The following is a 72,089-nucleotide window of genomic DNA, read 5'->3' on the forward strand; positions in this document are numbered from 1 at the left end:
CATGTGAGGGTGGGGGAGATGGTTTTACCAGGGCGCATGGTAGCAGCCAAACTAGTGAGGAAGGTGCAGGAGCCCAGGAAGAAGTGGAGGACGAACTGATGGAAGACTCATCAGATGAGGGAGACCTTGATCACATTTCTGTTGTGCGAGGTTGGGGGGAGAGGACAGAGGAAGGAAGCATGATTGTTACCTCGCCACCAACACAACAGGGACTTGGTGCTCCTGGATGCGCAACACACATGAGTGCCTTCTTGCTGCACTACCTGCAACATGACCCTCGAATTGTGAGAATTAGAAATAATCCTGACTACTGGGTTGCCACACTGTTAGATCCCCGGTACAAAAGTAAATTTGCAGAAATTATTCCTGCCATAGAAAGGGATGCATGCATGCAGGAGTATCAGCAGAGACTGTTGCAGAATCTTACATGTGCTTTTCCACAAAATACCAGTGGTGCACGTAGTGAATCTCACAGTTCCAACTTGCCAACCGTGGGACCGTCAAGTGTTCAGCACTCAAACCGTAACAGAACCACAGTATCTGCTGGTAACATCAATTTTGCGGAATCATTTCACCACTTTTTTAGCCCATCCTTTGCAAGGCCACAGGAGACAAAAAGTCTGACACATAGTCAACGCCTAGAGACGATGGTACAGGAGTATCTCCAAGTAAACATTGAAGCCACGACTGTGTCACTGGACCCTTGCTCTTTTTGGGCTTCCAATCTGGATAAATGGCCGGAGCTAGCCACTTTCGCCTTGGAGATCTTGTCATGCCCCGCAGCCAGCGTTCTGTCTGAACGCACGCGGCTCTGAGCGCACGCGGCTCTCCACTGATAATGTAGACAGACTCACGTTCATAAAGATGAACAAATCATGGATCCGAAACGACTTTTCTACCCCTGTGTCATCCTGGGGAGAGTAAAAGCTTGATGATTGGTTAAAATCACCCTACCAACCGTTTTAAGCTTTCAAATTACTAATCATGTTTATCTGTATCTTGGCTGGAAAATAATTTGGGCTTTGTAGCAGTGTGCAGCACTGATTCTATTAGGCCATCTATAATAAGCTCCACCAGATTTAAAATTACTAATCATGTTTATCTGTATATTGACTGGAAAATAATTTGGGCTTTGTAGCAGTGTGCAGCGCTGATCCTATTAGGCCATCTATACTAAAGCTTCACCAGATTTAAAATTAATAATAATTTTTAGCTGCATCTAGCCCGGAAAATACTTTTGGGGCTCCGAGATGCGCAAGACACATAAGTGCCTTCTTGCTGCACTACCTGCAGCATGACCCTCATATTGTCAGAATTCGAAGTAATCATGACTACTGGGTTGCCACACTCTTAGATCCCCCAAACTTTTCGATCAACCTTTTCATTTTAATAAAGACCAAAAAAATGGTCATTTTTGAAATTATAAGCATTAGCAGGTTGTTAGAAACTGAAATCAAACAGTTTTCAACTCAAAACTTTATTCTAGGTGATGTTACATTTTCACATAGGACCCCTTGTTCGAAAGGAGCTTCTGAACTCTCTCGTCCATTGAATTTGTCAGGTTTTGGATGGTTTCTGCTTCAATTGTTTTGCATGAGGACAGAATACCCTCCCAGAGCTGTTGCTTAGATGTGAACTGCCTCCCGCCATCATAGACACTCCTTTTAATGATGCTCCAAAGGTTCTGAATGGGGTAGAGGTCAGGGGAGCATGGGGGTCACACCATAAGTTTGTCCCCTTTTATGCCCATATCAGCCAGAGATGCAGATGTTTTATGTGCAGCATGAGATGGTGCATTATCATGCAGAAAAATGATCTTGCTGTGAAATACACGGTTCTTCTTCTTGAACCATGGCAGGAAGTGCTGTTTGAGAAAATCCACATACATTATGGAGTTCATCTTTAGCGCCTTCAGGGATCCTAAAGGGGCCGACAATCTCTCTCCCCATGATTCCAGCCCAAAACATTACTCCACCTCCTCCTTGTTGGCGCTGTAGCCGTGTTTGCGTGGGGTGTCCATCAACCAGCCATCCTCCACTCCATCCATCTGGACCATCGAGCGCTGCACGGCACTCATCCGTGAACAAAACAGTTTTGAAATCAGTCTTCATGTAATGTTTGGCCCACTGGAGCCGTTTCTGCTTGTGTGAAGTGGATAGAGGAGGTCGACAGGATGGCGTATGCACAGCTGCAAACCTCTGAAGGACCCTGCATCTTGTTGTTCGGGGGACGTTGGAGGCACAAGCAGCTTCAAAAACTTGTCTGCTGCTATGACAAGGCTTTTTTGCCGCTGCTCTTTCAACCTGACGTAATTGCCTGTAGGAAAGAGTCCTCAATTTGCCCTTATCAGCACGCACACGTGTGTACTGTGAATCAGCTACATACTTCTTGATTGCCAAGACACTTCATCCTGATCATCGCGCAATGTTGATTGTAGTCATGCCTTGACCTAAACACTCCACAATTTGTTGCTTCTCAGCAGCCGACACATCCTTTTTCTTTCCCATTTTGGCAGAAAATGTAGGCTGCTTAATAATGTGAGAGAGCCTTCTTAAGTAGTCTTGCCTTTCATTGGACACACCTGCCAAACTAATTAGCACAGGTGTCTGCAATTGCTTACAGTGATATAAAGAGCCCTGACACACATCACCATCAATGAGTTTAACTAATAAACAAACAAATTCTTCCCTTATCACTCCTAAACACTTTTTGCATAATAATTTGGAACACAGTGTACATGTGCTTTTCCACAAAACACCAGTGGTTCACGTAGTGAATCTTACAGTTCTAACTTGCCAACCGTGGTCTGTATGGAGTTGTTCAATAAAGGGCCCAAAATTAAGTTAACATAGATGGGAGAGGTCTCTATGAATAGGAATTCCTAAGTATTTGATACCCTGTGAGGGCCAGGCAAAGGGAAAGTTGGACTGGATGGAATCCTATATGGATTTGGGGAGGGAGACATCGAGGGCCTCAGACTTCGCTGCATTGATTTTAAAATTTGACCATGTAACAAAGAGATCTATTTCAGCCATAACAGCATGGGTGGATATATGTGATTGAGTGATATATACTAGGACATCATCAGCAAATAGAGAGCACTTGTACTCGGTGCCTCCCACCTCAATCCACCTAATATTGGGGTTATGGCGAATTGATGAGAGCAGGTACTCCGTCACTAGGATGTATAAGAGAGGGGACAGAGGACATCCCTGCCTTGTCCCATTGGTGATTGTGAAAGGTGATGAAAATGTTCTGATGCACCCCCTGGGCCTTGGGACACCCGGAGCCGGACCCTTTTTGGTGGATGCTGGTGGTTGTAGTCTTCGTGGCGGCGACCCGGTTCCGTGGCTCAGGGTGGTCAAACCAGTGGCGGAACTATTTATGTGGTTTTGATGTTTAAATGTCCGACTACGCCACCCGTGGATTGCGGTCAGAGTGAACCGCCGCTACAGGGCAGACCGCTGAGGCTGGTGTTGTGGGTGCAGCAGAGCGTAGCATAACTCCCCACGGGAGGAGTATAGCCTCAGGGCAGTGTATGCGGAGGATGGGGGTGATGGTGCAGGGCAGCAGCAGTAACGACACGGAGTCAGTGATGCAGTTCAGGGCCTTTACTCACAGTTCTTATTATCCAGACCACGTCTGCAGGTAACGGCTGCCAACTTCGTACTGTGCTCACCAGGTGAGGGGCTCAGACAACTCCCAGATAACTTTGGAGCGCTTCACAGGACCCCCTTTGTGTGTCCTTTGTCTGGCCTTTCTTACCAACACTTCTGTCCGGCTGCCTCGGGCCTCCTCTTGGTAAACTTGGCGCCAGTTTCCCTGACCCTATGTGGTGCCTTCCTAGCGGGTGTAGCGAGGGGCTGCGCCACATAAAATGTCAGAGCCTCCGGTTTCTAGCTGAGGGTCGTTTCCTGCCTCCACTAGTTCGGGGACCGGTCTCCCCCTTTGGCCTGACCCCTCCACGCAGGTGGATTCGGGCGTGCGGTGGCGACTCGCCCGTCCGCACCCCTGGGATCCCTTCATTCCTCGTTCCTGGAGCCTTCTCCGCTCCTCTTCCTTCCTTCTCCCTCTTCCAGGCCTGGGCCTCTGTTACTAGGCCCGCCACCGGAGCACAGCTCATGCAGAGCCCCTGCTCCCTGCCACTTCTGCTCAGACTTCTCTGCACTGAACTAAGATGGTGCCCACCTTTTATACTCCCTTCTCAATGCACCCAGGAACTGCTTCCTCCCTGCTCCTGCACTACAGGGTTCCCCTTCCTCAGTGTTCCCTCCCCCCACTCCAGCCAGGGACAGGGACTGTCGTGCCCATCTCAGGGGCATATTGGTCGCCCTGCCCCATGGCAATGTGGTGTAATGCATGCAGGTGTCGGGTCCTGATCCACACTCCATCCTTACCTGAGAGTGAGATATCACACCTCTGGGTGAGGTGCAATACCTCTGTAGCAACCGAGCCCTCAGGGTGCTACAGTTCCATTTATCTTCAGCCTAGGTGACGTATTGTGATACAGGGCCGTGATTTTGGCTATAAAAGGGTCCCCTAGACCCCTACACCAAGTTTTTTAAGAGAATCATATATGGCGTGCCAGGAGACTCTATGGAATGCTTTCTCAGCATCCAACGAGAGTATCTAATTACAAATTTTTAACTGCATCTAGCCCAGGAAATACTTTGTGCCTAGTAGCAGTGTCTGCTAGTCAGCGGATTATCCCGGCTGTTAAGCAAGCTACACCACCTGTAGTTTGGACACTTAATTTTTTCAAAGGAAATGCTTCGGGACCACGGGATACTCAGTGAAGAGCATCAGGAGGCACCCCAAGGCATAGGGGCTGGGACTGGCAGTAGGATGCCTTGCGGTGGACAGCCGAGCTCGATCCTTATAAATGCTTTTTAACTGCAGTAGCTTTAGTGGACGCTACTGGAGCTGGAATTACGTGGCTGCTGGCATGAGACTTGCCCTCCAATAGATCCTTGTAAATGGATTTAAAGTGTATTTATTCAAATTAGAGAGACAATTTAAATTATAAAGCTTAGAGCTGCCTCCACCACAGGGGGGCCTCGCTCGACCCACCAGCGGACAGGCACCAGTATTGGGAGAGGGGGGCTGGCCATCAGGGTTCACCGCGGCTCTGGCACAAACCCGGCGACACGGAGGTGGCACGGGCAGGAGCGGACTGGCCGTGTCGGCTTCTCACTTTTTGGATTTTAGAAGGGCATGACATGCCTATATCTGTGTCTCCCCCTCCTTTTACTCCTCCACCTCTTTTATTTTCGCATGACTCTATGTACTTGTCACTTTTCCATGTGTTAGTTATGTCTTCTGAGCAGTTTGTCAGCTTTTGGACACCTTTGAAGGTGTTTTCTATGTGTTTCTATGTGTTTTTGTTTGCCTGCCATTGGTTTTAACGGTGTTCGAAGGTGTTCGACGAACAGTTCGGCGAACACACGGGTGTTCGACGAACCGAACCGAACTCGAACACTACGGGGGTGGCTCAACACTACTGAGTATGAGGTAGAACAGATGGTTGAGTCTGCAGAGCTGTTTACTCATACTATAGCCTGGGAATCAGAGGTCGGCTCCAGCGCTTCTGTGAATCCAGACGAGGAAATGATCTGCACTGATGCCCAGAATCTTTATGAGTCGGATCCAGGACCAGACGCAGAAGGTTCTGACCATAATGTAGACCCTCATTCCCAAACTGTAACTCCTGTTGGTGGAGACAATGAGGAAGACGATGATGAGACTCAAATACCTGATTGGAGCGACAACTTTAATTTTTTGTCAGGGCAGGAACAGGTTGGCTCTGAGGACGACGGGTGTGATAACACACAGGGTGATGATGATGAGGTTGGAGATCCCACTTACTGTCAACCCACAGTCAGCCAAGAGATGAGGTCAGCAGAGGAGGTGGAGGAGGATGCTAGTGACGACAAGGTCAGGTTGCGCTTTCCTGGACAGAGACGTAGTACTGGAAGCACGTCAACAACTGCATCCTCAAACACAACTCTGCCTCTGACCACAAGTCTTGTTGGCTCTTCAGGTCGCATGGGTGCTAAGCCTTGCATAGCCTGGGCATTTTTCAGATCGATAAAGATGACCCAACTCGTGTTATCTGTAACATTTGTCAACAAAAGCTAAGTAGAGGCCAAAAAATACATAGTTTGAGTACTTCATGCATGAACCGGCACATGGACATGAAGCATAAGTTGCAGTGAGAAGCTCACTGTGCTACAATGCGGCCTAGCCGGCCGAGCCAACCACCGTCTGCCCCATCTTGTGCATATGCGGCCTCTTCATCCTCTGTGACTGAGGGGACAGCAGTCACACCTCTTTTGGGACGCAGACCTGCCACCTCTTTACCCGCAACAGCCAGCGTGATTGGCAGGTCATCATTTTCTTTGGAGGTGGTAACACCAGCTGGTGTTGAGCGCTGTCCGACATCGATAGCACCACCTTTGGATCAAGGCAACCTAACATGTCTGCCTGTATCTTCCTCACAGACCGGCAGTTTGCCGGGGACACCCTTATCAACCCTGTCTAAGCACAACAGCCAGCCCTCAGTCCCTCAGATGTGGACAAGTAAAAGACCATTTCCTCCTAGCCATGAGAAAGCTAAGAGGTTGAATTTCACCATCTGCAAGCTCTTCGCTACAGAAATGCTGCCTTTCCGCCTGGTGGACACAGAGGATTTTCGAGACCTTATGTCCATCGCAGTGCCCCAGTACCAGATGCCCAGTCGGCACTACTTCTCAAAGAAAGGTGTGCCTGCGCTCCACCAGCATGTCGCACACAACATCACCGCTTCTTTGAGAAACTCTGTGTGTGACAGGGTGCATTTCACCACAGACACTTGGATGAGTAGGCATGGACAGGGGCGTTACATGTCGCTGACTGGGTACTGGGTAACTATGGTGACAGCAGGACAAGGGGCTGCTGTCCAAGTCTTGCCGTCCCCACGAGTTGTGCGTCAGTCCTCTTAATGTCAAAGTTCCTCCACTGCTTCTGCCTCCTCAACCTCCTCTCGGTCCTCCACCTGCACCCAAAGCATGCCTGGTCATGCCACAAGCTTCCTAACTGCGCAGAAGGGATCCTGCACACCTCCTTACTATGCTGGCAGTAGGGCTCAACGTCATCAGGCGGTTTTTACTTTGAAATGTCTGGGAAATGTGAGTCACACAGCTGAGGAGTTGTGGTCAGCTCTGGAGAACCAATTTCATGAATGGTTGTCTCCACTGGACCTGAAACCAGGGAATGCTGCAAACCTGGGTGCGGCCCTTCGCCGGGGCAATGTCACACACGTGCCTTGTATGGCTCACGTGTTGAACCTGGTTGTCCAGCAATTTTTAGCCCACTATCCCGGACTAGATGGCCTTCTGCAGAGGGCACGGTCGAGGTGTGCTCACTTCCGCCGTTCGCATCCCGCAGCTCAGCGACTTACATCTCTACAGAAGTCGTTTGGCCTGCCACTTCACCGGCTAAAATGCGATGTGCCTACCCGGTGGAATTCAACTCTGCACATGTTGCAGCGACTGTGGCAGCACCGACAAGCCCTGGTGTAAGACGTTCTGATGTATAGCCTGGGCCAATGGGATCCAGAGGTGGGGCAAATCACGCTGGAGGAGTGGTCTCAGATCAGGGACCTATGCACCCTTCTGCACAGTTTTGAAATGGCGACGAAGATGTTTAATGCTGACGATGCCATTATCAGCATGACTATTCCGGTGATTTACATGCTGGAGCACATATTAAACAGAATTTGTAGTCAGGTGGTGGCACAAGAGGAGGTGGAGGAAGTAGAGGAGGAGGAGTTGTATGCGGAAGGGCTAACATCTGCAAGGTCCAAACGGTCAGCAGCATCAAGGCGGCAGGCATGTGAGGGTGGGGGAGATGGTTTTACCAGGGTGCATGGTAGCAGACAAACTAGTGAGGAAGGTGCAGGAGCCCAGGAAGAAGTGGAGGACGAACTGATGGAAGACTCATCAGATGAGGGAGACCTTGATCACATTTCTGTTGTGCGAGGTTGGGCGGAGAGGACAGAGGAAGGAAGCATGATTGTTACCTCACCACTAACACAACAGGGACTTGGTGCTCCTGGATGTGCAAGACACATGAGTGCCTTCTTGCTGCACTACCTGCAACATGACCCTCGAATTGGGAGAATTAGAAATAATCCTGACTACTGGGTTGCCACACTGTTAGATCCCCGGTACAAAAGTAAATTTGCAGAAATAATTCCTGCCATAGAAAGGGATGCACGCATGCAGGAGTATCAGCAGAGACTGTTGCAGAATCTTACGTGTGCTTTTCCACAAAACACCAGTGGTGCACGTAGTGAATCTCACAGTTCCAACTTGCCAACCGTGGGACCGTCGAGTGTTCAGCACTCAAACCGTAACAGAAACACAGTATCTGCTGGTAACATCAATTTTGCGGAACCATTTCACCACTTTTTTAGTTCATCCTTTGCAAGGCCACAGGAGACAAGAAGTCTGACACATAGTCAACGCCTAGAGACGATGGTACAGGAGTATCTCCAAGTAAACATTGAAGCCATGACTGTGTCACTGGACCCTTGCTCTTTTTGGGCTTCCAATCTGGATAAATGGCTGGAGCTCGCCACTTACGCCTTGGAGATCTTGTCATGCCCCGCAGCCAGCGTTCTGTCTGAACGTGTGTTCAGCGCTGCTGGTGGTGTGCTGACAGATAAGCGCACGCGGCTCTCCACTGATAATGTAGACAGACTCACGTTCATAAAGATGAACAAATCATGGATCCAAAACGACTTTTCTACCCCTGTGTCATCCTGGGGAGAGTAAAAGCTTGATGATTGGTTAAAATCACCTCACCAACCGTTTTAAGCTTTCAAGTTACTAATCATGTTTATCTGTATCTTGGCTGGAAAATAATTTGGGCTTTGTAGCAGTGTGTAGTACTGATTCTATTAGGCCATCTATACTAAGATCCACCAGATTTAAAATTACTAATCATGTTTATCTGTATCTTGGCTGGAAAATAATTTGGGCTTTGTAGCAGTGTGCAGTACTGATTCTATTAGGCCATCTATACTAAGCCAGATTTAAAATTAATAATAATTTTTAGCTGCATCTAGCCCGGAAAATAATTTTGGGGATCCGAGATGCGCAAGACACATAAGTGCCTTCTTGCTGCACTACCTGCATCATGACCCTCAGATTGTCAGAATTCGAAGTAATCCTGACTACTGGGTTGCCACACTCTTAGATCCCCCACACTCTTCGATCAACCTTTTCATTTTAATAAAGACCAAAAAAATGGTCATTTTTGAAATTATAAGCATTAGCAGGTTATTATAAACTGAAATCAAACAGTTTTCAACTCAAAACGTTATTCTAGGTGATATTACATTTGCACATAGGACCCCTTGTTCGAAAGGAGCTTCTGAACTCTCTCGTCCATTGAATTTGTCAGGTTTTGGATGGTTTCTGCATCAATTGTTGGCATGAGGACAGAATACCCTCCCAGACCTGTTGCTTAGATGTGAACTGCCTCCCGCCATCATAGACACTCCTTTTGATGATGCTCCAGAGGTTCTGAATGGGGTAGAGGTCAGGGGAGCATGGGGGTCACACCATAAGTTTGTCCCCTTTTATGCCCATATCAGCCAGAGATGCAGATGTGTTATGTGCAGCATGAGACGGTGCATTATCATGCATGAAAATGATCTTGCTGTGGAATAAACGGTTCTTCTTCTTGAACCATGGCAGGAAGTGCTGTTTGAGAAACTCCACATACATTATGGAGTTCATCTTTTCCCCTTCAGGGATCCTGAAGGGGCTGACAATCTCTCTCCTCATGATTCCAGCCCAAAATATTACTCCACCTCCTCGTTGGCGCTGTAGCCGTGTTTGCGTGGGGTGTCCATCAACCAACCATCCTCCACTCCATCCATCTGGACCATTGAGCATTGCACGGCACTCATCCGTGAACAAAACAGTTTTGAAATCAGTCTTCATGTAATGTTTGGCCCACTGGAGCCGTTTCTGCTTATGTGCAGTGGATAGAGGAGGTTGACAGGATGGCGTACGCACAGCTGCAAACCTCTGAAGGACCCTGCATCTTGTTGTTCGGGGGACGTTGGAGGCACCAGCAGCTTCAAAAACTTGTCTGCTGCTATGACAAGGCTTTTTTGCCGCTGCTCTTTTAACCTGACGTAATTGCCTGTAGGAAAGAGTCCTCAATTTGCCCTTATCAGCACGCACACGTGTGTACTGTGAATCAGCTACATACTTCTTGATTGCCAAGACACTTCATCCTGATCATCGCACAATGTTGATTGTAGTCATGCCTTGACCTAAACACTCCACAATTTGTTGCTTCTCAGCAGCCGACACATCCTTTTTCTTTCCCATTTTGGCAGAAAATGTAGGCTGCTTAATAATGTGGGACAGCCTTCTTAAGTAGTCTTGCCGTTCATTGGACACACCTGCCAAACTAATTAGCACAGGTGTCTGCAATTGCTTACAGTGATATAAAGAGCCCTGACACACATCACCATCAATGAGTTTAACTGACAAACAAATTCTTCCCTTATCACTCCTAAACACTTTTTGCATAATAATTTGGAACACAGTGTACATGTGCTTTTCCACAAAACACCAGTGGTTCACGTAGTGAATCTTGCAGTTCTAATTTGCCAACCGTGGTCTGTATGGAGTTGTTCAATAAAGGGCCCAAAATTAAGATAACATAGATGGGAGAGGTCTCTATGAATAGGAATTCCTTAGAATTTGATACCCTGTGAGGGCCAGGCAAAGGGAAAGTTGGACTGGATGGAATCCTGTATGGATTTGGGGAGGGAGACATCGAGGGCCTCAGACTTCGCTGTATTGATTTTAAAATTTGACCATGTAACAAAGTGATCTATTTCAGCCATAACAGCCTGCTGATGGATATATGTGATTGACATCATCAGCAAATGCAGAGCACTTGTACTCGGTGCCTCCCACCTCAATCCGCCTAATATTGGGGTTATGGCGAATTGATGAGAGCAGGTGCTCCGTCACTAGGATGTATAAGAGAGGGGGCAGAGGACATCCCTGCCTTGTCCCATTGGTGATTATGAAAGGTGATGAAAATGTTCTGACGCGCTCCCTGGGCCTTGGGACATCCGGAGCCGGACCCTTTTTGGTGGATGCTGGTGGTTGTAGTCTCCGTGGCGGAGGACCCGGTTCCGTGGCTCAAGGCGGTCAAACCAGTGGCGGAACTATTTATGTGGTTTTGATGTTTAAATGTCCGACTACGCCACCCGTGGATTGCGGTCAGAGTGAACCGCCGCTGCAGGGCAGACCGCTGAGGCTGGTGTTGTGGGTGCAGCAGAGCGTAGCATAACTCCCCACGGGAGGAGTATAGCCTCAGGGCAGTGTATGCAGAGGTTGGGGGTGATGGTGCAGGGCAGCAGCAGTAACGACACGGAGTCAGTGATGCAGTCCAGGGCCTTTACTCACAGTTCTTATTATCCAGACCACTTCTGCAGGTAACGGCTGCCCACGTCGTACTCTGCTCACCAGGTGAGGGTCTCAGACAACTCCCAGATAACTTTGGAGCGCTTCACAGGACCCCCTTTGTGTGTCCTTTGTCTGGCCTTTCTTACCAACCCTTCTGTTCGGCTGCCTCGGGCCTCCTCTTGGTAAACTTGGCGCCAGTTTCCCTGACCCTATGTGCTGCTCTCCTAGCGGGTGTAGCGAGGGGCTGCGCCACATAAAATGTCACAGCCTCCGGTTTCTAGCTGAGGGTCGTTTCCCACCTCCACTAGTTTCGGGGACCGGTCTCCCCCTTTGGCCTGACCCCTCCATGCAGGTGGATTCGGGCATGCGGTGGCGACTCGCCCGTCCACACCCCTGGGATCCCTTCGTTCCTCTTTCCTGAAGCCTTCTCCGCTCCTCTTCCTTCCTTCTCCCTCTTCCAGGCCTGGGCCTCTGTTACTATGCCCGCCTCTGGAGCAGAGCTCATGCAGAGCCCCTGCTCCCTGTCACTTCTGCTCAGACTTCTCTGCACTGAACTAAGATGGTGCCCACCTTTTATACTCCCTTCTCAATGCACCCAGGAACTGCTTCCTTCCTGCTCCAGCACTGCAGGGTGCCCCTTCCTCAGTGTTCCCTCCCCCCACTCCAGCCAGGGACAAGGACTGTCGTGCCCATCTCAGGGGCATATTGGTCGCCCTGCCCCATGGCAATGTGGTGTAATGCATGCAGGTGTCGGGGTCCTGATCCACACTCCATCCTTACCTGAGAGTGAGATATCACACCTCTGGGTGATGTGCAATACCTCTGCAGCAACCGAGCCCTCGGGGTGCTACAGTTCCATTTATCTTCAGCCTAGGTGACGCATTGCGATACAGGGCCGTGATTTTGGCTGTAAAAGGGTCCCCTAGACCCCTACCCCAAGCTTTTTAAGAGAATAATATATGGCGTGCCAGGAGACTCTATGGAATGCTTTCTCAGCATCCAACGAGAGTATCTAATTACAAATTTTTAACTGCATCTAGCCTAGGAAATACTTTGTGCCTAGTAGCAGTGTCTGCTAGTCAGCGGATTATCCCGGCTGTTAAGCAAGCTACACCACCTGTAGTTTGGACACTTAATTTTTTCAAAGGAAATGCTTCGGGACCACGGGATACTCAGTGAAGAGCATCAGGAGGCACCCCAAGACATAGGGGCTGGCACTGGCGGTAGGACGCCTTGTGGTGGACAGCCGAGCTCGATCCTTATAAAAGCTTTTTAACTGCAGCAGCTTTAGTGGACGCTACTGGAGCTGGAATTACGCGGCTGCTGGCATGAGACTTGCCCTTCAATAGATCCTTGTAAAAGGTTTTAAAGTGTATTCATTCAAATTAGAGAGGCAATTTAAATTAAAAAGCTTAGAGCTGCCTCCACCACAGGTGGGCTCGCTCGATCCACCAGCGGACAGGCACCAGTATTGGGAGAGGGGGGCTGGCCGTCAGGGTCCACCACGGCTCTGGCACAAACGGAGGTGGCACGGGCAGGAACGGACTGGCCGTGTCATCTTCTCACTTTTTGGACTTTAGAAGGGCATGACATGCCTATATCTGTGTCTCCCCCTCCTTTTACTCCTCCACCTCTTTTCTTTTCGCATGACTATATGTACTTGTCACTTTTCCATGTGTTAGTTATGTCTTCTGAGCAGTTTGTCAGCTTTTGGACACCTTTGAAGGTGTTTTCTATGTGTTTCTGTAACGGGTCCGGGAGGCGGAACCTCTGAGCTACTATACAAGGGGGCGGCCCTTGTAAGGGAGCGGGTGGCAGTCTCTGGGTGAACGGACAGGGAGTTACGGCAAGTGATCAGGGCAGTCTCTGGGTAAGGGGTAGGTACGACCTGTGATGGCAGAGCCTCCGGGTAGGCTAGCAGGCAGGGGTGGTAGATGTGTGCTCCCAGGTGAGCAAGCGAGAGTCTCTGGAATAGCAGGTGGTCACGGCACGTGACGGCGGAACCTCCGGGCTGGCAGGCAGGTAGGTAACGGAGAAGCGCTCCCAGGTGAGCGGGCAAGAGTCTCTGGAATAGCTGATGGTCACCGCACGTGACAACGGGACCTCCGGGCTGGCAAGCAGGCAGGTAACGGAGATGCGCTCCCAGGTGAGCGGGCAAGAGTCTCTGAGATAGCTGGTGGTCACAGCACGTGACAACGGAGCCTCCGGGCTGGCAAGCAGGCAGATAACGGAGAAGCGCTCCCAGGTGAGCGGGCAAGCTGGTCCATAGACAGACTGACCGGAGTAGTAAGGCAGACCGTCGGACCTCAGGCAAGCAGACAGGTAACAAGTATTCAGGCAGGAATCAGGCAGGTAACTAGCAGGAAACTGGCAGGAAACTGGCAGGTAACTGGCAGGTAACTGGCAACGGGACCTGAGGGCTGAAGCACAGGTGAGACACAGGTGCAAACAACATTGCTCGGGCACCTCCATTTTTGAGGAGGTGCCTTATATATGATGAAGTCCTCCGGCCATTGGCCGGGGACTCTTTAGGGCGGCGCGCGCGGCCCCTTTAAGAGGAGGGGAGCGCGCGCGCGCGCGCCCTAAGCACAGGGGCCGGGAAGGAGCGCGCGCTGAGAGCAGAGCAGGAGGAGGACGCCGGGACGGAGCGCGCGCTGACAGCAGAGCAGGAGGAGGACGCCGGGACGGAGCGCGCGCTGACAGCAGAGCGGGGAGAGGACGCCGGGACGGAGCGCGCGCTGACAGCAGAGCGGTGAGGGGAGCAGCGTCCCTGCCTAGCAGAGGGCAGGGACGCCAGCGCTACAGTACCCCCCCCTTTAGGCCCCCCCTTTTTTAGGCCAGACAGAAATTTAGCTAGGATGAGAGGGGCATGGATATTCTCCCGGGGCTCCCACGTTCTCTCCTCAGGACCAAACCCCCTCCAATCTACCAAGAAAAAGGTCTTTCCTCTTACCCTTTTGGTGGCAAGAATGTTCTCTACCTCAAACTCGTCCTCAGCAGAAACCGGAGCAAGAGGCGTACCTGTAGACTTAGAAAAAGAGTTAAGTACCACAGGTTTGAGGAGAGATACATGGAAGGAGTTAGGGATCCGTAAGTTGGCCGGGAGTTTCAATTTATAGGCCACCGGGTTGATCTGACTGATAACCTCCAGTGGGCCGATGAACCGAGGCCCCAACTTATAGGAAGGGATCTTGAGCCGGACATATTTGGACGAGAGCCAGACTTTATCCCCAGGACGGAATTGAGGAGGATCCAGACGTCCTTTGTCAGCGTGCCTTTTCATACGCTCGGATGACAGAAGGAGTGCGGACCGGGTACTCTCCCATATGGAGAAAGACTCGCTCTCGTGATTGTTGTACGAGAATTCGGCCCATGGCAGGAGATCCACCCAGTCAGAATGGTGAGCATTAACGAAGTGCCGGAGGTAACTGGTCAGGTTCTGATTGATCCGCTCCACTTGACCATTAGACTGTGGGTGGTAAGCGGAGGAGAAGTCCAGAGTGACGTCTAGCAATTTACAAGTGGCTCTCCAGAAACGAGAAGTGAACTGTACTCCTCGATCCGACACGATGTGACGGGGCAGGCCATGAAGACGGAAGATGTGGCGGATAAAGACTCTAGCCAGCTCGGGTGCAGACGGAAGACCTGGCAGGGGAATGAAGTGAGCCATCTTGGAAAAGCGGTCAGCGACCACCCAAATGACCGTACAACCGGCAGAGACGGGCAGATCAGTTACGAAGTCCATCGCTATATGCTGCCAGGGGGCAGCAGGTGCTGGCAGAGGAAGAAGGCGGCCGGCCGACAGGTGTCTCGGAACCTTGTTGCGGGCGCAGGACACACAGGCAGAAACAAAGTCCATAACATCCTTGTGCAGGTTAGGCCACCAGTAGTGCCGGGTAATAAGCTGGAGGGTCTTTTTCTGACCGGCGTGGCCAGCTAGTTTAGACGAATGACCCCAGTGTAGGATCCTCTCCCGATCAGGTACCGATACGAACGTCTTACCAGGAGGGAGACAATTTAGACTCACGGGAGCCACCTGCATTACTCTGGCGGGATCGATGGGGCAGTCACATGGTCTATGAGGTGGTAATGTCTCTGCCTCCTCCATATCAAAGACATCAGCACAAGACCAATAAGGAATCGGAAGTCCAGGTAGATTAGCTGGGATAGGAGAGGGACGGACGGAATGGACGGGAACCAGACAGGTTTTATGACAGTCTTGTCCCCAGCGAAGGACTTCTCCGGTTTGCCAGTCAAGCACGGGTGCATGTCTCTGGAGCCAAGGCAGACCTAGCAAGAGGGCGTGAGAGAGTCCAGGCAGAACGTGAAGGGAGATACTCTCTGAATGCAGCATACCCACTTGCAGAGTAATGGATTCGGTGATGAATTGGATGGGGCGAGATAAGAGGCCCCCATCCACGGCAACAACAGACAAGGGTACAGCCAGAGGTTTGGTGGGGATGCGGTATTTCTCCACCAGGGACAGTGAAATAAGATTTCCGGCTGCTCCAGAGTCAAGTTGGGCTAGTTCGGAATAACGATTCTCCCCGCAGATGATTGAGACAGACAGCAGCAGGGATGGAGAGGATTTATTTTTGTCTAGATCAAGTCCTCTGAGCGAACCTAGACACAGGCGTTCTCCCGACCTCTCCGGGCAGGCACGGATCCGATGCTCCTTACTGCCACAGTAGAAGCAGCTCCCCTCGGCACGGCGAAAGTCCTGACGGGATTTGACCATCTTGGTCTGGTCGACCTGCATAGGCTCAGGAGAGTGTACCTGGGGAGAAACGGAAGGAGTGACGGGTTTCAGAAAAGTAGGAACCAGACGTGGAAGCCCCTTTTCACGGGTGACCTCTTTGGCACGTTCCTGGAACCGTAGGTCAATCCGGGTGGCAAGAGTTATTAGGTCATCGAGAGTGGTAGGAATGTCCCGACCAGCAAGTTCATCTTTAATACAGCCGGACAGACCCTCCCAGAAGACGGATACCAGAGCTTCGTTATCCCAGGCCAGCTCCGAGGCAAGGGTACGGAACCGTATGGCATATTGACCCACGGTGAGGCTTCCCTGACGGAGGCGTAGCAGAGATGATGCGGATGAGGTCCTCCGTCCGGGTTCGTCGAAGGCTTTCCGGAAAGCCGTGAGAAAGGCAGGCAAGTCGGACACCAGGGGGTCTCCTCTCTCCCATAGAGGATTTAGCCAGGCCAGAGCCTCCCCGGTGAGATGGGACATGATGAATGCAATTTTGGCTCGGTCGGAGTTAAACTGGTGGGACAATAGTTCAAAATGCAGGGTGCACTGATTTATGAAGCCCCGAGCCAGGACGGAGTCGCCTCCGAAGCGAGGAGGTGCAGAGAGCCGGGGTCCGGAAAAGGATACCATGGTACTGGCCGTAGTTGCAGGTGGTGTTGTCAGAGTATCCAGGCGAGTATTGACATTCCGCAGGTGACCCAGGATGGACTCCTGTTGGGACCTTTGACGGGACAGTTCATGACACAGGTCCGTGAGCGAGGGAGCTTGGGTGCCACCGGGTTCCATGGCCCGAGCAAACTGTAACGGGTCCGGGAGGCGGAACCTCTGAGCTACTATACAAGGGGGCGGCCCTTGTAAGGGAGCGGGTGGCAGTCTCTGGGTGAACGGACAGGGAGTTACGGCAAGTGATCAGGGCAGTCTCTGGGTAAGGGGTAGGTACGACCTGTGATGGCAGAGCCTCCGGGTAGGCTAGCAGGCAGGGGTGGTAGATGTGTGCTCCCAGGTGAGCAAGCGAGAGTCTCTGGAATAGCAGGTGGTCACGGCACGTGACGGCGGAACCTCCGGGCTGGCAGGCAGGTAGGTAACGGAGAAGCGCTCCCAGGTGAGCGGGCAAGAGTCTCTGGAATAGCTGATGGTCACCGCACGTGACAACGGGACCTCTGGGCTGGCAAGCAGGCAGGTAACGGAGATGCGCTCCCAGGTGAGCGGGCAAGAGTCTCTGAGATAGCTGGTGGTCACAGCACGTGACAACGGAGCCTCCGGGCTGGCAAGCAGGCAGATAACGGAGAAGCGCTCCCAGGTGAGCGGGCAAGCTGGTCCATAGACAGACTGACCGGAGTAGTAAGGCAGACCGTCGGACCTCAGGCAAGCAGACAGGTAACAAGTATTCAGGCAGGAATCAGGCAGGTAACTAGCAGGAAACTGGCAGGAAACTGGCAGGTAACTGGCAGGTAACTGGCAACGGGACCTGAGGGCTGAAGCACAGGTGAGACACAGGTGCAAACAACATTGCTCGGGCACCTCCATTTTGGAGGAGGTGCCTTATATATGATGAAGTCCTCCGGCCATTGGCCGGGGACTCTTTAGGGCGGCGCGCGCGGCCCCTTTAAGAGGAGGGGAGCGCGCGCGCGCGCGCCCTAAGCACAGGGGCCGGGAAGGAGCACGCGCTGAGAGCAGAGCAGGAGGAGGACGCCGGGACGGAGCGCGCGCTGACAGCAGAGCAGGAGGAGGACGCCGGGACGGAGCGCGCGCTGACAGCAGAGCGGGGAGAGGACGCCGGGACGGAGCGCGCGCTGACAGCAGAGCGGTGAGGGGAGCAGCGTCCCTGCCTAGCAGAGGGCAGGGACGCCAGCGCTACAGTTTCTATGTGTTTTTGTTTGCCTGCCATTGGTTTTAACGGTGTTCGAAGGTGTTCGAGGAACAGTTCGACAAACAGTTCGGCGAACACAAGGGTGTTCGACGAACTGAACCGAACTCGAACACTTCGGGGGTGGCTCAACACTAGTAGACAGCACTGGAAAACTAGCTGGCAACGGGACCTGAGGGTTGAAGCAGAGTTGAAAGGCTTTGCAACAACATTGCTCCGGCACCTCCATTTTGGAGGAGGTGCCTTATATATGGTGAGATCCTCCGGCCATTGGCCGGGGACTCCTTAGGACGGCGCGCGCGGCCCCTTTAAGAGAGAGGGAGCGCGCGGGCATGCCCTAAGCACAGTGGCCGGGAAGCAGCGCGCGCTGCCTGCAGAGCGGGAGGAGGATGCCGGGCACGGAGCGGAGAGGTGAGGTGAACGGCGTCCCTGCCTAGCAGGAGGCAGGGACGCTGACGCTACACTAACTGTATAAACCGACACCGGGTCCGCGTCTACAGGGACCCTTTATACCCAGTAGGGACCACCAGAACCCCTGGAGGACTACAGGTCCCAGGTTTACCAAACTCTGACTACAGTACCAGGGCTAGGAGTCATGAAGGCCCCAGCGTCAAGGGAGAGTGATCTCCAAGAGGAGTCCCTACCACCAGGTCAGCAGGTGCAAGGAGAGAGAGACAGTAACCAAGCTAGGCCTAGTTCCAGGCAGGCCAGAAGCTTAGCGAGTAAAGTCACGGATCAGGAGGCCCTATACCCGCTCACTGGGGAGAGTCCAAAAGTGCGCCCTTCGTCTGGAGTACCCTGGACCGTGACTGCATCACCACCAGTAAAGGTACTGAAGCTTACCCCCATGTGAGTGTCCGTCTTTCCTCCGGGACCGTCCTGCCGTCTCTCCCCAGCATCCACCATCTACCCCTATACTGCCTTGGAGCTAGCTCTACCTGTGGAGATCCACACTATCCCTGCTGCCGCAACACCAGCTCCAGAGGACTGCTCCGCAGTGGCGGCTCCCTCTAGCCGCATTCCACATGTGGCGTCACGAACTTTACGAATCCCCTATAAATACCCCATTTTTACTGACCGCCCTAGGTCACGGACCGGGCCAGCCACCGTGATATCCCCCACCGGCATCCACCGAGGCCCGGCTGCTGAGTACCCCACGGCCCAGGGGGCGCGTCAAATGGACTGGCATAGTGGGAAACCATATCTACCCTGCATGTCATTTCTCCCAGGAAGTCCTCTAAAGCTGCTTGCACTTGAAATGTGGCCTGAACATTACTGCTGGTGCTTTTCTGTGGGAATTATCTTGCCTACTACCAGCCTGAAATATTTAGAGCAAACTATGGTACGACGTCATGGTATTAGCACTACCCCTAGTACCAATAGCGAAGCCATCCCCAATTTCCTACTCAGGAATTTTATTTGGTAGACTGAGTGGCTGCCTAAATACATTTTCTCACAAAGGAGCTGAAGATAGAGTGGCAGTAGGTGCAAGTTTCTCCAGCCTGTTAGATATTAGAGGGTGGACGGCAGCACATTGGATCAGTGGTTAGCACTGAAGCGCTGGGATCCTGGGTTCAAATCCCAGCAAGGACAACATCTGCAAGGACTTTGTATGTTCTCCCCGTGTTTGCGTGTGTTTCCTCCTCAGAAAAAAAGCAGCCATAGAGTGTCCGGGAACCTTCCCACACACTTTTCTTAGCCAGGACTGCTTCTCGGCAATGTTGGACGGTCCCACCAGAAAATCCTCTGGAGTGCCTTGGCTTCTACCTCAGGAGAAATCATGATAGCGCTAACTTTGCAGCTGCTATGGGGCTCTTGAGCGGGGGAGAAAGGTTAGCCCTCAGAAACAAATCCTTTGGTGGGCACAATGTTTTTCAATCTGAAACAGCTTCTCAGTGGGAGTTGTATTTCACCACAGCTATATTCTTTAGCTCGGTGAAAGGACTGGCATAGAGGGAAACCGTATCTACCCGAGCTGTCATTTCTCCGTCACCAGATTCCGCCCATTGTCACACACGACCATGCCTGGCTGTAGGGTCAGTGGTGAGAGCCACATATCAGGCTGCTGTGTTACACCTTTCAACAACTCTGCAGCACTGGGCGGGTTGTCAATTAAGCATTAAGCATGTTATCTTCAGCACAGCCTTTTGCCGCTTGGCCAAGGCAGTGCTGCAGTGCTTCCAGATTGTGAGTGATGTGGTCATTTCGGAGATGGAGGCTGAAGAGGAGGAGGAGGCTGAGGAGGATGAGGTGCAGGAGCAGTAGACCGTGGGGGCAACCCTGAGTTACCTAGGGCCCGCAATCCTTGGCGTCGGGAGGACGTGTTCCGTCCCAGGGTCCGACTGGGTCCCGGCTTCAACTATGTTAACCTAGTGTGCCGTCTTCAGACATATCCTTTTTGGTTTATGATGGAGGTACTCTGAAAGTCATAAAGCCTATTTTTACAGGGACATCAGACGGCCCTTACTATTCTTAAAAGGCCAGTAGTCGGCCCAAGCTATTGTTAGAGAGCCATCAGCCGGCTATGCTTTGTTGTTCCCATTATTAACAAGTGGGTCTCCTATACTGTTATTGCGTATCCAGTGACTGCAAGGGCTGCCAAAAATTTGGATGCAACCCAATACCCCTTTGAGGAGGGTCTCAGTAAAAAAAATGTTCGCATTATAAAGGAGCAGGTCTCCTATAGTGGTAATGCCCATGCTGTGACTGCAAGGGCTGCCAAAATTTGGGAAAAAAACCCCACTAAGAATTTAAAGACACATAGAGCAGGGCCACAATAACGACAAATTCCCATTAGAAAGGAGAGAGTCTCCCATAGTGTTGGCCTATGCAGTGAATGCAAGGGCTGGCAAAAATTTGGAAGCACTTCAATGCCCCTTGGAAGAGACGTGGAGGAGGGCCTCATAAAAAAATTTTCACATTAGAAAGGAACGCGCCTCCTATACTTGTAATGCCCATGCACTAAGTGTATGGGCTGACAAACATTTACCCCTGGGGGGTATACATGAACATACTGCATAAAATTTTTTTTTACTGGCATCATAAGCACCCTTTAAAAAAATTATGTGGGTGTTGCATCATGGACCACTTTCACCCATCGTGGTGGAGGATGAGGAGAAGGAGGAGGACAAGAGCAAGTAGACAAAATCAGGAAGCGTATATGTTACGGATCCGGGTGGTTGAACCTCTGTGCTGCAGTGCAAGTAGGGACCCAGAGGGGCGTAACTAATCATCAACTCGGACCGACCTAGGTTGTACGGCGGCTAACGACTCCGTGACCAGGGAGGGACCGAGCAGAGGGATCAGGTGCTTCTCTGTGGACGACCTTGTAAGAGAGCAGGTGACTCCCACTGGTCATATGGCTGAGACTGACCGATACTGCAGATGGGCACAGCAGGCAGGCTGACGAGAGATCCGGGCAGATGAACTGGCAGAGACAGCAGGCGACAGGCGGGAGCCTCTAGGTAGGCTGTCAGGTGGTCACGGCAAGTGACGGGAAGGAGCCTCCAGGCAGGCTGACAGGTGGTCACGGCAAGTGACAGGCAGGAGCCTCCAGGTAGGCTGCCAGGTGGTCACGGCAAGTGACAGGCAGGAGCCTCTAGGTAGGCTGTCAGGTGGTCATGGCAAGTGACGGGCAGGAGCCTCTAGGTAGGCTGACAGGTGGTCACAGCAAGTGACAGGCAGGTGCTTCCAGGTAAGCAGGCGGGCAAAGCCCATAGACAGACTGCCGGACTGAACGGAAGACAGACTGTCGGGCTGGAGAGTAGTCAGGCTGGTGGACTGGACTGATAGTCAGGCTGGTTGCAGGACTAGTAGTCGGGCTAGCAGAGGGACCTGAGGGCTGAAGCAGAGGTAAGTACACTGTGAATCAACAATTGCTCGGTCACCTCCATATTGGAGGAGGTGTTTTATATATGGGAGGACCTTCAGCAATTGGCTGGGGACTCCTTAGGTCGGCCCCTTTAAGAGGGAGGGAGCGCGTGCGCCCTAAGCACAGTGCCTGGGAAGCTGCGCACGCCGGCAGAAGCAGGAAGAGGAGAGCTGGAGGACGCCGGGCGGGGAGCGTGGCGGTGAGAGGGACGGCGTCTCAGCCTGACAGGGGGCAGAGACACCGATGCTACAGTATACCCATGTGTGGGTGTGAAAAGGTGCATGGGAATAAACCTCCCAAGAAAAGACACTGGATTTGAGTTTATGTTACGCTGCTATCTTTCGGTGGTGTTGAGAAGTCTGGCCCAATCCAGCCCTTGTTCATTTTTATAAGAGTCAGCCTGCCAGCATTTTCAGTTGACAGGCGGATGCGCTTATCAGTTATAATTCCACCAGAGCCACTAAAAACCCGCTCTGAAAAAACGCTGGCGGCAGGGCAGGCCAGGACCTCCAAGGCATAGAGAGCCAGTTCATTCCACATATGCAACTTGGATACCCAATAATTATAAGGCACAGAGGAATCACGGAGGACGTTGGTACGCTCGGCAAGATACTCCCTCAGCATCTTCCCAAACTTTGCACTCCCTGTGAGAGTACCCCGCGCCTCAGGACCTGTCCGATGGGCGGGTCTGAGAAAACTCTCCCAGAACTTTGACAGTGTTCCCCTGCCTCTGCTGGATTGAAGTTGTGTCTCTCTCGCCTGTACTCCTTGGTTGTCCAACGAAATGTGCCCTCTGCCGCCAGAGTTTTCAGATGGGAATTTTATTAATAGTTCCGCAACAAGGGCCTTCTGCCACTGCCCCATTTTTGTAGACCTGTCCGCCTCAGGAATAAGAGATATAAAGTTCTCCTTGTAGCGTGGGTCTAGAAGTGTCACCAACCAGTAATGACTGTCACCCAAAATTTTGAGAACGCGAGGGTCATGGGAAAGGCAGTGTAACATAAACTCCGGCATGCATGCCAGACTACTAACAGGCAAGACTTCCGTGTCCTCACCAAGAGGATGACTGACCATGCTCTCCTCCTCCTCCTCTCTGTCCTCTGGCCATCCACACTGAACAGACGGTATGACAGCTGTGCAGGTAGTACCATCTATAGTGCTTGAAACTAGCTCCTGTCCTTCCTCCTCCTTCTCCTCTTCCTCATTGTCACCCAATCCACATTGGTTTGAGATGAGGCTTGGCTGTGTGTAATCACCCTGTATGGTTCCTTTCTCCATCTCATCATGCTCCGCCTGCAATGCATCCTCTTTGATTGTGAGCAGAGAGTGTTTCAGAAGATAGAGAAGTGGGATTATGGCGTCATTGCCGCTCACCATCTTGGTGGAGTCCTCAAAGTTTTGGAGGATGGTACATATGTCTGTCGTCCAGGTGCACTCCTGAGGTCTTATGTGTGGAGTCTGAACTGAATACCGACAGCCTTGTTGATGCTGGTACTCAACAGCTGCCCTCTTCTGCTCACAAATCCTTCCCAACATCTGCAGTGTAGAGTTCCAACACATGGGGACATCACACACATGTCTGTGAGCCGGAAGCTGCAAACGCTGCTGAATAACTGCATGGGCGGCAGATGCTGTAGCTGACTTTCTAAAATGGGCACACAGGCGGCGTTCTTTAACAAGCAGATCCGCCAGCTCCAGGTAGGATTTGAGAAACCGCTGAACCACAAGGTTAAACACATCGGCCAGGCATGGTACGTGTGTGAGCTCGCCTCGCCTCAGAGCCGCAACCAGGTTCCGGCCATTGTCACAAACGACCATGCCTGGCTGTAGGTTCAGCGGTGTGAGCCACAGATCTGTCTGCTCTTTCAGAGCTGTCCAAAACTCTTCAGCATTGTGTGGTTTTTCACTTAAGCATATTAGCTTCAGCACAGCCTGTTGCTGCTTGGCCGAGGCAGTGCTGCAGTGCTTCCAGCTTGTGACTGATGTGGTCATTTCGGAGATGGAGGCTGAAGAGGAGGAGGAGGCTGAGGAGGAGGAGGTGCAGGAGCTGTAGACCATGGGGGCAAACCTGATTGACCTAGGGCCCACAATCCTTGGCGTCAGGAGGATGTGTTCCGTCCCAAGGTCTGACTGGGTCCCGGCTTCCACTATGTTAACCTAGTGTGCCGTCAGCAAGATGTACCGTCCCTGCCCACAAGCACTTGTGCATGTGTCCGTGGTTAGGTGGACTTTCCCGGTAACTGCGTTGTTGAGATCACGGCTAATGTTTTGGCACACATGCTTGTGTAATGCGGGGACGGCACACCAGGAGAAATAGTGGCGACTGGGGACCGAGTACCGAGGGATGGCCGCCGCCATCAGGTTGCGGAATGCTTCCGTCTCCACAAGCCTAAAAGGCAACATTTCGAGCGCAAGCATTTGTGAAATGTGAGAATGTAGTAGTTTGGCCTGTGGGCCGTTGGCTGCATATTTGCGCTTGCATTCCAAGGACTGGGGTATGGACAACTGAACGCTGCGCTGGTACAAGAATATGGACGTGCTTCCTTATGTTGCTACTTGATAGTCTGCAACGACAGGTGCAAGGCAGGAGGCATCTTCGCATGCACCATAGACAGGGGATTGGCTTGCATGCACCAGAACGGTAGAAGCAATGGTGCCACCCGCAGACACTGTTCCTGGACCCTGGGGTTTGGCCCACAAAGTCGGGTGCTTTGCTGCCATGTGCCTGATCATGCTGGTGGTGGTCAGGCTGGTCGTTTTTCCACCCCTTCTGATGCTGGCCTGGCAGGTGTTGCAAATGGCCTTTTTTTGGTGCAAATGGCCTTATCGGCAGAGTCTTTAAAAAATAACCAAACTCGGGAAGACCTTACAGTTGTACTGGCAACTTCCTTCGTGTTGGTGTTACGGGGAGCAATTGCCTGCCTTCTGTCTGCGGCCACCACACTGCTTCTTCCGGCCTGTTGGGGTGCTCTGCCTCCCTCCCCCTGTGTGCTTCTCTCCTCGCTCTGCATGTCCTCCTGCCAGGTTGGGTCAGTTTCTATATCATCCATCACCTCATCTTCCACTTCCGCACCCTGGTCCTCCTGAGTTTCTGGCAATTGTGTCTCATCATCGTCCACTTCTTGTGACACTTTCCCACCGTTGCCTTCGTGTGACCGTGGCTGCTCAAATATTTGGGCATCACTACACGCGATCTCCTCTTGACCCGCTTCAAGTGGACCAGGCAAAAGGCCCAAATCTATAAATGGAAAAGTGAACAGCTCTTCAAAGTTTCCAAGTGTGGGATCAGTTGTCTCTGGGTACTCGGCATGGTGGGAGGAAGGAGGATCAGGGTGAGGAAAATGCGGTCCAGACTCACGGCTACTGAAACTTGACCGCGTGGAAGACAGGGTGGTGGTGGTGGTGGCTAAGTGACTGGAAGCTATCCAACCAACAACCTTTTGACACTGCTCTGGGTTTAATAGTGGTGTGCTGCGGTCCCCTAGAAGTTGGGACAGGAAGGTCAGGCGAGAAGATGTGGGTGTTTGTTGTGGCACAATTTCGGCTTTCCCACGGCCTTGTCCTCGGCCTCTGCATGCACCATTACCATCACGTCCCTTGCCACGTGCCTTGCCCATTTTAAATGGAGGACAGTATTTTCCTCGCTCACTACAAATGACTGAGTTTGGAGCGAATTTATATGTGACCCATGTGACAGAGAAAACAGAGTTTTAAATACCTGGCCTGTAGGCAAGTAGTTTGACCAGCAAACTGCTGTGAATTGCTTCACTGACAGACTGAAAGAAATTTTTAATGGAGGCCAGAAATGGCAGTATTTTCTCAAAACGTATATGTAATCTGTGTGACGGAGAAAACACAGTTTTAAATACCTGGCCTGTAGGTAACTGTTTTGAACAGCAAACCAGTGTCAAAAACTTTGCTGACACACTGAAGAAATTTTTTAATGGAGGCCAGAAATGGCAGTATTTTCTGAAAACGTATATGTGATCCGTGTGACGGAGAAAACACAGTTTTAAATACCTGGCCTGTAGGTAACTGTTTTAAACAGTAAACCAGTGTCAAAAACTTTGCTGACACACTGAAATTTTTTTTTAATGGAGGCCAGAAATGGCAGTATTTTCTGACAACGTATATGTGAGTCGTGTGACGGACAAACCACAGTTTTAAATACCTGGCCTGTAGGTAACTATTTTGAACAGCAATCTGGTGTCAATTGCTTCACTGACACTGAAATTTTATTTTAATGGAGGCCAGAAAAGGCAGTATTTTCTGAAAACGTATATGTGAGTCGTGTGATGGAGAAAAAACAGTTTTAAATACCTGGCCTGTAGGTAACTATTTTGAACAGCAAACCAGTGTCAAAAACTTTGCTGACACACTGAAAAAAAATGTAATGGAGGCAAGAAATGGGAGTATTTTCAAAAAACGTACAGTACAGACCAAAAGTTTGGACACACCTTATCATTTAAAGATTTTTCTGTATTTTCATGACTATGGAAATTGTATATTCAGACTGAAGGCATCAAAACTATGAATTAACACATGTGGAATTATATACTTAACAAAAAAGTGTAAAACAACTGAAAATATGTCTTTTATTCTAGTTCTTCAAAGTAGCCACCTTTTGCTTTGATGACTGCTTTGCACACTCTTGGAATTCTCTTGATGAGCTTCAAGAGGTAGTCACTTTGAAGAACCTAGAATATAAGACATATTTTCAGTTGTTTCACACTTTTTTGTTAAGTATATAATTCCACATGTGTTAATTCATAGTTTTGATGCCTTCAGTCTGAATATACAATTTCCATAGTCATGAAAATACAGAAAAATCTTTAAATGATAAGGTGTGTCCAAACTTTTGGTCTGTACTGTATATGTGATCCGTGTGATGGAGAAAACACAGTTTGAAATAGATGGATTTTTAGCATTGTAATATGGAAAGGACCTAGCTGTATTCTGCAATGCCAACAAGCAAATGGCGCAGAAAAACTGTGTTCTCTGGATTGCTTTTTAAGCAAATAATGAGGATTAAGATGCAAAAAAATTATTCCTGGCCCCTGAGACCTGGGCCTATTTCTAGAAATATCTAACAGCAGCAGCCGACAGAACTTTAATGGAGCCTCTTGTGCTATATGCACTGAAGTCTGCTATATACACTGCCTGCCTGCCTATACACCCTGGCTGCCTGATATCTCTGCAGATGGATTAGTTAGTCCTCAAAAGGACTGTTTGTTAAAATGGATATGTGTAATGTACGGTTTTTCTCCCTACACTACCTAATACACAAGCAAATCTATCCCTGACACAGCAGCAGCTCTCCCTGCACTGTCTGATCCGGAGTGACTGTGATGAGCATGGCGGCGCCAGGTCTGATATACACCTGATGACGCTGTGTGGCCAGCCAATTACTGTAATGACCACAACCAACATGGCTACGGCATTACAGTGCATGGCAGGCAATCCCTGCATGTTCATTGGCTCTCTAAAGAGCGCCAAGCATGCAGGGAGGGGACCAGAGTTCCCACCCGAGCAACCCGGAAATACTCACCGAGAGCCGAACTTGTTGAGCACCATGATGCTCGGGCGAGTACCGAGTAGTGGCGAGCACATTCGCTCATCACTACTTGCACATATTAATACGATCACCCCTAAGCCTTCTTTATTCTAAAGTAAATAACCCCAAGTGTAATAACCAGTCTTGGTATTGCAGACCCCCCAGTCCTCTAATAAAAGTCCATATACACAACATCCACTGCATTTTCTTGGTCCAGTCCAGAACTTGCCTCCTCATAAAAGCTGATCAGATTAGTTTGACAGGAACGGTCTCTCGTAAACCCATGTTGATATTGGGTCATGAGGTTATTCTTCTTCAGATACTCTATTATAGCATCTCTTAGGAAACCCTCCAGGATTTTACCCACAGTAGAGGTTAAGCTTACTGGCCTATAATTTCCAAGTTCAGTTTTTGTCCCCTTTTTGAATATTGGCACCACATTTGCTATACGCCAGTCCTGTGGTACAGACCCTGTTATTATGGAATCTTTAAAGATTAAAAATAATGGTCTATCTATGACGTTACTTAACTCCTGCAGTACTCGCGGGTGTATCCCATCCGGCCCTGTGGATTTGTCAACTTTAGTGATTTTTAGACGCCGCCGTACTTCCTGCTGGGTTAAGCAAGTGACATTTAATGGAGAATTTTTGTCATCGCTAATCATGTTTTCTGTCATGCGATTTTCTTGTGTAAATACTGTTGAAAAAAAATCATTTAGCATATTGGCTTTTTCCTCATCCTCATCCCCCAATTCACACAGTCTATTTTTAAGGGGGCCAACACTATCATTTTTTAGTTTTTTACTATTTATGTAGTTAAAGAATATTTTGGGATTATTTTTACTTTCTCTAGCATTGATTCTCTCTGCCTCAATCTTTGCTGCCTTGATTTGGTTTTTACAGAATTTATTTAATTTTCTGTATTTATTTAATGCCTCATCACTACCTACTTGCTTTAGTTCTCTAAATGCTTTCTTTTTGTCACTTATTGCGCCCCTTACAGCTCTGTTTAGCCATAGTGGTTTCCTCCTATTTCTAGCATGTTTATTCCCATAGGGTATATATTGTGCACAGGTCCTATTCAGGATGCTAATAAATGTCTCCCATTTGCTTTGTGTAGTTTTATGTCCCAGGATATTGTCCCAGTTTATTGCACTAAGATCATCTCTCATCCGTTGGAAATTTGCCTTCCTGAAGTTTAGTGTCCTTGTAACCCCTCTAATACACATCTTATTAAAGGATACATGAAAACTTATTATTTTGTGATCACTATTACCCAATTGACCCCCAACTCGTATATTTGATTTGCGGTCTGGCCTGTTGGTTAATATTAGGTCTTGCAGTGCCCCCCTTCTTGTTGGGTCCTGAACCAGTTGTGAAAGGTAATTGTCTCTCATAGTTGTCAAAAACCTATTACCTTTGCTTGAACTACGGGTTTCTGTCCCCCAATGTATTTCAGGGTAGTTGAAGTCTCCCATAATAATGACTTCTCCTTGAGTCGCTGCTTCATCTATTTGCTTTATGAGGATATTCTCGGCTGCTTCCATTATTTTTGGAGACTTAGAACAAACCTCTATCAATACTTTATTATTTTTTCCCCCTCCCTTATCTCCACCCACAGTGACTCTACATTTTCATTAGATTCACATATATTCTCACGCAAGATGGGTTTTAAGGATGATTTTACATATAAACACCCCCCCTCGCTTGTTTGTACGGTCATTTCTGAACAGACTATAGCCCTGTAAATTAACTGCCCAGTCATGGCTCTTGTCCAGCCATGTCTCAGATATCTCCACCATGTCATAATTATTTTCCAACAATATTAATTCTAATTTTTCCATTTTGTTGGTGAGGCTTCTGGCATTAGTGTACATACATTTTATGTAGCTCTCTGTACCTCTATTCCTTCTTACTTTATTGACTGTTCTAACCCCACCCCCAATTTCTTTATTTGTGCCCACTATCTGCACCATCTTCCCCACCTATAAAATGACTACCCTCCCCTACTATCCCTAGTTTAAACACTCCTCCAACCTTCTAGCCATTTTCTCCCCCAGCACAGCTGCATCCTCCCAATTGAGGTGCAGCTCGTCCCTAGCGTAGAACCTGTAGCCAACTGAGAAGTCGGCCCAGTTCTCCAGGAACCCAAACCCCTTTTTCCTACACAAATTCTTGAGCCACTTATTTATCTCCCTAATCTCCCATTGCCTCTCTGGCGTGGCACATGGTACAGGCAATATTTCTGAGAATACCTCCCTGGAGGTCCTTTCTTTAAGCTTGCAGCCTAATTCCCTGAAATCATCTTTAAGGACCTTCCACCTACCTCTAACTTTGTCATTTGTGCCAATGTGCACCATGACCGCTGGGTCCTCACCAGCCCCTCCCAGTAATCTGTCAACCCGATCAGCGATGTGCCGGACTCAAGCGCCAGGTAGGTCGCACACTGTTTGACGATCCCTGTCTTTGTGACAGATTGCACTATTTGTTCCCCTAATAATTGAGTCCCCCACTACCAGCACCTGCCTGGCCTGCCCTGCTCTCCTATTTCCCCCCTTGCTGGAGCTGAAACTCCTCCAGCTTTCAGAGAACATGCCTTGCTGCAGTAGTGCTACACCTGTACCGACACCCCCCTCATCTGCCAACTTTGCAAACTTATTGGGGTGTGCCATATCAGGACTAGCCACCCTGGCACTCTTTCCTCTACCCCCCCATTCTAACTGTCACCCAGCTAGCTGCCTCACTGTCCTGCAGCTCCCTACTACCACCCTCCCCCACATCTACCCCAGTGAGCAGCTACTCAGTGAGCAGTCGACTCCTTTCCATATTGTCAATGGATCTCAATGTTGCCAGCTGCTCATTTAGATCCAGTACCCGGGCTTCCAAACGCACAACGTGCACACATCTCACACAGCAGTATGCACCCATGACCTGCTGTTCAAGGATTGCATACATATGGCAAAATGTACACTGGATAGCATTGTCAATAATGGAGCTCATTTCCTAATGGGGATTGCACTAGACAGAAATGTTAAGTAAAAAGAAATGTAATGAATTAATAAAATACAGACAGGAATTTAGTCCAAATTCCTCCCTTCCAAACTCTCTGAATCCAAGTCACTGAAAAACAAGTCACACACTTACTTACGTTTTCACTTACACTCCAATCACACTCAGCTCGTTCACACTCACTAAGGAAGAAGATTTAAAGAGGTTTTTTTCCCCCTTTAGCAGCAATCCAACCTACAGCTCAATTCACTTCCAATGCACTTATCTTCATCTGCTTACTGTCACTGAATAGAAACATTGATTGCTGAAGCTGAACACTTTACAAGTGAAGTTAATGGACATAAACTGATTAGAAAGCAGAAAATTAATAAAACACAGTAAGCAAATCTCTAATAAAACACAATAATAATATCAACAGAACCGTAGCTCTGTGCTGGAAAAAGTCTGCATCTCTTAGAGCCATGGACTCCGCTCTTCATGCATTGGTTCAATAGTCTTTAGAACTAGGCCAGCTCCTCACAGTTCTAAAAATGTATTCATGTAATGATGATTGCCCTGGGGTTTTATTCATGTCCTGATGGTGGTTCTGGTGATGTATTCATATACTGGTTCTGGTTCTGGTGATGTTTCCATGAACTGATGGTGCATCTTTTGATGTTTTCATGTACTGATGGTGATTCTGGTGATCTATTCATACAGTAATAGTGGTGCTGATGTTGTATTCATGCAGTGATGATGATCTTGGTGATGCATTCATTTACTGATGAAAGTTCTCATGATGCACTCATGTACTGACCATAATTCTCATGATGCATTCATGTACTCCCGGTGGTTCTGATATTATCTTTTAGGGTCATTGCACTGTGTGTTGCACACATGGACAACACAAAGACTGGAAATACAGCAATTTGAATGATGCAATATATGTCTGCCAAATAAGAAATTGACTCATACAATTTTGATAGCTGTCCAATCATTCATTCAGCAGCTACTTCCCCAACTCTGCCAAGGACTCTTGTGTTTTCTATGGGAGAACAGCCACTACATATCTCTGCCAGTGACTTATCTCTTAGAGAATAAAAGTATTTGCAGTACAAAATTGGATATGCAGAATCAATATCTCCCTTAACATCATCATGAGTCAAAGACACATTAAACTGTGGAATGAACCTTTCAATATTGGTAGGTTCAGTTGACGTTAGTCTAATGTGTATGAATGCTAGTGATGAGCGAGCATACTCGCAAGTACTCGGTACTCGCCCGAGCTTCTCAGTACTCAAAATGCTCGGAGCTCGCCGAGTACTTGCGAGATGCTCGGGGGGATGCTCGGGTCCCCTACCAGCATGTTTGGCGCTCTTTAGAGCGCCAATCAACATGCAGGGATTGCCTGCCACTCATTGTAATGCCGCAGCCATGGTGGTTGTGGCATTACAGTGATTGGCTGGCTGCACAGCGTCATCAGGTCTATATCAGACCTGGCGCCGCTGTGCTCGTCACAGTCACTCCGGAATCAGGCAGAGTAGGGAGAGGTGCTGCTGAGCTAGAGAGAGAATTGCTTGTGTATTAGGTAGTGTAAGGAAAAAAACACGTACATTACACATATCCATCTCAACAAACAGTGCTTCTGAGGACTAATTATTCCATCTGCAGAGATATCAGGCAGGCAGGGTATAAAACAGAATGCAGTGCATATAGCACAAGAGGCTCCATTCCAGTTCCGCCTTCTGCTGCTGTTAGATATTTCCAGACAAAGGCCCAGGTCTCAGGGGCCAGGAATAATTTTTTTTGAATCTTAATCCTCATTATTTGCTTAAAAAGCAATCCAGAGAACACTGTTTTTCTGTGCCATTTGCTTGTTGGCACTGCAGAATACAGCCAGGTCCTTTCCATATTACAGCGCTAAAAATCTAGCTATTTAAAACAGAGTTTTCTCCGTCACACGGATCACATATACGTTTTCAGAAAATACTGCCATTTTTGGCCTCCATTCCAATTTTTTTTCACTGTGTCAGCAAAGTTTTTGACACCAGTTTGCTTGTTCAAAATAGTTTCCTACAGGCCAGGTATTTAAAACTGTGTTTTCTCCATCACATGGATCACATATACGTTTTCAGAAAATACTGCCATTTCTAACCTCCATTAAAAATTTGTTTCAGTGTGTCAGTGAAGCAATTGACACCAGTTTGCTGTTCAAAATAGTTACCTACAGGCCAGGTATATAAAACTGTGGTTTATCCGTCACACGGATCACATATAAGTTCGCTCTAAATTCAAACATTTGTAGTGAGCGTGGATGATGTTGTCCTACATTTAAAATGGGCAAGGCTGTGTCAAGGGACGGAGAACTGGACTTGATGGTGATGGTGCATGCAGAGGCCGAGGCCAAGGCCGTGGGCAAGCTGAAATTGTGCCACAAAAAACACCCACATCTTCTCGTCCAACCTTCCTGTCCCAATTCCTAGGTGACCGCAGCACACCACTATTGAACCCAGAGCAGTGTCAAAAGGTTGTTGATTGGAAAGCGGATAATGCTTCCAGTCAATTAGCCACCACCACCTCCACCACCCTGTCTTCCATACGGTCTAGTCTCAGTAGCCGTGAGTCTCGACCGCATATTCCTCACCCTGATCCTCCTTCCTCCCACCATGCCGAGTACCCAGAGACAACTGATCCCACACTTGGACACTCTGAAGAGCTGTTCACTTTTCCATTTATAGATTCGGGCCTCTCGCCCTGTCCACTTGAAGCGAGGCAAGTGGAGATCGCATGTATCAATGGCCAAATATTTAAGCAGCCAGGGTCACAAGAAGGCGTCGGTGGGAAAATGTCACAAGAAGTGGACGATGATGAGACACAATTGCCAGAAAGTCAAGAGGAGGACCAGAGTGCAGAAGTGGAAGACGAGGTGGTGGATGATATAGTAACTGACCCAACCTGACAGGAGGACATGCAGAGCGAGGAGAGCAGCACACAGGGGGAAGGAGGCAGAGCACCCCAACAGGCAGGTAGAAGCAGTATGGTGGCCGCAGACAGCAGGCAGGCAACCGTTCCTCGTAACATTAACAGGAAGGAAGTTGCCAGTACAACTGTTAGGTCTTCCCGAGTCTGGTTGTTTTTTAAAGACTCTGCCGATAACTCTGTGGCACCCCAGGGGTCTGGTTACCACAGTAATAGAAATATTACGTCTGAGAGCAGGTGGGAGGTTTCTCTAGTCAGGAGCCCTAAGCATGCAACACCGCCCGCCCAGACCTGGGAGGGGAGGAATCTGCCCTTATAAACTGGGTCTGGGGCGGGATTAGGTCAGAGGAAAAAGAGATTCCCAGACAGAGACGCAGTCTGGTCTGGAGAACAGCAGACACAGGGAAAGGAAGAACCAGGAGCTCTGTAGGAGCAGGAGTGAGAGCCAGGGGCTGGAAGCTAGATAGCTCGCCTTGGCTGAAGACAATAAACCCGGACACGGAGTCCGAGGCTGTGGGGACATCCAGGTCCAGCAGCAGAATCCAACCGGCAGGGGATTCCAGGTCCTCTGGCCATAGAAGCCCGGAGGCACGGTCACAAGCAAGGGACGAGCACCGCCGTCGTGGAGCGGAGGCTAACAGAAGGCCCCAAGTCACCGGCCATACGGGTGAGCACCACACGGTATACTCAGGGACGTGGGCTACTTCTACCCGCATAGAGCAAGGTAGCCAGGAAAGAGTGCAGATAGACGGGGAGGCCTACAACTCCACGTGGCCAGAAGGAGATCCTGCTTGCTCACAGACTGACCAGGCCCCTACTGCTAACCAGTACTCCCGGGAGGGTCTGCCTTATAACACCAGTAAAGACCCTGAACTGCACCGCACGGACTCTGAGTTATTACTGCTGCGCTCATGCACCATCACTCCCATCATCCACACTAACTGCCCTGAGGCTATACTCCTCCCGTGGGGAGTCATCCCATTCTAAGCTGCACACATAATACCAGCCTCAGCGGTCTGCCCTGCAGCGGCGGTCCCCACTGACCGCAATCCACGGGTGGCGTAGTCGGACAATTATCACAATACTAAAACTGCCACTGAATTGACCACCCTGGGCACGGACCGGGTCATCGCCACGAGGACTACAACCCCCAGCATTCATCCTAAGAGACCAGCTTCCGGGTTCCCCACAGGCCCAGGGGGCGGGTCAACTTTGGCGTAGTCGGCAGGATTCAAACCAACCCGCCCCAACGGGTATTGCGTGCCTGAAAAAAGACTTTAGCACTTACCTGAGAGAAGTTTCCCGCCATCCGTAGCTGCTTCCCGCCATCGGACGCCATCTTCAGGACGCCGCACGGGAAGAAGAGGGGCGTGGACGCCGAAACCGCGCGAGATCCGAAGCTCCGCCCCACGCACTGATGCTGCGCAAGGTCCTGGAAGGGAGGAAGAGCGACGCTGACATCACAGGAGCGCAACGCAAGGTCCTCGACCCCGACGATCGACTGCAGAGCCACGGCCTACGGAAGGAGAGCATCGCAAGGTAGGCCACGGTCCACTAGGGGGGAAGGAGGATGTCGGACTCCGAGGGGAGCTCCACCGCCACACCGGCCGCCAGCGCAGCCGCTGCTGCGGTCATGCCATTCACCATGCCCTATATCCCGGGGGCAACCTGGCTACCCCAGTATTCAGGGGAGTCACATACCCTAAGTGACTTTAGGGAAAGACTGGATAGCCTCTTCCAGGTATACTCCCTCACGGAAGAGCAAAAAGTGAGAAACCTGGTGGCCCAGTTAATCGGTGCAGACCAAAGGGAGGTAAAGTCCTGGCCACCTAGGAAGAAGAGGACTGTCAGAGAAATACTAGCCCGGCTGAAAGACACATTTGATACCCGAACCTCAGCCTAAATAAAGCTCAGATTTTACGGGTGCAAACAACGGGCACATGAAAGTATAAGAGACTATGCTCTAAACCTACAAGAGGCCCTGAGAGCCATTAAGCAGGCAGACCCTGACAATGTGGGAAATGAAGACAAGCTGTTGACTAGAGATGAGCGTTGTTCTACTCGAACTGTTCGCCAATCTCAAATTCGAGCTGTTTTGGGCGGTGTTCGAGCCGTTCGGCGAACACGAACAATTTGAGAAAAATTCGGCTGTTCGAGGTTATGTTCGATAACTGTTCGTGCACCAAAATCATAACTGGATTTTTTCTCAGTAATGATGAAAATTAATGTTAATACGCAGTTTGAGTGTACAGCGGGGTGGGGGGAGGGGCAGGGGATGGATCTCTGCAGGAACAATGAAGATCTCCATTTTTTTTTCTCTTTCCCGCATTTGCAGTGGGGAGGTGCAATCTGTCAGCCTATCAGCAGCGCACACACGGAGCGAAGTGCTTTTTTTCACACAAGCAAGGGCATGTGTCATTGGCAGTGTATGTCACATGTCCTTGCCCTATAAGACCAAGCCATTTTCCCCGTCGCAACCATTTTCTCACTGCTGCAGCTGCGTGTTAGACGGCACCGCTGTTGCTGTGTGCGCTATACCTTGTTAATTTCAAGCCAATTTTCGCACAAATATACAGATAGCTTGGGAGTAGGGAATAGTTGTGATTGCAGTCCTTTTAAGGACTAGGTTACAGCATTTCCTACGACTTTTATCAGGGAGGTCTGTGCTCTTAAATAGATAGATTGTGGGAGTAAAGACTAATTGTAATTGGAGTCCTTTTCAGGACTAGGTTACATCAGTTCCTATCAGTTTTTGCCAGGCAGGTCTGTGCCAGTGCTGTGCAAGTTTTTTTCACAGCATTTGGCTGAATCTAGCAAAGCTAATCCTTTTTGGCCTATTGCAGAGTGTGTTAGTCAGTGGAGTAGCCTATCTGTGTTGCAAGATATACCACCTGTGTATAGAATATCAATTTTTTTACTGCACCTAGTGAAGTAAAATCTTTTGGGCATAGCATAATTCTATTAGTCCATCTATACTGACCTCCATCAGGTTGCAAACTGAATATAATTTTTTTCTGCATCTAGCTCTGAAAAAATATTTGGCCTTCTAGCAGTGTGTCGGACTTTCTCTATTAGTCCATCTATACTGACCTCCATCAGGTTGCAAATTAAAAATAATTTTTATCTGCATCTACAGTACCTCTGAAAAAATATTTGGGCTTCTAGCTGTGTGTGGGACTTGTTGTATTAGTCCATCTATACTGACCTCCATCAGGTTGCAAACTGAATATATTTTTTTCTGCATCTACCTCTGAAAAAATATTGGGCTTCTAGCTGTGTGTGGGACTTGTTGTATTAGTCCATCTATACTGACCTCCATCAGGTTGCAAACTGAATATATTTTTTTCTGCATCTACCTCTGAAAAAATATTGGGCTTCTAGCTGTGTGTGGGTCTTGTTCTATTAATCCATCTATACAGACCTCCATCAGGTTGCAAACTGAATATAATTTTTTTCTGCATCTAGCTCTGAAAAAATATTTGGCCTTCTAGCAGTGTGTGGGACTTGTTCTATTAGTCCATGTGATGAACCTGTAGCCGCCATCTTGGTAATGATAAATCATATCCAGGGATGGCCACACTTCAGCAGCCCCCACCCTTGGGACCTTCTGTTAAAACGTCAACTAGATAGTTTCCCCCCATCCAGGCTCCTGTAAGATAAGAAGCCTACTTAACACTTGAATGCTAGGAGCTTCAAAGACTTCGAGAGGAAACACAGCCAGCAGGGGGGGGTGCTTCGTCTATCTGTACCTGACCATTTGTCCCATAGGACTAGTTTCTTTGTCTGTCACAAGCATGGAGGCATAAGATATAGAAACATGAATAGTACACGCATGTTGCGTGGGATGGGCCAATAAAAAAATATCACGGCGTCCCGGAGCCATTGCGCACACAAGCCTCCGCGGTAGACGTTTGTACGTGCTCTGGAAGCCAAGATATAGCGCGGAGCCATTCCTGAGGACCGTATGGTATCATAATTGATATCAAAAGGTCGGTTACGGCGGCCCGAATCCATGGGAACCCCTGGGGGTATCCTGAGACCATCCCAGAAGAAGTTATCGGGTTCCTTAGAATTTGGGCTTCTGATCGAAGTTAGACCTGAGGGTGGAGACTGAGCCAGCTGACCTCACCAGCAGTGGGCGGGACGGGGCAGGTAAGATAGCAGGACAGACAAGAGACAAGTCAGTCTTGACCCAAGAGTGGTGTGCTGAACATCTGAGCACCAGCTGAGGCCACCAAGGGGAGGAGCAGTTTGACCATGCGGTGGTAGGCCTCAGCCTGTAACAAAGAACCGTGCCTGCGATCGCAGAATCCTCTCCCTGCGTCACAAGAAAATCAAGAAACCGGTAACTGATATGCTGTGGTGATTCTGTGTGTTGTATTCCATTGTTGTATAGTTTAGCCTGACCTTATACCTGTGTATATTTAGTTGTATATCGTGTATCTAGTGTATTATTATAATCAATTACCTCAAGTAATTGTGGGCCTGCCTTTTATTCTGCATAACGAACGCACGTCCGTGTGAGCTCGGCTCAAGCCAAAAACGCTACCCAGGGTTGGTTCCTGACCCGATATAGGCCCATTCACGGACTGGGCGTATATCTAAAATAGGGACTGGTGGCAGCATACCAACTGGGGATTGGGGAAGGCTGGTAGTGACGGTCGGAGGTTCAGATATATATATTCCTGGCGCGGCCAAGGAAGATATATATACCGCCCTCACTACAGAGGGCCCCGATACCCAGTAGGTTACAGGACAGTCTCCCTGGCGACCGCTTATCCTAGGTGCAGTTCCTTGACTGACCTGAGGCTAAGAGGGCGCTAGCGAGTTGTGCTGTGTAGTGACGTTACGGTTTAGTGACGTTGAAGGGATAACACACTACCGTGTTCCCTGCGCTGGTTGCAGCTTCCTGGCACTACTTTCTCTAGGTGCAGTACCTTGACTGACCTGAGAGGTAAGGGGGCGCCAGAGAGCTGCACCCACCGGCCGGCTTTCATCACATTGGTGGCAGAGCGGTGGGATTGCAGAATAATAGTGTTGTGGGACCCCTACTCCCAGGCACTAAAGACTGCCAGTGGTAACTTCCACTGCTGGAGTCTTAAGGTCAGCCCAACGTTAGACGGTCAGGCTAAAAGTATAACAAGGTGTGTGCAAACTCAGGGTTGCAGCGGTGTCGGTTACCAAGATGGCAGACGGCACCAGGAGCAAGACCCTGCAAGAGGCTAATGCTACGGTCCGTGTGGCAGGAGGGGAGGACATTGTTACTCATGGCGAGGAGGAGTCCAGCCCGGGCACCTCAGGGAGCCAGTCCCCAGTATACGGTCCCGCAGTGGGCTGCCCACCACCTACCCAGCCCAGCCTGTCCAGATCACAAGCCCTTTTACAAGCGGCTATGGCAAGTCTCCAGTCTCATGGCGATGCCGTCTACAAAACCCTCCTGGCAGCATCAGAGAAGGCAGCGGAGGAGGAGCGTGCAGAGCGGGCTGCGGAGCGGGCTGCGGAGCGGGCTGCGGAGCGTGAAGCTGCAGAGCGCCGGGAGGCTGCGGAGCGTGAAGCTGCAGAGCGCCGGGAGGCTGCGGAGCGTGAAGCTGCAGAGCGCCGGGAGGCTGCGGAGCGTGCAGAGCGAGCTGCGGAGCGCCAGCACCAACTGGACCTGGCCCAGCGGGGGCTTCCGCTAGAGCAACCAACCCATCAGGAGACCAAGTCGTCCAAAGTCCGAGCTGAGGACTTCCCTCTACTGGAGAAGGATGGGGACCTGGACTCCTTTCTGGTGGCATTTGAACGGACCTGTCTTCAGCACCATCTGGCCCGGGATCAGTGGGCCAGATACCTGACCCCCCGTTTGAGGGGTAAGTCCCTGGATGCCTTGGGGGACTTACCTGCCGGGGAGGTACAGAACTACGACTGCATCAAGCGGGCCCTGATCCGGCAGTACAACCTCACTCCCGAGTCGTACCGCCAGAAGTTCCGGAGCCTGCTGCGTGGCCCCAAGGACACCTGGACCGATCATATGCGGGCGCTGTTGAGAGCCGCAGAGCACTGGACCTCGGGTCTAGCGCTTACTACCCGCCAGGAGGTCCAGGAACTGTTCGTCACGGAGCAGTTTTTGTGGAACTGCCCAGAGGACCTCCGACAGTTCCTCCGTGACCGAAAACCAACAGGGGCTTCTGCTACAGCCGCCCTGGCAGACGAGTATGCCAATAACAGGGCGCCTGAGCTGAAGAAGTCTGCCAGCAGCACCTGGAGAGGGGGTAAGCCCAGTCATGCCCCTGTTTCCCCGGCCCCTAGAACACAAGGGGTGTATCCCCCTGTTGCCCTCTCCAGGCAAGGACCAGACGTAAGACGTTGTCATCTATGCAACAAACCAGGACACTTTAGGGCTGAGTGTCCCCAGCGCCAAAAGACCCCATCCCAGTCCCAGAGAGCGCCCAATGTTTTGTGTGTGGGAGGGGGTGGTGGTAGGTCCCTGGACAACATCCAACCCGTCACCATAGGCCGTTCTGCGGTCATGGGACTGCGGGACACGGGCGCTGAACGAACACTGGTACGGCCTGAGGTGGTGTCCCCCCAGGACTTGGTACCAGGAAAGACTCTTTCCGTCTCCGGGGTTGGAGGCGTGGAGCCGGCACTTCCCGTTGCCATGGTGTATTTGGACTGGGGTGCCGGAAGGGGGATGCGGGAGGTGGGAGTAACGCCAAATATTCCCGCAAATGTTTTATTAGGGACCGACTTGGGGCGTCTAGTATCGCAGTATGTACCCTCTGAACCCCCAAGTTCGGCCCCCCAAGAGTGTATTGATTTGTCTGCTGCTAATGCCAACCATGTTGTATGTAGTGTGTGTCCTGCTGAGGAGGAGGGAGTGAAACCTGAGGGTAACACCTGCACAGACACAACACAAACAGGGTTAGTGAAAGCAGGTGGGGAGTGTGGGGATGCCCGCAGAGGTGCTCAGCCGGCGTGCCGTGACCTCTTGTCCTCCGGTGAGGGAGGGGGCGGGCAGGATTCTGTAGAGGGAAGCTCAGGGATGGAGAGGGGGGCAGCTACCGGCAGTGTAGGGCTCCCAGGGGTATCCAGGCTGCTGAGTATAGGCCCACTGCAGGGGGAGGAACAGGCCATGGGAGGTGGGGGTGTCCCAAGAGAGGAGCCGCCAGGTAAGACCCCAGGGCAGGAGTTCCCCACCTCCGAGATGTCCAAAGGCCTAGGAAGCCTGCCTGATCGGGCGGCTTGGTCAGAAACAGAGGGGAAGCAGGCACTACCCACGGTCACAGCGGTCATAGCCGCTGTCACCAGGAGTGGGAGCGCCGGAGCCCAAGGAGCCTTGCAGAGGTCCGACGGCTTCCCCACTTCTGACCAAGTGTCTGCCGGGTCAGACAGCGGCCAGGTGACATGCCCGGAGGGGCTGACGGAGGATGTGGCAGTTTCGTCGATTCTGGCCACATCAAGTCAGGAATTTCAGGCTGCGTTGGAAGCAGACGACAGCCTGAAAGCTCTCAAGGAACAGGCGGCACAGCCTCCCATGGAGTCAGACTGCGAGCGTGTGGTCTGGGACCAGGGACGGCTGTACCGGGTAACGGTCCAGCAGGGTTCACCGGAGGCGTGGCCCAGGGACCGACAGTTAGTGGTACCCTATCCGTTCAGGGCGGAATTGTTGCGGATCGCACACGAGATTCCGATGGCCGGACACCTAGGGATCGCTAAAACCAAGGCCAGGATAGCTCAGCATTTCTACTGGCCTGGGATGGGAGCCGCGGTGGGTGCCTACTGCCGTTCGTGTGACACCTGTCAGAGGGTGGGGAAGGCGGGGCCGCGCCCCAAAGCCCCACTGGTAACTCTGCCAATCATCGAAGAGCCTTTCTCGAGGGTTGCTGTGGATCTTATTGGACCTCTGTCCACTCCCAGCCACTCCGGGAAATGCTTCATACTCACGGTAGTGGACTATGCCACCCGGTACCCGGAAGCGGTAGCTTTGTCGTCCATTCGGGCCGACAAGGTGGCTACCGCCTTACTGGAGATCTTCTCCAGAGTGGGTTTTCCCCAAGAAATGCTCACCGACCGAGGGACCCAGTTCATGTCGCGGCTGATGGAGTCCCTCTGTAAGCAAATGCAGGTGCAACATCTGGTGGCCAGCCCGTATCACCCACAGACTAATGGCCTGTGTGAGCGGTTCAATGGCACCTTAAAGCAGATGCTTAAGATGTTGGTCGACTCCCACGGGAGAGACTGGGAGCGTTACCTCCCACACCTCCTATTTGCTTACCGGGAGGTTCCGCAGGCCTCAACGGGGTTCTCCCCCTTTGAGCTCCTGTACGGGCGACGGGTACGGGGCCCCCTGGCTCTGGTGAAGGAAGCATGGGAAGGGGATTTGGCCACCCCCGAGGTGTCGGTCATCGAGTATGTCGTGCGCCACCGGGACAGGATGATGGCCTTGGCAAAGCTGGTGCAGGACAATATGGCCCAGGCCCAGGCCGACCAGAAGCGGTGGTACGACCAGAATGCTTGTGAGAGGACCTACCAGGTGGGTCAAAAGGTGTGGGTACTGGTCCCCGTACCACAGAACAAGCTTCAGGCAGCCTGGGAAGGTCCCTACTTCGTGCACCAGAAACTCAATGCCGTCACCTATCTGGTCACCCTGGATCACGCCCGTGGAAGGAGGAAGGCCTTCCACGTGAACATGATGAAGGCTCATCATGAGCGGGAAGCGACTGCCCACCCAGTGTGCAACCTTCCCGAGGAAGGAGAGGTAGAAACCCTCCTGGATCTGCTCACCCAAGCCAAGGCGGGTGGGTCCATCGAGGATGTGGGGGTTGGCCACCAGCTCACGGAAGACCAACGGTCCCAGCTGGGGACCACCCTGCACCCCTTCCGGGGGCTGTTCAGCAGCCTGCCCGGAAGGACTGAGATGGCTGTCCACGACGTGGACACTGGCGATCACCCGCCGATCCGGCGTTCAGCATATCGGGTCTCTTTCGAGGTGCAGGGAAACATGCGCCAAGAGATAGACGAGATGCTGAAGCTGGGGGTGATCCAGGCATCCAGCAGCGCGTGGGCCTCGCCTGTAGTCCTCGTACCAAAGAAGGACCGAACTACACGGTTCTGCGTGGACTACCGGGGGCTCAACGCTGTAACGGCCACCGATGCGTTCCCCATACCACGCATCGATGACCTGCTCGATCGGATGGCCGGGGCTAAGTACCTGACCATCATGGATCTGAGCCGGGGGTACTGGCAGATTCCTCTGACCCCCGCGGCAAGGGAACGCTCTGCCTTTATCACCCCTTTTGGACTGTACGAGTCCACAGTGATGCCATTCGGCATGAAGAATGCCCCTGCCACTTTTCAGCGGATGGTCAATACGCTGCTTGAGGGACTTGAAGGGTACGCGGCTGCGTACTTGGACGATATTGCAGTCTTCAGTCCCACTTGGGAGGATCACCTAGAGCACCTGCGGCAGGTGCTCGGTCGGATCCACCGGGCAGGCTTGACCATCAAGCCGGAAAAGTGCCAGCTGGGCATGAGTGAGGTCCTCTACCTGGGTCACCGGGTAGGCGGGGGGGTTCTGAAGCCAGAACCGGGGAAAGTGGATGCCATCGCATCCTGGCCCACTCCTAGGACCAAAAAGCAGGTGATGTCCTTCTTGGGGACCGCCGGGTACTATAGGAGGTTCGTCCCACACTATAGCACCCTGGCCAAGCCCCTGACGGACCTCACCAAGAAGAAGCTGCCCGTCGCAGTCGACTGGACAGTCGCCTGCGAGACAGCTTTCGGGGCACTCAAGGCCGCCCTAAGTAGCTCCCCTGTACTGCAAGCTGCCGACTTCGACCGGCCGTTTGTGGTACAGACCGACGCCAGTGACTTTGGCCTCGGTGCTGTGCTAAGTCAGGTCAACACGACAGGCCAGGAACATCCTGTCTTGTACCTGAGCAGGAAGCTACTGCCCCGGGAGGTGGCTTACTCCACGGTGGAAAAAGAATGCCTGGCAATTGTATGGGCCCTGCAGCGTCTGCAGCCCTACTTGTACGGGAGCCATTTCACCGTGGAGACGGACCACAACCCCCTCAGCTGGTTACACACGGTCTCTGGGTCGAAGGGCAGGTTGCTACGCTGGAGCCTCGCTCTCCAGCAGTACCACTTCTCCATTCGCCACAGAAGAGGCCGTGACCACGGTAACGCTGACGGGTTATCCCGGCAAGGGGAGGGTGCAGAAGGACGCACGGGGGAACACAGGAATGTGCTACCCCCTCGCGCCCTCGTATAGGGGGAGGTGTGATGAACCTGTAGCCGCCATCTTGGTAATGATAAATCATATCCAGGGATGGCCACACTTCAGCAGCCCCCACCCTTGGGACCTTCTGTTAAAACGTCAACTAGATAGTTTCCCCCCATCCAGGCTCCTGTAAGATAAGAAGCCTACTTAACACTTGAATGCTAGGAGCTTCAAAGACTTCGAGAGGAAACACAGCCAGCAGGGGGGGGTGCTTCGTCTATCTGTACCTGACCATTTGTCCCATAGGACTAGTTTCTTTGTCTGTCACAAGCATGGAGGCATAAGATATAGAAACATGAATAGTACACGCATGTTGCGTGGGATGGGCCAATAAAAAAATATCACGGCGTCCCGGAGCCATTGCGCACACAAGCCTCCGCGGTAGACGTTTGTACGTGCTCTGGAAGCCAAGATATAGCGCGGAGCCATTCCTGAGGACCGTATGGTATCATAATTGATATCAAAAGGTCGGTTACGGCGGCCCGAATCCATGGGAACCCCTGGGGGTATCCTGAGACCATCCCAGAAGAAGTTATCGGGTTCCTTAGAATTTGGGCTTCTGATCGAAGTTAGACCTGAGGGTGGAGACTGAGCCAGCTGACCTCACCAGCAGTGGGCGGGACGGGGCAGGTAAGATAGCAGGACAGACAAGAGACAAGTCAGTCTTGACCCAAGAGTGGTGTGCTGAACATCTGAGCACCAGCTGAGGCCACCAAGGGGAGGAGCAGTTTGACCATGCGGTGGTAGGCCTCAGCCTGTAACAAAGAACCGTGCCTGCGATCGCAGAATCCTCTCCCTGCGTCACAAGAAAATCAAGAAACCGGTAACTGATATGCTGTGGTGATTCTGTGTGTTGTATTCCATTGTTGTATAGTTTAGCCTGACCTTATACCTGTGTATATTTAGTTGTATATCGTGTATCTAGTGTATTATTATAATCAATTACCTCAAGTAATTGTGGGCCTGCCTTTTATTCTGCATAACGAACGCACGTCCGTGTGAGCTCGGCTCAAGCCAAAAACGCTACCCAGGGTTGGTTCCTGACCCGATATAGGCCCATTCACGGACTGGGCGTATATCTAAAATAGGGACTGGTGGCAGCATACCAACTGGGGATTGGGGAAGGCTGGTAGTGACGGTCGGAGGTTCAGATATATATATTCCTGGCGCGGCCAAGGAAGATATATATACCGCCCTCACTACAGAGGGCCCCGATACCCAGTAGGTTACAGGACAGTCTCCCTGGCGACCGCTTATCCTAGGTGCAGTTCCTTGACTGACCTGAGGCTAAGAGGGCGCTAGCGAGTTGTGCTGTGTAGTGACGTTACGGTTTAGTGACGTTGAAGGGATAACACACTACCGTGTTCCCTGCGCTGGTTGCAGCTTCCTGGCACTACTTTCTCTAGGTGCAGTACCTTGACTGACCTGAGAGGTAAGGGGGCGCCAGAGAGCTGCACCCACCGGCCGGCTTTCATCACAGTCCACCTATACTGACCTCCATCAGGTTGCAAATTCAAAATAATTTTTTGTATGCATCTAGCTCTGAAAAAATATTTGGCCTTCTAGTAGTGTGTGGGACTTTCTCTGTTAGTCCATGTATACTGACCTCCATCAGGTTGCAAACTGAATATAATTTTTTTCTGCATCTAGCTCTGAAAAAATATTTGGCCTTCTAGCAGTGTGTCGGACTTTCTCTATTAGTCCATCTATACTGACCTCCATCAGGTTGCAAATTAAAAATAATTTTTATCTGCATCTACAGTACCTCTGAAAAAATATTTGGGCTTCTAGCTGTGTGTGGGACTTGTTGTATTAGTCCATCTATACTGACCTCCATCAGGTTGCAAACTGAATATATTTTTTTCTGCATCTACCTCTGAAAAAATATTGGGCTTCCAGCTGTGTGTGGGACTTGTTCTATTAGTCCATCTATACTGACCTCCATCAGGTTGCAAACTGAATATATTTTTTTCTGCATCTACCTCTGAAAAAATATTGGGCTTCTAGCTGTGTGTGGGTCTTGTTCTATTAATCCATCTATACAGACCTCCATCAGGTTGCAAACTGAATATAATTTTTTTCTGCATCTAGCTCTGAAAAAATATTTGGCCTTCTAGCAGTGTGTGGGACTTGTTCTATTAGTCCACCTATACTGACCTCCATCAGGTTGCAAATTCAAAATAATTTTTTGTATGCATCTAGCTCTGAAAAAATATTTGGCCTTCTAGTAGTGTGTGGGACTTTCTCTGTTAGTCCATCTATACTGACCTCCATCAGGTTGCAAACTGAATATAATTTTTTTCTGCATCTAGCTCTGAAAAAATATTTGGCCTTCTAGCAGTGTGTCGGACTTTCTCTATTAGTCCATCTATACTGACCTCCATCAGGTTGCAAATTAAAAATAATTTTTATCTGCATCTACAGTACCTCTGAAAAAATATTTGGGCTTCTAGCTGTGTGTGGGACTTGTTGTATTAGTCCATCTATACTGACCTTCATCAGGTTGCAAACTGAATATATTTTTTTCTGCATCTACCTCTGAAAAAATATTGGGCTTCTAGCTGTGTGTGGGACTTGTTGTATTAGTCCATCTATACTGACCTCCATCAGGTTGCAAACTGAATATATTTTTTTCTGCATCTACCTCTGAAAAAATATTGGGCTTCTAGCTGTGTGTGGGTCTTGTTCTATTAATCCATCTATACAGACCTCCATCAGGTTGCAAACTGAATATAATTTTTTTCTGCATCTAGCTCTGAAAAAATATTTGGCCTTCTAGCAGTGTGTGGGACTTGTTCTATTAGTCCACCTATACTGACCTCCATCAGGTTGCAAATTCAAAATAATTTTTTGTATGCATCTAGCTCTGAAAAAATATTTGGCCTTCTAGTAGTGTGTGGGACTTTCTCTGTTAGTCCATCTATACTGACCTCCATCAGGTTGCAAACTGAATATAATTTTTTTCTGCATCTAGCTCTGAAAAAATATTTGGCCTTCTAGCAGTGTGTCGGACTTTCTCTATTAGTCCATCTATACTGACCTCCATCAGGTTGCAAACTGAATATATTTTTTTCTGCATCTACCTCTGAAAAAATATTGGGCTTCTAGCTGTGTGTGGGACTTGTTGTATTAGTCCATCTATACTGACCTCCATCAGGTTGCAAACTGAATATATTTTTTTCTGCATCTACCTCTGAAAAAATATTGGGCTTCTAGCTGTGTGTGGGACTTGTTGTATTAGTCCATCTATACTGACCTCCATCAGGTTGCAAACTGAATATATTTTTTTCTGCATCTACCTCTGAAAAAATATTGGGCTTCTAGCTGTGTGTGGGTCTTGTTCTATTAATCCATCTATACAGACCTCCATCAGGTTGCAAACTGAATATAATTTTTTTCTGCATCTAGCTCTGAAAAAATATTTGGCCTTCTAGCTGTGTGTGGGACTTGTTCTATTAGTCCACCTATACTGACCTCCATCAGGTTGCAAATTCAAAATAATTTTTTGTATGCATCTAGCTCTGAAAAAATATTTGGCCTTCTAGTAGTGTGTGGGACTTTCTCTGTTAGTCCATCTATACTGACCTCCATCAGGTTGCAAACTGAATATAATTTTTTTCTGCATCTAGCTCTGAAAAAATATTGGGCTTCTAGCTGTGTGTGGGACTTGTTGTATTAGTCCATCTATACTGACCTCCATCAGGTTGCAAATTGAATATAATTTTTTTCTGCATCTAACCCAGCCAATAGTTTTGGCCTAATACTATAGTTTGGCCACTCAGCTCTGCTCGGTTACCATCCATTGTTTTTTTGTGCAAACAACTCCAGAGTTGTGAATTAGTTAACCACCAAAATGAGTGGAAAAAAGCCTGCTGCTGGTGGAAAGGGGAATAGGCGTGTTGGGAAGGGGAAAAAAGGTTGTGTCCGTGGGGTAGGTGTTAAAGCAACAGTAACATCTGCAGAAGAAAGACCATCTTCCAGCCAAACTAAAATGTCTACTTCTTTTAGCGGACAATGTGATAAGATCCCTTTCTTACGGCCACGCCAATTTCTACAAATTCCAGATGAGGCACAAAAACAGCAGGTGCTTCAACGGATATCAAGTGCTCCTTTAAGTGGGCTCTCCTCCACATCAACTTCAACATCACAAATACTCCAGTCCTCAAAGGTGTCACCCCAATCGCACTTGCTTCCTCACAGCTCCCAAATCTCCAGCTGCCCGTCTGAGTATGAGGTAGAACAGATGGTTGAGTCTGCAGAGCTGTTTACTCATACTATAGCCTGGGAATCAGAGGTCGACTCCAGCGCTTCTGTGAATCCAGACGAGGAAATGATCTGCACTGATGCCCAGAATCTTTATGAGTCGGATCCAGGACCAGACGCAGAAGGTTCTGACCATAATGTAGACCCTCATTCCCAAACTGTAACTCCTGTTGGTGGAGACAATGAGGAAGACGATGATAAGACTCAAATAACTGATTGGAGCGACAACTTTAGTTTTTTGTCAGGGCGGGAACAGGTTGGCTCTGAGGACGACGGGTGTGATAATGCACAGGGTGATGATGATGAGGTTGGAGATCCCACTTACTGTCAACCCACAGTCAGCAAAGAGATGAGGTCAGCAGAGGAGGTGGAGGAAGATGCTAGTGACGACGAGGTCAGGTTGCGCCTTCCTGGACAGAGACGTAGTACTGGAAGCACGTCAACAACTGCATCCTCAAACACAACTCTGCCTCTCACCACAAGTCGTGGTGGCTCTTCAGGTCGCATGGGTGCTAAACCTTGCATAGCCTGGGCATTTTTTCAGATCGATAAAGATGACCCAACTCGTGTTATCTGTAACATTTGTCAGCAAAAGCTAAGTAGAGGCCAAAAAATACATAGTTTGAGTACTTCATGCATGAACCGGCACATGGACATGAAGCATAAGTTGCAGTGGGAAGCTCAGTGTGCTACAATGCGGCCTAGCCGGCCGGGCCAACCGCCGTCTGCCATATCTTGTGCATCCGCGGCCTCTTCATCCTCTGTGACTGGGGGGACAGCAGTCACACCTGTTTTGGGGCGCAGACCTGCCACCTCTTTACCCGCAACAGCCAGCGTGATTGGCAGGTCATCATTTTCTTTGGAGGTGGGAACACCAGCTGGTGTTGAGCGCTGTCCGACATCGATAGCACCACCTTTGGATCAAGGCAACCTAACATGTCCGCCTGCATCTTCCTCACAGACCGGCAGTTTGCCGGGGACACCCTTATCAACCCCGTCTAAGCACAATAGCCAGCCCTCGGTCCCTCAGATGTGGACAAGTAAAAGACCATTTCCTCCTAGCCATGAGAAAGCTAAGAGGTTGAATTTCACCATCTGCAAGCTCTTGGCTACAGAAATGCTGCCTTTCCGCCTGGTGGACACAGAGGATTTTCGAGACCTTATGTCCGTCGCAGTGCCCCAGTACCAGATGCCCAGTCGGCACTACTTCTCAAAGAAAGGTGTGCCTGTGCTCCACCAGCATGTCGCACACAACATCACCGCTTCTTTGAGAAACTCTGTGTGTGACAGGGTGCATTTCACCACAGACACTTGGACGAGTAGGCATGGACAGGGGCGTTACATGTCGCTGACTGGGCACTGGGTAACTATGGTGACAGCAGGACAAGGGGCTGCTGTCCAAGTCTTGCCGTCCCCACGAGTTGTGCGTCAATCCTCTTTATGTCAAAGTTCCTCCACTGCTTCTGCCTCCTCAACCTCCTCTCGGTCTTCCACCTGCACCCAAAGCCTGTCTGGTCATGCCACAAGCTTTCTAACTGCGCAGAAGGGATCCTGCACACCTCCTTACTATGCTGGCAGTAGGGCTCAACGTCATCAGGCGGTTTTTACATTGAAATGTCTGGGAAATGTGAGTCACACAGCTGAGGAGTTGTGGTCAGCTCTGGAGAACCAATTTCATGAATGGTTGTCTCCACTGGACCTGAAACCAGGGAAGGCCGTGTGCGACAATGCTGCAAACCTGGGTGCGGCCCTTCGCCGGGGCAATGTCACACACGTGCCTTGTATGGCTCACGTGTTGAACCTGGTTGTCCAGCAATTTTTAGCCCACTATCCCAAACTAGATGGCCTTCTGCAGAGGGTCACGGTCGCTGTGTGCTCACTTCCGCCGTTCGCATCCCGCAGCTCAGCGACTTACATCTCTACAGAAGTCGTTGGGCCTGCCACTTCACCGGCTAAAATGCGATGTGCCTACCCGGTGGAATTCAACTCTGCACATGTTGCAGCGACTGTGGCAGCACCGACAAGCCCTGGTGCAATACGTTCTGACGTATAGCCTGGGCCAACGAGATTCAGAGGTGGGGCAAATCACGCTGGAGGAGTGGTCTCAGATCAGGGACCTATGCACCCTTCTGCACAGTTTTGAAATGGCGACGAAGATGTTTAGTGCTGACGATGCCATTATCAGCATGACTATTCCGGTGATTTACATGCTGGAGCACATGTTAAACAGAATTCGGAGTCAGGTGGTGGCACAAGAGGAGGTGGAGGAAGTAGAGGAGGAGGAGTTGTATGCGGAAGGGCTAACATCTGCAAGGTCCAGACGGTCGGCAGCACCAAGGCGGCAGGCATGTGAGGGTGGGGGAGATGGTTTTACCAGGGCGCATGGTAGCAGCCAAACTAGTGAGGAAGGTGCAGGAGCCCAGGAAGAAGTGGAGGACGAACTGATGGAAGACTCATCAGATGAGGGAGACCTTGATCACATTTCTGTTGTGCGAGGTTGGGGGGAGAGGACAGAGGAAGGAAGCATGATTGTTACCTCGCCACCAACACAACAGGGACTTGGTGCTCCTGGATGCGCAACACACATGAGTGCCTTCTTGCTGCACTACCTGCAACATGACCCTCGAATTGTGAGAATTAGAAATAATCCTGACTACTGGGTTGCCACACTGTTAGATCCCCGGTACAAAAGTAAATTTGCAGAAATTATTCCTGCCATAGAAAGGGATGCACGCATGCAGGAGTATCAGCAGAGACTGTTGCAGAATCTTACATGTGCTTTTCCACAAAATACCAGTGGTGCACGTAGTGAATCTCACAGTTCCAACTTGCCAACCGTGGGACCGTGAAGTGTTCAGCACTCAAACCGTAACAGAACCACAGTATCTGCTGGTAACATCAATTTTGCAGAATCATTTCACCACTTTTTTAGCCCATCCTTTGCAAGGCCACAGGAGACAAGAAGTCTGACACATAGTCAACGCCTAGAGACGATGGTACAGGAGTATCTCCAAGTAAACATTGAAGCCACGACTGTGTCACTGGACCCTTGCTCTTTTTGGGCTTCCAATCTGGATAAATGGCCGGAGCTAGCCACTTACGCCTTGGAGATCTTGTCATGCCCCGCAGACAGCGTTCTGTCTGAACGTGTGTTCAGCGCTGCTGGTGGTGTGCTGACAGATAAGCGCACGCGGCTCTCCACTGATAATGTAGACAGACTCACGTTCATAAAGATGAACAAATCATGGATCCGAAACGACTTTTCTACCCCTGTGTCATCCTGGGGAGAGTAAAAGCTTGATGATTGGTTAAAATCACCCTACCAACCGTTTTAAGCTTTCAAATTACTAATCATGTTTATCTGTATCTTGGCTGGAAAATAATTTGGGCTTTGTAGCAGTGTGCAGCACTGATCCTATTACGCCATCTATACTAAAGCTTCACCAGATTTAAAATTAATAAAAATTTTTAGCTGCATCTAGCCCGGAAAATAATTTTGGGGCTCCGAGATGCGCAAGACACATAAGTGCCTTCTTGCTGCACTACCTGCAGCATGACCCTCATATTGTCAGAATTCGAAGTAATCATGACTACTGGGTTGCCACACTCTTACATCCCCCAAACTTTTCGATCAACCTTTTCATTTTAATAAAGACCAAAAAAATGGTCATTTTTGAAATTATAAGCATTAGCAGGTTGTTAGAAACTGAAATCAAACAGTTTTCAACTCAAAACTTTATTCTAGGTGATGTTACATTTTCACATAGGACCCCTTGTTCGAAAGGAGCTTCTGAACTCTCTCGTCCATTGAATTTGTCAGGTTTTGGATGGTTTCTGCTTCAATTGTTTTGCATGAGGACAGAATACCCTCCCAGAGCTGTTGCTTAGATGTGAACTGCCTCCCGCCATCATAGACACTCCTTTTAATGATGCTCCAAAGGTTCTGAATGGGGTAGAGGTCAGGGGAGCATGGGGGTCACACCATAAGTTTGTCCCCTTTTATGCCCATATCAGCCAGAGATGCAGATGTTTTATGTGCAGCATGAGATGGTGCATTATCATGCAGAAAAATGATCTTGCTGTGAAATACACGGTTCTTCTTCTTGAACCATGGCAGGAAGTGCTGTTTGAGAAAATCCACATACATTATGGAGTTCATCTTTAGCACCTTCAGGGATCCTAAAGGGGCCGACAATCTCTCTCCCCATGATTCCAGCCCAAAACATTACTCCACCTCCTCCTTGTTGGCGCTGTAGCCGTGTTTGCGTGGGGTGTCCATCAACCAGCCATCCTCCACTCCATCCATCTGGACCATCGAGCGCTGCACGGCACTCATCCGTGAACAAAACTGTTTTGAAATCAGTCTTCATGTAATGTTTGGCCCACTGGAGCCGTTTCTGCTTGTGTGAAGTGGATCGAGGAGGTCGACAGGATGGCGTATGCACAGCTGCAAACCTCTGAAGGACCCTGCATCTTGTTGCTCGGGGGACGTTGGAGGCACAAGCAGCTTCAAAAACTTGTCTGCTGCTATGACAAGGCTTTTTTGCCGCTGCTCTTTCAACCTGACGTAATTGCCTGTAGGAAAGAGTCCTCAATTTGCCCTTATCAGCACGCACACGTGTGTACTGTGAATCAGCTACATACTTCTTGATTGGCAAGACACTTCATCCTGATCATCGCACAATGTTGATTGTAGTCATGCCTTGACCTAAACACTCCACAATTTGTTGCTTCTCAGCAGCCGACACATCCTTTTTCTTTCCCATTTTGGCAGAAAATGTAGGCTGCTTAATAATGTGAGAGAGCCTTCTTAAGTAGTCTTGCCTTTCATTGGACACACCTGCCAAACTAATTAGCACAGGTGTCTGCAATTGCTTACAGTGATATAAAGAGCCCTGACACACATCACCATCAATGAGTTTAACTGACAAACAAACAAATTCTTCCCTTATCACTCCTAAACACTTTTTGCATAATAATTTGGAACGCAGTGTACATGTGCTTTTCCACAAAACACCAGTGGTTCACGTAGTGAATCTTACAGTTCTAAACTGCCAACCGTGGTCTGTATGGAGTTGTTCAATAAAGGGCCCAAAATTAAGATAACATAGATGGGAGAGGTCTCTATGAATAGGAATTCCTAAGTATTTGATACCCTGTGAGGGCCAGGCAAAGGGAAAGTTGGACTGGATGGAATCCTATATGGATTTGGGGAGGGAGACATCGAGGGCCTCAGACTTCGCTGCATTGATTTTAAAATTTTACCATGTAACAAAGTGATCTATTTCAGCCATAACAGCATGGATGGATATATGTGATTGAGTGATATATACTAGGACATCATCAGCAAATAGAGTGCACTTGTACTCGGTGCCTCCCACCTCAATCCAACTAATATTGGGGTTATTTCGAATTGATGAGAGCAGGTGCTCCGTCACTAGGATGTATAAGAGAGGGGACAGAGGACATCCCTGCCTTATCCCATTGGTGATTGTGAAAGGTGATGAAAATGTTCTGATGCACCCCCTGGGCCTTGGGACACCCGGAGCCGGACCCTTTTTGGTGGATGCTGGTGGTTGTAGTCTTCGTGGCGGCGACCCGGTTCCGTGGCTCAGGGCGGTCAAACCAGTGGCGGAACTATTTATGTGGTTTTGATGTTTAAATGTACGACTACGCCACCCGTGGATTGCGGTCAGAGTGAACCGCCGCTACAGGGCAGACCGCTGAGGCTGGTGTTGTGGGTGCAGCAGAGCGTAGCATAACTCCCCACGGGAGGAGTATAGCCTCAGGGCAGTGTATGCGGAGGATGGGGGTGATGGTGCAGGGCAGCAGCAGTAACGACACGGAGTCAGTGATGCAGTTCAGGGCCTTTACTCACAGTTCTTATTATCCAGACCACGTCTGCAGGTAACGGCTGCCCACGTCGTACTGTGCTCACCAGGTGAGGGGCTCAGACAACTCCCAGATAACTTTCGAGCACTTCACAGGACCCCCTTTGTGTGTCCTTTGTCTGGCCTTTCTTACCAACACTTCTGTCCGGCTGCCTCGGGCCTCCTCTTGGTAAACTTGGCGCCAGTTTCCCTGACCCTATGTGGTGCCTTCCTAGCGGGTGTAGCGAGGGGCTGCGCCACATAAAATGTCAGAGCCTCCGGTTTCTAGCTGAGGGTCGTTTCCTGCCTCCACTAGTTCGGGGACCGGTCTCCCCCTTTGGCCTGACCCCTCCACGCAGGTGGATTCGGGCGTGCGGTGGCGACTCGCCCGTCCGCACCCCTGGGATCCCTTCATTCCTCGTTCCTGGAGCCTTCTCCGCTCCTCTTCCTTCCTTCTCCCTCTTCCAGGCCTGGTCCTCTGTTACTAGGCCCGCCTCCGGAGCAGAGCTCATGCAGAGCCCCTGCTCCCTGCCACTTCTGCTCAGACTTCTCTGCACTGAACTAAGATGGTGCCCACCTTTTATACTCCCTTCTCAATGCACCCAGGAACTGCTTCCTCCCTGCTCCTGCACTACAGGGTTCCCCTTCCTCAGTGTTCCCTCCCCCCACTCCAGCCAGGGACAGGGATTGTCGTGCCCATCTCAGGGGCATATTGGTCGCCCTGCCCCATGGCAATGTGGTGTAATGCATGCAGGTGTCGGGTCCTGATCCACACTCCATCCTTACCTGAGAGTGAGATATCACACCTCTGGGTGAGGTGCAATACGTCTGTAGCAACCGAGCCCTCAGGGTGCTACAGTTCCATTTATCTTCAGCCTAGGTGACGTATTGTGATACAGGGCCGTGATTTTGGCTATAAAAGGGTCCCCTAGACCCCTACCCCAAGCTTTTTAAGAGAATCATATATGGCGTGCCAGGAGACTCTATGGAATGCTTTCTCAGCATCCAACGAGAGTATCTAATTACAAATTTTTAACTGCATCTAGCCCAGGAAATACTTTGTGCCTAGTAGCAGTGTCTGCTAGTCAGCGGATTATCCCGGCTGTTAAGCAAGCTACACCACCTGTAGTTTAGACACTTAATTTTTTCAAAGGAAATGCTTTGGGACCATGGGATACTCAGTGAAGAGCATCAGGAGGCACCCCAAGGCATAGGGGCTGGGACTGGCAGTAGGATGCCTTGCGGTGGACAGCCGAGCTCGATCCTTATAAAAGCTTTTTAACTGCAGCAGCTTTAGTGGACGCTACTGGAGCTGGAATTACGCGGCTGCTGGCATGAGACTTGCCCTCCAATAGATCCTTGTAAATGGATTTAAAGTGTATTCATTCAAATTAGAGAGACAATTTAAATTAAAAAGCTTAGAGCTGCCTCCACCACAGGGGGGCTCGCTCGACCCACCAGCGGACAGGCACCAGTATTGGGAGAGGGGGGCTGGCCATCAGGGTTCACCGCGGCTCTGGCACAAACCCGGCGACACGGAGGTTGCACGGGCAGGAGCGGACTGGCCGTGTCGGCTTCTCACTTTTTGGATTTTAGAAGGGCATGACATGCCTATATCTGTGTCTCCCCCTCCTTTTACTCCTCCACCTCTTTTATTTTCGCATGACTATATGTACTTGTCACTTTTCCATGTGTTAGTTATGTCTTCTGAGCAGTTTGTCAGCTTTTGGACACCTTTGAAGGTGTTTTCTATGTGTTTCTATGTGTTTTTGTTTGCCTGCCATTGGTTTTAACGGTGTTCGAAGGTGTTCGACGAACAGTTCGGCGAACACACCGGTGTTCGACGAACCGAACCGAACTCGAACACTACGGGGGTGGCTCAACACTACTGTTGACCGAACAATTTATTGAGGGTCTACTGTGCAATGCCCACCGAACCCAGTTGCGGGCAATGGCCTTACAGGACCCTGACCTGGACTTTGCACAGTTCAAGGACAGAGCCATCCGGGTGCTCCGAGAACCGGCACCAGGTGGCGCTGTGACCCACAAGCGCCCTGCTATCACTTATCACCAGGACGCGGCACCCTTGTCTGCAGGGCCTGTGGGAGCTGATGCGCAGGCTTTGAACAATAACCCGGCTACAGACCTGCACCATCAGGTCCAAGAGCTGACTAAGAGCGTTGCCGCGCTAACCAGAACTGTGCAGTCTTTACAGGTCTCTTCTCCAGAAAAGATCCAGCTGGCATCCGGACCGGAGGACGTCCCGTGGCGCCGACTGAGGAGGACCCCACCGGCCAGAGGAAGACCCAGCGACAGATACAACGAGGACGGACGACCCATCTGCCGCCGCTGCAATCAACCCGGACATATGGCAAGGTACTGTCATTTAAACGGGCACAACCTGGGGTAGAGGGCCAACCCCCAGGCATAAGATCATCAGGCCCATCGAGCTGGCGTGACAAATATGTAGGGGGACGTCCGGTCTTGCCTGTGGTACTGGATGGCATTCCTATGAGTGCCCTACTAGACACTGGGTCACAGGTGACTACCATCCCGTACGTGCTCTTCAAGCGGTACTGGAATGACTCGGACATAACCCGCTACCCAGATGACGACCTGAGCATTATCACCAGCAATGGTCAGCCCGTGCCACAGATAGGATTTAAAGAGGTGACCATCAAGGTCAGTAAGGTTGAACTGCCGGCACAAGGACTGATCATTGTGGACATTGACCGTAGCGAGAGTCACCCAAAAATTACCCTAGGTACTAACGTAATCGAAAACTGTCTTGCAGAGGTGATTCATATTTTGCAACAGGTTGCCAAGAATGCCAGTTCCAGCCAGCAGCGTGTCCTCCAAAAAGAGATCCGGGCACTGATGAAACGGCAACAGGTGGAACTATCTGGCGGTGAGATTGGTAGCGTGAGAATGTGTGACCCGTTCCCTATTGCCATGCCCCCGAAAAGTGAGATGATGATTTGGTGCCGGGTAGCTATTGGTCTAAGAGGTAGAGACTACCAAGCAATGGTAGAACCCGTCTACTCAGACAGTAGGCCCACCATTTTGACAGCACGGGGAGTAGTCGATGTACGCCATGGGAGGGTGACCGTCCGCATCATAAATATCGGGGAGAGAGAAGTATACCTGCCCTGGTATGCCAGGCTAGCCAAATTGTTCACCATCAACCAGAACTCTGTACAGGCCATGGAACCCTTGCCTCCATCTCAACCAGAGGAAGGTAACGGCTCTAAGAAACCAATGGAGGACTGGAGTCAGCAACTGCATTTGGGTATTGACTCCACTCCCTCACACCAAAAACAGGGAGTCTATCGGGTGGTTCAAGAGTACGAGAGAGTGTTTAGTAAACACCCGCTGGACTTTGGGCGAGTAAAGGGGGTAGAACATCACATCCCCACGGGAGACCATCCTCCCATAAAGGAGAGATACCGACCCGTACCCCCTGCACACTATCAACACGCCAAGGGGATGCTAAAAGACATGAAGGAGGCTGGGGTAATTAGGGACAGCTGTAGCCCCTGGGCAGCTCCACTAGTCCTAGTGAAAAAGAAAGACAACACCATGAGAATGTGTGTAGACTACAGGAAGGTCAACCGTATCACACACAAAGATGCGTACCCGTTACCAAGGATAGAAGAGTCCTTAGCTGCATTAAAATCTGCTAACTTCTTCTCTACTTTGGATCTTACTAGCGGGTACTGGCAGATTCCTGTAGCAGAGGCGGACTGGGAGAAGACCGCATTCACAACCCCGATGGGACTCAGCGAATTTAACTGTATGCCGTTCGGGCTCTGCAACGCACCAGGAACCTTCCAACGGTTGATGGAATGCTGTCTGGGACACTGGAACTTCGAGACGGTCCTATTATACCTGGACGATGTCATCGTCTATTCCAAGACCTATGAGGACCATTTGGAACACCTGGCAGAAGTGTTTGAAGCCCTGGCAAACTATGGCCTAAAGGTAAAACCCTCAAAGTGTCATCTACTGAAGCCAAAGGTACAGTACCTGGGACACGCGGTGAGTGCTGACGTAGTAGCCCCCGACCATGACAAGATCACCGTGATTAAGGACTGGCCAAGACCATCGAGCATAAAGGAAGTGCGGCAGTTCCTCGGGTTGGTAGGCTACTACCGAAGATTCATTCCCGGTTTTACCAAGAAGGCAGCTCCTATGCAGGACCTCCTGATAGGCCAGTCCAGGAAGGCCAAAAACCAGAAGTCACCCTTCAGATGGAAAAAGCTGGAAGAGGAGTCATTCCACCAGCTGAAGATGGCCCTCATGGGGGATGAAATCCGGGAGTACCCTGATTACAGCCAGCCCTTTATCCTCCACACGGACGCAAGCAACATCGGGCTAGGAGCAGTACTGTCCCAGATCCAGCAGGGGAGAGAACGGGTAATTGCTTACGCCAGCCGAAAACTGCGACCCACGGAAAGAAACCCTGAGAATTACAGCTCGTTCAAGCTAGAGTTCCTGGCAGTGGTGTGGGCGTAACCGAACGTTTTAAGCATTACCTTGCCTCTTCCAGGTTCACCGTGTACACGGACAACAACCCGTTGACACACCTGGACACTGCAAGACTGGGTGCCCTGGAGCAGAGATGGATGGCCCGCCTGTCCAATTATGAGTTCACAATCAAATACCGGGCAGGACGCTCCAATACCAACGCGGACGCCCTGTCCAGGATGCCAAACCTACCGGACGGAGGGGAAGATCCAGAAGAACTGGAAGAGGTCGAACTCCCTGCGTTCCACCGTCATGGGATTACCCAGTATTCCCACCGTGTGAGGGGCCAGCGATCCGCTACGTTCAACCCCTTACCCCACTACAACTGGGCGGAGACGCAAGGCAGTGACCCCGCAGTCCGTCTGGTGAAGGAGATGCTGACCCAGGCTGACGCCCGCCTGGATCCAGTCGCTCCGGAAGAGACCAAGCAACTGTGGACGGAGAAAAGCAGACTGTTTCTCTACAAGGAGAAGTTGTGCCGCAGAATGGTCAATTCCCGGACACATGAACTGATCTGGCAGGTTGTGGTACCGAGACGGGACGCAGCTATGGTGCTGGAGGCCTACCACAATGGGGCAGGGCACTTCGGATGGAAGAAGCTGGAGTTCCTGCTGCGTGAACGGTTCTACTGGATAGGCATGAGAGGAGCCATTGAGAGATGGTGTAGAGACTGTGGCCCGTGCAATCTAAGAAGGAGGGACCGTGCCAGCCAGAGGACTCCCCTGCAGCCCATCCTCACCAGGCAGCCGCTGGAACTGGTCGCTCTGGACCATGTTAAACTGGCTCCAAGCAGAAGCGGGTATGTCTACGCCCTAACCATCGTGGATCACTACTCCCGGTTCCTGGTGGTGGTCCCTGTCAAAGACTTGACGGCTCAGACAGCAGCCAGAGCCTTCCAGCTGCACTTCTGCCACCCACACGTGTACCCGGACCAAGTGCTGACGGACCAAGGACCAGCCTTCGAAGCGGAGGTCTTCCAGGAGTTCTGCAACCTGTATGGCTGCAAGAAGATAAGAACCACGCCCTATCACCCCCAAACCAATGGACTCTGCGAGAAGATGAACCAGGTGGTGATAGATCTGCTAAAAATATTGCCCCTGGAAGAACGCAGTCTGTGGCCTGAGAAACTGCCCGATCTGGGGGACCTGTATAACCACATTCCGGTAGGTTCCACCAACTGTACCCCGGCTTACCTAATGCGAGCAAGACCTGGTAAGCTGCCTGTTGACCTGGATATGGGAGTCCTGACGCCTGAGGACACCTCGCCAGAGGCAGACTGGGATACAGAACGGCAGCAGCAGTACCGGAAAGTACAGGAGAGCGTCGAGCGAAGTCTCTGTCAATCAAGAGAAAGGCAGGAGAGGACTTATAACCAACATGCTCCCGCTGTTCCCCTGGTACCTGGAGAGCAGGTCCCGAAAAGAAAAAGGCGGCTCCATAAGTTGGACGACCAGTGGGAAAAGGACCCGTACACCGTACTGCCCTCAAGCCACAATAATCCAAAAGTGTACGTCATCAGCAAGGATGGAGGAGAGACCACAGCCACTGTCTCCAGAGGCCACCTGAAAAAGTGCCCTGAGAAGTTGCAAAGCACGGATGAAGATCAGGAAGACCCTCAAACCGTAGAGGAAAAGGAGGAAATGATCAGCACCGTACTCGGAGACTTTCCCCGGTCCTGGACACAAGTAAACAACGCTATCGTGGTGCCCGTCCTCACATTTCTCCAGCCAGCCCCTCAAGTGCCTACAGAAGACCAGGTAGAGCTCGAAGAGCAGCCGGCCCAGGAGGCAGAAGAGTCCACACCAGCAGCGCAGGAGGATCAACCCTCTGCTGGTAGTGAGCCTGCCGTGCCCCTAGTGAGCCAAAGAGTACGCAGACAGCTGCCCAGCTTACCCATAACACCTCCTACACCCTGTAGTGCAGGACCAGTTAGTGAGCTCCGTAGGTCCACTAGAGTCACTAAAGGTCAGATGCCCGCTCGCTGGAGAATATAAAGTAATGCACTGTAAATTTACCTGTTTCTTGAAGATGTTTACGGTTTTTGTTGTTGCCTGTTATTAATTATGTTTCTCAGTTACCCTGCAGATTTTTATGGACTAACAGGTTATGGATGCTGGATAACCGGAACAATCTTGTAGATAGTTGCACATTGTGCCTCTTGCGAAGACGGCCGCGGAAGAGAAAACCTGTCTGGCGTGGCCTCCTTGCGGCCCAAAGTAGCTAGCTTCAGCCTTGCAGCCATGCCCAAGGCCAACGCAAGGGGTTTGCTTTGGACAGGTCCCCTACCTCACTTAAGACTTCACCTTGGGTGACATGGACGCCCTCTTGTTTCACAAACTTCACCTTGGGTGATATGGACACCCGGTTACGGACACGCCGTGACCACAAAATGTACTTTTTTCATGTTGACTTGTTATTGTTATACCCTGCATTTATGTTTCTTTAAAAATATGTTTAGTCCCGGAGTACTAAATTTTACTAGGGGGGAATGTGGCACCCCAGGGGTCTGGTTACCACAGTAATAGAAATATTACGTCTGAGAGCAGGTGGGAGGTTTCTCTGGTCAGGAGCCCTAAGCATGCAACACCGCCCGCCCAGACCTGGGAGGGGAGGAATCTGCCCTTATAAACTGGGTCTGGGGTGGGATTAGGTCAGAGGAAAAAGAGAGTCCCAGACAGAGACGCAGTCTGGTCTGGAGAACAGCAGACACAGGGAAAGGAAGAACCAGGAGCTCTGTAGGAGCAGGAGTGAGAGCCAGGGGCTGGAAGCTAGATAGCTCGCCTTGGCTGAAGACAATAAACCCGGACACGGAGTCCGAGGCTTTGGGGACATCCAGGTCCAGCAGCAGAATCCAACCGGGAGGGGATTCCAGGTCCTCTGGCCATAGAAGCCCGGAGGCACGGTCAAAAGCAAGGGACCAACACCGCCGTCGTGGAGCGGAGGCTAACAGAAGGCCCCAAGTCACCGGCCATACGGGTGAGCACCACACGGTATTCTCAGGGACGTGGGCTACTTCTACCCGCATAGAGCAAGGTAGCCAGGAAAGAGTGCAGATAGACGGGGAGGCCTACAACTCCACCTGGCCAGGGGGAGATCCTGCTTGCTCACAGACTGACCAGGCCCCTACTGCTAACCAGTACTCCCAGGAGGGTCTGCCTTATAACACCAGTAAAGACCCTGAACTGCACCGCACGGACTCTGAGTTATTACTGCTGCGCTCATGCACCATCACTCCCATCATCCACACTAACTGCCCTGAGGCTATACTCCTCCCGTGGGGAGTCATCCCATTCTAAGCTGCACACATAATACCAGCCTCAGCGGTCTGCCCTGCAGTGGCAGTCTACACTGACCGCAATCCACGGGTGGCATAGTCGGACAATTATCACAATACTAAAACTGCCACTGAATTGACCACCCTGGGCACGTACCGGGTCATCGCCACGAGGACTACAACCCCCAGCATTCATCCTAAGAGACCCGCTTCCGGGTTCCCCACAGGCCCAGGGGGCGCGTCAACTCCATTTGCACCACCTGCTAGGCCAGCATCAGCAGAGGTGGCAAAACGACCAGCCTGACCACCACCAGCATGATCAGGCACATGGCAGCAAAGCACCCAACTTTGTGGGCCGAACCGCAGGGTCCAGGAATAGTGTCTGTGGGTGGCACCATTGCTTCTTCCGCTGTTGTGCATGCAAGCCAATCCCCTGTCCATGGTGCATGCAAAGATGCCTCCTGCCCTGCACCTGTCGTTGCACACTCTCAAGTAGCAATATCAGGAAGCACGTCCACGTCCTTGTCCCAGTGCAGCGTTCAGTTGTCCATATCTCAGTCCTTGGACCGCAAGCGCAAATATGCAGCCAACGCCCCAGAGGCCACACTACTAAATTCTCACATTTCACGAATGCTTGCGCTCGAAATGTTGCCTTTTAGGATCGTGGAGATGGAAGCATTCCACAACTTTCTGGCGGAGGCCATCCCTCGGTATTCGGTCCCCAGCCACCACTATTTCTCCCGGTGTGCCGTCCCCACATTACACAAGCACATGTCCCAAAACATTAGCTGTGCCCTCAACAATGCAGTGTCCGGGAAAGTCCACCTAACCACGGACACGTGGACAAGTGCTTGTGGGCAGGGATGGTACATCTCGCTGACGGCAAACTGGGTTAACATAATGGAAGCCGGGTCCCAGTCGGACCTTGGAACACGTCCTCCCAACGCCAAGGATTGCGGGTCCTAGGTCAATCAGGGTTGCCTCTATGGTCTACATCTCCTGCACCTCATCCTCCTCAGCCTCCTCCTCCTCTTCAGCCTCCATCTCTGAAATGACCTCATCAGTCACAAGCTGGAAGCACTGCTGCACAGCCTCAGTCAAGCGGCAACAGGCTGTGCTGAAGCTAATATGCTTAAGTGACAAACCGCACAATGCTGAAAAGTTGTGGAAAGCTCTGAAAGAGCAGGCAGATCTGTGGCTCACACCGCTGAACTTACAGCCAGGCATGGTCATGTGTGACAATGGCAGGAACCTGGTGGCGGTTCTGAGGCGAGGCGAGCTCACACACGTACCATGCCTGGCCCATGTGCTTAACCTCGTGGTTCAGCAGTTTCTCAAATCCTACCCGGAGCAGCCGGATCTGCTTGTTACAGTATGCCGCCTGAGTGCCCATTTTAGAAAGTCAGCTACAGCTTCCGCCGCCCTTGCTGTGTTTCAGCAGCATTTGCAGATTCCGGCTCACAGACATGTGTGTGATATCCCCACGCGTTGGAACTCTACACTGCAGATATTGAGAAGGATTTGTGAGCAGAAGAGGGCAGTTGTTGAGTACCAGCATCAACAAGGCCATCGGTATGCAGTTCAGACTCCACACATAAGACCTCAGGAGTGGATATGGATGTCAGACATATGTACCATCCTCCAAAACTTTGAGGACTCCACAAAGATGGTGAGCGGCGATGACGCCATAATTAGTGTCACCATCCTGCTTCTCTGTCTTCTGAAACGCTCTCTGCCCACAATCAAAGAGGATGCATTGCAGGCGGAGCATGATGAGATGACCAAGGAACCATACAGGGTGATTACACACAGCCAAGCCTCATCTTATCCCAACATGGATTGGGTGACAATGAGGAAGAGGAGAAGGAGGAGGAGGAAGGACAGGAGCTAGTTTCATGCGCTATAGACAGTACTACCTGCACAGCTGTCATAACGTCTGTTCGGCATGGATGGGCAGAGAACATAGAGGAGGAGGAGGAGGATAGCCTGGTCCGTCATTCTCTTGGTGAGGACACGGAAGTCTTGCCTGTTAGTAGTCTGGCACGCATGGCTGAGTTTATGTTACGCTGCCTTTCCCATGACCCTCGCGTTCTCAAAATTTTGTGTGACAGTCATTACTGGTTGGTGACACTTCTAGACCCACGCTACAAGGAGAACTTTATATCTCTTATTCCTGAGGCGGACAGGTCTACAAAAATGGGGCAGTGGCAGAAGGCCCTTGTTGCAGAACTATTAAAAAAATTACCATCTGAAAACACTGGCGGCAGAGGGCACACTTCGTTGGACAACCAAGGAGTACTGGCGAGAGAGACACAACTTCAATCCAGCAGAGGCAGGGGAACACTGTCAAAGTTCTGGGAGAGTTTTCTCAGCCCCTCCCATAGCACAGGCTCTAAGGCGTGGGGTACTCTCAAAAGGAGTGCAAAGTTTGGGAAGATGCTGAGTTAGTACCTTGCCGACCGTACCAACGTCCTCCGTGATTCCTCTGTACCTTATAATTATTGGGTATCCAACCTGGATACGTGGAATGAACTGGCTCTCTATGCTTTGGAGGTCCTGGCCTGTCCTGCCGTCAGCGTTTTATCAGAGCGGGTTTTTAGTGCCGCTGGTGGAATTATAACTGATAAGCGCATCCGCCTGTCAACTGAAAATGCTGACAGGCTGACTTTTATAAAAATGAACAAGGGCTGGATTGGGCCAGACTTCTCAACACCACCGAATGATAGCAGCGTAACATAAACTCAAATCCAGTGTCTTTTCTTGGGAGGTGAATTCCCATGCATCTTTTCACACCCATACATGGGTATACGCTTCCTGATTTTGCCTATTTGCTCTTGTCCTCCTCCTTCTCCTCATCCTTCACCACCATATCACCAGGGTGACTGTGGTTCGTGATGCAACACCCACATAATTTTTTTAAAGGGCGTTTATGTTGCCCGTAAAAAAAAATTTATACAGTATGTTCATGTATACCCCCCTGGGGTAAATGTTTGTCAGCCCATAAACTTAGTGCATGGGCATTACAAGTATAGGAGGCTGTTATGCACACGCCCGGGCTAAGCGGCGTGTGCGTGTGATTGGTAGTGATTCCACTGGACCGTGCCGGAGAGTGAATGCCTGGAGGGGCGTGACTAAGTATTCACCCGATCCGACCAGGGTCGCACGATGGCATACGACGCCAGTGCACCAAGGAGGAACCGAGCAGAGGGACCAGGTGCTACTCCAGGACAGACCCCGGACACGGCTGTTGACCCACACAGGGGAATACAGGAACAGGCTGGTAGGCTGGCACACAGACTGGTGGGTATAGGCAGGCACGACTGGTATGCAGGCAGGCGGGTATGCAGGCAGGGGGGTAAAGACAAGCACAGCTAGAGTGCAGACAGGGAGGCACTAGCAGGTAGGAACACAGGCGGGATAGGACCCAGTACACACCGGGACTCAGGAACAATACAGGCAGAGGGTTACAGGCAAGCACAGCTAGAGTGCAGACAAGGCTGAGCAGGGAGGACAGGGCTCTGTTCACACGGAACAGACAGGAAGGGAAAGACAGAGCCAGATACTCACACAGTACTTGCAGAGACAACAAGCAGGAGTTAGGTACGAGTTCAGACTCTGCAGAAAAAGGAAGGGAACGGACATAGAGGCAAAACAGGTAAAGGACAGGAGAGAGTTCAGACTGGAACTGAGTGTACGGAGGAGACCGACACTGCAGAGGGATACAGGAGCGGGTCTGGGAATACGGCCCCCAGAGAGGCGGGACGAACAGGCAAGGAGCGTGTTCAGACAGGACAGACCAGACACAGGAGCGGGTCTAGGAAATCGGCCACTAAAAGGCGGAACGAACAGGCAAGGAGCGTGTTCAGACAGGACAGACCAGACACAGGAGCGGGTCTAGGAAATCGGCCACTAAAAGGCGGAACGAACAGGCAAGGAGCGTGTTCAGACAGGACAGACCAGACACAGGAGCGGGTCTAGGAAATCGGCCACTAGAAGGCGGAACGAACAGGCAAGGAGCGTGTTCAGACAGGACAGACCAGACACAGGAGCGGGTCTAGGAAATCGGCCACTAAAAGGCGGAACGAACAGGCAAGGAGCGTGTTCAGACAGGACAGACCAGACACAGGAGCGGGTCTAGGAAATCGGCCACTAGAAGGCGAGAGGAACAGGCTAGGAGCGAGTACAGACAGGTCAGACAAGATACAGGAACGGGTCTAGGTAATCGGCCCCTAGAAGGCAGGAGGAACAGGCTAGGAGGGTGTTCAGACAGGACAGACAAGAGAACACAGAAAGGACTCAGTTCAGACACGGGAGCTGATACCGCAAAGCAGGAGACATACAGGACTCAGTTCAGACACGGGAACTGATACAAAAAGCAGGAGACAAGAGACGGGACCTGGCACCTTCAGAGTGCAAGCACACACTGAAGGAAACACTATGCTCAGGCAGGGATAGAAGGGAGCTGCTGAGCTATATACCAAGTGACAGACAGCAATAGGCTGAGGACGCACAAGGGGTGTGACCCACAGCAGGCACAAAAGGCAGGAAGTGATCGGGCGCCGCCCTTAAGCAGCAGAAACAGACACAAACAGACAGCATGGAGGGAAGCCAGAGAGACATTCCGGACAGGAGACCAAGTGCGCCCTCTTGCACAGTGGGAGATGGACCACCATGCAAGGACGCCGCCAGGTATGTTACAGAGGCCCGCTCCTTTCTAATGGGAACATTTTTTTATGAGGAACCCACGTCTCTTCCAAGGGGCATTGGAGTGCCTCCAAATTTTTGGCAACCCTTGCATTCACTACATAGGCCAGCATTATGGGAGACCCACTACCTAATAATGGGAACATTGTTTTCAGGAGGCCCTCCTCTAAGTCTCTTCAAAGAGGTATTGGGGTGCATCCAAATTTTGGGCAGCCCTGGCACTCAATGCATTCGCAATAACAGTATTGGAGACCCACTCTTTAGTAATGGGAGCAATAAAACATAGCCGGATGATGGCTCTCTAGTGAGGGCCGACTACTGGTCCTTTAAGAATAGTAAAGGCCGCCTGATGGCCCTATAAAAATAGGCTTTGTGACTTTCAGAGTCTCTCCTTCATAAATTAAACACAATGTGTCTGATGATGTCTCACACACCACATGGCTAGATAAGGTAGCAAAATGTTAAAATGACATTTACCGGTGAATGCATTTGACTTGGTTGAAAGCAATGCAAAAGTGCAAAACACATCAAAAACGCTCCGTGTGAACATAGCCCATGGTGTGGAGGAGAATTTTTGTTTTTTGTTATTTATTTTGCTTTATATACAAGTCATTACCCTGGAAAGGATGTTCCTTAGCATATTTCCGAGGAAAATCCATTTTGGTTTCGTTTTGGTATGTTTAATTTTGAGTCCGTAAAAGTGGCGTAATACTCTGACAACGTTGTTGACAGAAGTGACCTGGGAGTCAGAAATGCTTCCAGGGGTCTTCCCCATGCTGTCCATATGTCATTTGAGCACTGTTCCCATCGATGTGGGCAATTTTTAGGCCCTCTGCAGACTGCCGGGGGGAGCCGCCTCGAGCTTCCCATAGACTTACATTGGGCTCGTTGCTCGGGTCTAGCACCCGAGTATTCCATTGCGCTCGACCCGAGCATCGAGCACCGGATCATTTTAGTGCTCGATCATCACTAATCTCCATCCATTAGTACAGGTATACTGTAATGAAATTAATAATTTGGTGCAGATATTATTCTCCACAAAGGAGTACACAAACATGATAAACTCCAAATTGGTTTTCAATAAACATTAAACGTATCTGCTGCTTCTTCCTCCTCCTCTGTTACCGTGCCAAGTACTGTCATGCAGGTCTCCGAACACAGAACCTTTGGTTGTATACTTTCTCCAGTCATGCTGAGTGAGAGCCCATCAGCTGTAGCAGAAGCGGACATGCCTGCTGTGTTTGTTTCACTGAGAACATCACATGTTTCTCAATGGCTGCTTTTTTACTGTAAACTGGCTCCAGCAATCCATAAGATTGCAATCTATAAGATCCCTTCACTGGCTCACAATTGCCCAGGGTATCCAGTTCAAACTACTAACACTGACGTACAAAGTTATCCATAACCTTTCTTCTCCGTACATCTCGGAACTGATCTCCCCATATATTCCCTTACGTAATCTCCGGTCCTCCTAAGACCTCCTTCTCTATACACTTATTTGTTTCACACCCAATCGTCTTCAATACTTCTACCAAATATTCCCCATCCTCTTGAAATCTGTGCCTCAATACGTCCGATTAGCCACCACATTTGGTCCTTCAACACAACCTGTAAACCCATCTCTGCAAGACAGCCTACAGCCTGCCATTGCCTCGCTGCCACCTCAACACCACCAAAGCTAATGTAACTCCACAGCCTACTGTCTCCTTCCCACCATCCTGTAGAATGTAAGGTCACAAGTACAGGGTCTATAAGCCCAGTTATGTTCTCACTCTGATATCTAACAATAACAACAATAAAATTCCTGAGGTACGGAAATTGTGGATGGTTTTGCTTCTCATACTGGGTGCTAATATCAAACTGTGGCGTGCCATTCACTGGATATTCCTGGCTGGTTGGAGACAAGCTCATTCCCACAGAAAAGTACCAGTAAGTTATGGAAATGGTGACCTCTGTCATCATGAAGGAGTTTGCTCGTTGTCTAGTAGTTTGTTTTTTATACTAAAGATCCTGCTCATTTTTATAGTTTTAAGTGAGCACGCAAAGACTGTGGATTCTGTAGCAGCGCATCCAGGCGGAGAAATTGCTGTACCATCAGATTGAGGATGTGAGCCATGCATAGGGCTGCCACTGGGTTTGCACCATTATCGCACACGGCTTTCCCTTGCTCCAGGTTCAGTGGAGAAAGCTATTGCTCAAACTCGGCCTGGAGAGCTGTCCACAACTCTTCAGCTGTTTTGTAGGTTAGTTTTCCATCCCCTAATGTCTTATTAGTTTAGTTCTCCAACCCCTGTTTTCTATTAGTTTAGTCCTCCATGTTCTGGTTTGTATTTGTTTCATTCTCCAACCTTAGCTGTTTAGTAGTTTAGTTCTCCAACCCCTGTTTTCTATTAGTTTAGTTCTCCATGTTCTGTTGTGTATTTGTTTCATTCTCCAACTTCAGCTGTTTAGTAGTTTCGTTTTCCAACCCTTTTTTTAATATTAGTTTAGTTCTCCACGTTCTAGTGTGTATTTATTTCTTTCTCCAACACAATCATGCCCACCCCCAGGTGTTAACGTCTGGTGACGGGGGTTTGGATTCTTCTCGGACCTTACTTAGTCCGGGCCCGGATCAGCTGAAAAATTTTTTAGGCATCGCTACACATGCTTTCCCCCTCTTAAGTCTGTGAAGCTTTGTATCATACCTCTGTCACACCGGAATAGAATGTGTGAACAGCTCTGCAAACTCGCCCATCTGTGCTTCCCCACAGTCAGTTAGCTGAATGGAGAGTTGTGACGTGGGTGAAAACACGGGTTATTGGGGTGCCACCTTTGAAGAACGTATTATGTTTAGGTGGAGGAAGAGGAGCAGAGGCATCTTGTTGCAGTGCTTGTCATCTACTGGAGCACATGTTCTTCCTGCCCCCCATCTATAAGGCGTACTGCTGTGCGACTGCCAAAGAAAGAGAGTGAAGTCCAGTAACAGAAGTTTTCAAAATGCTGCACAATTGCTCACTGCAGCAAAACAAACCTACTTCTCATCTCTCATATCATACGTGTATCACAACCCTAAACAGCTATACAGTACTTTCTCTGTCCACCAGCTCCCCCTCCCTCTCCACTCTCATCTCAGCTGAAGACTTAACTTCATTCTTCAAGCAGAAGATTGACAACATAGGGCAAAGCTTTTGCTTAAAGTCTCAACAGCCCCTTCTCATAACAATGCAACTCTCCTCCTCCAAAACCAGCTTCTCCGCCATCACGGAAGATCATCTTTATTCTCCAAATCACATCTCACCATCTATGAACTTGACCCAATACCATTCCACCTCATTCCAAACCGTACCATAGTCTTCATCCCAAGCCTAACCCTCCTCTTCAACCTGTCACTAACAACTGGCATCTTCCTCTCATGATTTACACATACCTCGATCACACCCATCCTCCAAAAGCCCTGCCTTGACTGATCCTATGTGTAAAAACAGAAAAAACTGACGGCACTTCCAAAACAAGAAATAGGTGTGAACAGGTGCTTACTAGGAGCAGCTACCTCCATATACAAATAACAAACAAAACAGCACACTGTAAGGCTAAATATGCAAACATGAAATATATGAAATTTGAATAGCATAACTGCTGTAGAAAATAGAAATAAATGAGAAATCTTAGTGCATAAATTGGCCAATTCATTTGTACCTGGTAGCCACCTTAAGGCGTCTCATATCATACGTGTCTCAAAACCCTAAACAGCTATACAGTACTTTCAAGTCCCTCCTCTGTCCACCAACTCCCCCTCCCTCTCCTCTACTCTCTCATCTCAGCTGAAGACTTAGCCTCATTCTTCAAGCAGAATATTGACATCAAAGGGCAAAGCTTTTGCTTAAAGTCCCAACAGCCTCTTCTCATAATGATGCAACTCTCCTCCTCGAAAACCATCTTCTCCGCCATCACAGAAGATCATCTTTATTCTCCAAATCACATCTCACCACCTGGGAACTTGACCCAATACCATCCCACCTCATTCCAAACCGTACCATAGTCTTCATTCCAAGCCTAACCCTCCTCTTCAACCTGTCACTAACAACTTGTAGTGCTAAGATGTTAATGGCTATAAGGAATACTTATTGGTAGCCTGTTTTTAAAGAACCCTTTAAGATATTTCACAGTAACAGTTCAGCTTGTTAGCCTTGTACTTTCTGTAATTTTCCCAACACCTGGACAGCATAGTTCTATTATCAATGTTTAGTTTATAGTATCACCCAGTACCACATAGCTCTTTTATCAATATTTACTGAGAACAATTATATTCATTAGCAATATTTGGTGAGAGTATGCTGTGTTTATAGAATGGTAAAAACATCTGGTACCAGGAGCCTTTGACAAGTTTCATCTCCAGTGATATATTTGATATATTTGTTTGGTGTTAATTGACATCTGAAGAGATGGCCACTCAGAAGAAAGATACTATATCAAACAAATAGAACCTGTCAGAAATTGTGTAACATTTGGTTACCCAAGATTTGTTTTCAAGCAAGATATAAGCTAGTCAAGCTTTCAGCTAAGACAGAAGCCTGTTGACCTGTGGACTAAAAGGGGACGCCCTAATGTCGCAGTATGGATTCATCCCAGGACTTTTCTCTGTCTTCACTGTTCTGCTTCTCACGGCTGATGTTTCCTGGACAGATGATGTCTGTTGCTCCTGGTGAAGATTTTCCTGTATAGTGTGCGCTGTAAGTACTTTACTTTTGTGATTTACAGTACAGACCAAAAGTTTGGACACGCCTTCTCATTTAAAGATTTTTCTGTATTTTCATGACTTTGAAAATTGTACATTCACACTGAAGGCATCAAAACTATGAATTAACACATGTGGAATTATATACTTAACAAAAAAGTGTGAAACAACTGAAAATATGTCTTATATTCTAGGTTCTTCAAAGTAGCCACCTTTTGCTTTGATGACTGCTTTGCACTCTTGGCATTCTCTTGATGAGCTTCAAGAAGTAGTCACCGGAAATGGTTCTCAATTCACAGGTGTGCCCTCTCAGGTTTAATAAGTGGGATTTCTTGCCTTATAAATGGGGTTGGGACCATCAGTTGTGTTGAGCAGAAGTCAGGTGGATACACAGCTGATAGTCCTACTGAATAGACTGTTAGAATTTGTATTATGGCAAGAAAAAAGCAGCTAAGTAAAGAAAACGAGTGGCCGTCATTACTTTAAGAAATGAAGGTCAGTCAGTCCGAAAAATTGGGCAGACTTTGAAAGTGTCCCCATGTGCAGTTGCAAAAACCATCAAGCGCTACAAAGAAACTGTCTCACATGAGGATCGCCCCAGGAAAGGAAGACCAAGAGTCACCTCTGCTTCTGAGGATAAGTTTATCCGAGTCACCAGCCTCTGAAATCGCAGGTTAACAGCAGCTCAGATTAGAGACCAGGTCAATGCCACACAGAGTTCTAGCAGCAGACACATCTCTACAACAACTGTTAAGAGGAGACTTTGTGCAGCAGGCCTTCATGGTAAAATAGCTGCTAGGAAACCACTGCTAAGGACAGGCAACAAGCAGAAGAGACTTGTTTGGGCTAAAGAACACAAGGAATGGACATTAGACCAGTGGAAATCTGTTCTTTGGCCTGATGAGTCCAAATTTGAGATATTTGGTTCCAACCACCGTGTCTTTGTGCAACGCAGAAAAGGTGAACGGATGGACTCTACATG

The sequence above is a fragment of the Phyllobates terribilis genome, unplaced genomic scaffold (genome assembly GCF_046119375.1).
Source record: "Phyllobates terribilis strain yellow unplaced genomic scaffold, ASM4611937v1 Scaffold_10__3_contigs__length_209671492, whole genome shotgun sequence".
In the NCBI taxonomy this organism is placed as follows: Eukaryota; Metazoa; Chordata; class Amphibia; order Anura; family Dendrobatidae; genus Phyllobates; species Phyllobates terribilis.